The sequence below is a fragment of the Meleagris gallopavo genome, chromosome 1, assembly GCF_905368555.1.
Source record: "Meleagris gallopavo chromosome 1, MGAL_WU_HG_1.1, whole genome shotgun sequence".
NCBI classification, from domain to species: domain Eukaryota; kingdom Metazoa; phylum Chordata; class Aves; order Galliformes; family Phasianidae; genus Meleagris; species Meleagris gallopavo.
In genome coordinates, this window is record NC_139404.1 from 73,014,019 (window position 1) to 73,086,107 (window position 72,089).

General features: G+C 40.2%; 2 protein-coding genes and 1 pseudogene across 2 annotated transcripts; all 3 read left to right on the top strand.

Moving 5' to 3' along the window:
* The first annotated feature begins 324 nt into the window (after nt 1-324).
* Nucleotides 325-17,865, top strand: NDUFA9 (NADH:ubiquinone oxidoreductase subunit A9). The gene is made up of 11 exons (XM_010716570.4): nt 325-479; nt 4,223-4,393; nt 5,631-5,728; nt 5,917-6,008; nt 8,651-8,792; nt 9,274-9,376; nt 9,964-10,031; nt 10,177-10,253; nt 13,192-13,287; nt 14,421-14,487; nt 17,592-17,865. Exons 1-11 carry the CDS (start codon nt 422-424, stop codon nt 17,760-17,762), a joined length of 1,143 nt encoding a protein of 380 aa, XP_010714872.1. The 5' UTR covers nt 325-421; the 3' UTR covers nt 17,763-17,865.
* Nucleotides 17,866-48,450: 30,585 nt separating this feature from the next.
* On the top strand, nt 48,451-51,623 carry LOC100550527 (potassium voltage-gated channel subfamily A member 6). The gene has a single exon (XM_010716664.2). The coding sequence runs from the start codon at nt 48,564-48,566 to the stop codon at nt 50,109-50,111; it is 1,548 nt and encodes a 515-aa protein (XP_010714966.2). The 5' UTR covers nt 48,451-48,563; the 3' UTR covers nt 50,112-51,623.
* Nucleotides 51,624-51,746: 123 nt separating this feature from the next.
* LOC146545414 (uncharacterized) lies at nt 51,747-67,689 on the top strand (annotated as a pseudogene).
* The last annotated feature ends 4,400 nt before the right edge of the window (nt 67,690-72,089 follow it).

The following is a 72,089-nucleotide window of genomic DNA, read 5'->3' on the forward strand; positions in this document are numbered from 1 at the left end:
CTTTGCTCATTTCCTAGTAGGCAGACATGAAGGAACAAGTCGAAGAACGCATAAAACTTCAGTTCCTTTGGCAGATAAGAAATATTTAAGTGCGGGATTTTCAAACACACCCCAAACAACACAGTGTCGTACTCCTACTTCACCGTCATTTCCTCCCACTGTCCAGAGCTGCGAGTCCAAAAGCTGAGTTGCTCGAGCTCCTCACTCCCAGTAGCGGCTCCGGTTCCAACCGCAATCTCATGAGCCCTATTGCGGCAGTGTCACACCAGTGGTGGACGGAGAGGGCGCTGTGCTAAGCTCACACGCGCTGCTAGCCCAAGAATTCCACCTGCTCAGAGACGAGCGTTTCTGCGCACGCGCTAGCGCAGCGTTTGACCCTGTGTGTACGCTGTCTGGCGCGGGGAGTTGTGGGTGAGGCAAGATGGCGGCTGCTGTTCGGTACCCTTGGTCTTCTCGCGGCCTTTTGCTGCCAAGGACAGGTGAGTGTGACCGGCGCCCGAAAGCGATGCCGGCCGCTGGGCTGCCCTTCCACTCTCTCTTCTACGGCTCAGGCTGCGACACGTTCTGCAGCGCCTTGTGGGTGCATTGCGCGTTGCCGTGCCGGCCCCAGACTGTCGATCACCGTGGTCTTACGACGGCGGTCCCCGAAGAGGAATGAGGGAGCAAGCTAGCTTGGCCCTAGCGGGCGTTCGTGATAGGGGCGTTTGGATTTCTGCTTTCCCTCCTCATGACAGTATGCTTTGAAGCCCAGAGGTTTGCAGGGGGTCGGCTATGGCACTAGCTGTTGGCATAGCTGTGCAATAGGCTTATTTTTTACTGGAACTGCTAGCAAATAGAATGCTTTGGTACCAAAATAGAACGAATTAGAATTACATGGTTTTACTACGTATGCCTCTTGTAAAAAGTGGGAGAAAGCAAAATTAGTCGGGCGATAGAAGTTTAAGAGCGTAATGCACTTCTGATTGCAGCAGTGTGTCTTCAGGAGAAATATGGTTGTGGTTTAGTATCAATATTTTAACTCAAATCGGTGTTCATAAACTGGTTGAGATAAGGATTGTAAAAATAGGTGGAAATTCTAGTGATAGATGTATTCTGGTCAGTGATGAAGGTGGAATCCTGCAATTCTGGGGAGGGATCCCTGGGCAAGATTGAGTTATGTATGAGTGTAGGTCAAAAAGCTGTAAGCAGTGCTGTTTAGTCTGGAAATATTAACACGGGTTATGAAAACTGTATGAGGCTTTTAAGTTGTGTTGTTCTGTGTTTTTTTTGGGCTGCACACTGCACAGAAGGTCCTTTCCTGGTTGTAAATCTAGTGTGTCAGTCTAGTCTAGCTTGCTGGGTTTGAATTTCATAGATATCCTTAGAAGTCAACTTCTTATTTTCATTTTTAATTCTCTTTTTTAAGTGTTTCAGTAATTGAGCATGTGACTGTAGGTGGTGATAAATTGTTACAATTTTTATGTAATTATAGAACAAGAGAAGGTGTACACCACTAAAGAACTTTAGTGTAAGACAAGTAACAGATGTGGTATATACACAGGTGGGAGAAAACATGATAATAACTGGATATTTTTGATGAAGATAAGTTTTGCAAAAGCAACGGCAAAGAAACCATAAAGTAGTTGGAAGATGCTTGTATAAATTTTCCAGATTGACTTTCATGTTCTTAAGTGGATTGATCTCTTAAATAATAGTGTATTTAAAAGGTGCTCACATTGGACTAAAATTTTGTTTCCTTTACATTTTACATTGTAAGGTCTGAAATGTTCTTAGTGAAGAGTAACAAAGATAATGTTTGTTACTTTTTCTTTTTTTTAAAAGCTGTTGGAAAAGTCTGTGTGGACGAAGTAATGAGAACAACAATTGGTCATCAAGATTTTTTTTTTTTTTTTACCATCTTAGCATGCTTTGCAGCATTTTGGTATAATTGAAAGAATCCAGCTGGTTGTAAAGAACTTGATCACTTTATTTTTTTTCTTCAGCAGGTTTGCTTGTCCTAGTAATAAGTTAAATAACAAAAAAAAAATGCTTTTTAGAGCACTGGAAGAATGAAGGCAACAAGTTCATCCAGTTTCCTGCCTCTTGCACTTATGCTCAGTGGTCTTCACTTTCTGGGCACCCATTATGCTGCTATGGGCTTAATTCTGTACAGAGTATCCTGTAGACAGTCCTTACATATGCAAGTTTACTTTGTTGTTTTTTAAAAAGATTAAAAAATAAAAAAGCAAGCTCCCTCCTGAAGTGTTTCAAGCGTAAAAATTTGAAATTTTAGACTGATTATTTTTGCTTAGCCAGGAAAACTGCATAGTGTAGTACTTTCAGAAGTTAGTGAGACAAGATTTTATGAAGCTTTTTTTTTAAGGCACTTATACAAATACACAACCTAAATATATTTATATAATTTGTGTCGGATAACGTTGCGGCAATATGTCTTTAAGATGAGCACAAACTGAAACACAGGAAGCTCTATGAACAGGAGGAAAAAGTACATCGAGGGTGACAGAGCTCTGGAACAACCTGCCCAGACAGAATGTGGGGTCTCCTCTGATGATACTGAAATCCGCTTGGGTGCTTTCTGAACCTTCTGAAGAGAACCTGCTTTGGGGGGGGAAGAGAGTAGACTAGATGATCTCTACATATCCTTTCCAACCCCTATGATTCTGTGACTACTTTCCCTGTAATTCTCTTGAGAAGAACACAGAGATTTTGATAGGAAAGACAGTGTGAAGATAATCTGTGAATATGGCGCCAATGAATTAGCATGTGCCTTAGAGATATTGTCAAGTTTAATATGAACTTACTGCATTACTTGAGAAAACCAATGTGCTCTTTTGAGTCCAAATGTGTGTCTTTAATTACTTTGTTTCTTTTAGCGGGTGTCAAACTGCCTTTGTTTTGAAGTTGGAACTATGGTATCTTGTTTTTTCTGATTTGTAGGGTATTAAGATTGGAGAGAGACAAACTTTTGGGTACAGGTGCACCTTCAGGCACTGAGGTCTTGCTGGATTCTCTAGTTTAAATCCGATAACATAAATAACTTATCTCCAGATGTACCTTTTCTTTTTTTATTTCTTTATATTGTGCTAACAGCATTCATGCTGCTGTCTAACTGGCAATACCTAGCTGATATTGGACAAAATTAGCTCCTTCTATGTATAAGTGGATTTTTATTTTTTTTTTAATTTCGTAATTAATATCATTCTAACATGTATTAGGAAAAATTGTCCTGTTTTTTCAGTGGTTCTGGTTACTTAACCTTATGTTGGGAAGATTAAATTTGTCTGGAAAATGCCTTATGGGCATGATCTTTTAGAAGTTGGAAGGTCATTTACTGGTTTTCTTATTTTTCAGTGATAGCTGCTATAGTCTGGTCTTGTTAACAGCAGGATGTCTGTAGTGTGTTTGTGTACTCTACGTTTCATCTACTCCTTTATTTTTATGATCGTGAACACGAAGTAGCATTAAACTCTTCTAATTAAAAAAAACCTCTTGTAAGCAGAGTTTTTTATTTTTGGCTAACTTGATTGGAATGGACTTATTTCTCTTCAAACTTTCGTGGAACTTGTCAATTTATATCAACATCCCAGTGATTTCTGGTTTCTGTGGCTTTCAACTTTCCATAGCTTGTTTTTTGTTTTTTTTTTTTTTAACAACAAAAACAGCTTTGAGTCAATGCTCTGGCTCATTGCATCTGTTTATTTCCCTGTACTTCAGAGCTGTGATGTAGGAGGACTGTTCTTTCCTCTAACGTGAGTTTGCTGTATTTGGACTGAAGTAAAAAGTCTGGTTAACCACATCTAGAATGATTCTTAAGTATTTCTCATAATTTCCAGATCTAGGAACATACTCAGGTGAGGCCTACCTTTATGTAGCATGTAGTTTTTATTTGCTTAGCTTTTCTGTCTCACCTCATTTATCAAATACTTATGATAGCCAGTTAACTTTTAATTTCTGTTTAGGAGCCATTAGCTTTAGACTGCTCATTCTCTGTTTTAGTTTGGTCTTTTTTTTTCTTTTTTTTTTTTTAATCTGCATCTCCTTCAAGCTTCTCTGACCTATCCAGATGTCTCTGAAATATCCTGACATGGGGCATTCATCTAGCAGAGGCTAAATAAAATAGGTCAGTAATGAGGGAAGAAAAATAAAACCAAAACAAAAAACCTTTGGGTTGACACTGATAACTTTCAGTTTGTCTTACATGCTCTCCCCTTTTGTGTTGTAGGCTCTGGCATTTCTGCATTATCTGTGGTGCCGTATGTGTTGCAGCAGCACCGCCAAGTTCATCATGCGGTGATCCCTCATGGGAGAAGTGGACGATCCTCTGTTAGTGGCATTGTGGCCACTGTCTTTGGAGCTACAGGTTTCCTGGGGCGTTATGTTGTCAATCGTTTAGGTAATGTTTTTCAGGAATACCAATTCATAGTTTAAGTACTTAATCAAATGCCAGTTTTCCTTCAGGTTACAGAACAATCTAGAAGGCTGTAGCACCTTGGGTCTTAAAAATGCAACAATACTGAGATGTGATTCCTTCCTACTGTTTGGTCTGGTGAAGTGCCAAGATGTGGCGATTAGTGAAGACTGTTCTAACGTAGGAAATTCAGAAACATGAGGACTGTTGTTGTCATTAAGGTCAATCAGTCTCCTGTCAACGTTTTGCGGGCTGGTTCAGCCCAGTTCCATGACTAGTGGGGTGGGGGGACCCACACCTTGGGGGAAAGGGTAGAGAGGTGTGATCTGAGGAGAAACAAAACTAATTAACTGAAGAAGATATTGGAATGCAAGATAACACACTATAATACAATATAATACAATGTAATTAGAATTGAAGTTTATAAATAAAATGAGTAAGAGTGTCCGAAAACCAAAGGCCTTACTCTAATGCTGAAGCGAGATATCTAGCTGGGCTGAGCAGAAGAGAAAAGAGGAAGGTCAAGTGATCTTCAAACAGTTTTGTAACTTTCCCTCCAAGTGGAAATGGTAACAGAACAGCAAACAGTCCTCTGGGAGATGCAGTTCTTCTCTTCTGGGACATGTGCCTGGAACTGGAGCATTAACTCTTTAACTCCCAGTGCACTACATGATGTTGTGGTGTGAAATACCGATAACTCAAAATCATAAAACCATGACACCTTCACATACTATTTTTCCGGTATGTGAAATGCAACTCTGAGAAGACACATAATCTATATATGATTCTTTTGGTTTTGGCACTATTAGGAAATTATAGTTCAAATTTGCAGAAATTTGTTTGGAATTCTTATTTCTTTTTTGAATTTGAGTTTTAGGAAGTAACTTCTGCTTTTTTCTTTCTTCTCTCTATATCTTTTAAAAATGCAGATATCCTTCAATGTGGCATGTTTCTATGTGTTATAGTATATTTATAGCATACGCTGTTTTTGTTTTTCTGATTTACAAGCTTATTAGGTTATTCATTCAAGTATCTACTAGTTTAAGAATTGAAATAATGTTTTAAATTAAAAAAATTACTACTTTGCTACTTCTGGCTTTGCAGATAACTGCTCAAGATGGTTATGTTGTGCTTCAGTGGCAGGAAAAAAATGCTTTATATTTCTAATTTTATCTAATTAGGCACGTAATAGCTTAAGATAAACGATTTTTTTAATGCTTAGGTCGCATTGGATCTCAAGTAATCATACCTTATCGCTGTGATCAATATGACCTCATGTATCTGCGACAGATGGGTGACCTGGGGCAACTTCTCTTCTTAGTAAGTCTTCTGCTTTGGCTTAAGATCAAATATAATACCACTGCTCTACAAGATGGTCTGTTAATCATTCTCAAACTCAGAACTCCAGCAATTGTTTAGCCTCAGAATGGAAACGGTGTGAAAGTTTTCTTTGATTTGCCTGTTTACACTTTATCTCATCTCTTTCCCATCTGATTTTCTGCTTACAGGAGTGGGACTGTAAGGACAAAGATTCTACCCGAAGAGCCGTGGAGCACAGCAATGTGGTCATTAATCTTATTGGAAAGGAATGGGAAACAAAGTAATAACCTTTTTTCGTTTTTTTCCTTAGGTGAATAGATTTGCTACAGGTATTGATTTTTATTGCTACTTTTTTTTTTACAGTACGTGCAGTCTGTAGTGACACTGACATTATTTTTGCCATCTATGAAAAGGCTAATTGAAATATTGTATATACAAGTTCTTCCAATTTAAATGTTTAACGAGATTCTGCTGTTGAGAAGCATTTTTTTTTTCTGTAATTTTCTAGTATATCACTTCTGTTCCATTAACTGATAAATATACTGCTTTTGTGATGTTCCACAAGTGCCTCTTTATATCTGGCAGGGGTTTGCAGGTTTCTATGGGCTCCTTTATCTTCTTACAAAAGTGGGCTTTCATCTTGTCACTTTGGGGTGATGATTGACTGTAGTCTACTATAATAGGCTGTGATCAAGATTTTCCTGTTCTCTAGAAATGTTTAATTTATTTAAAACCTTGTTAGTACAGAACTGTCAAATACAAAAACAAATTAACTATGTTATTTGCCTTTGTATGTAATTTTGCTACTGTGGCAGACAATGAAGTGTTGGTCTCAATTTCATGGATGTTTACAGGTCTAAAGTTGCTATTGCACTTATTTTCTCATGAACAGTCATTTGATCATTATGTCAAGTTCTACAGTTATTTTTCCTAAAATGGCATATTTCTTGGCACTTTTTTCAGCTGTTTCTTATCTAGTCAAGTGTCATATATAACTTCTGGGAGAGCCTTTGTTACTACATTCAGACTTGTAATGCGTCTTCTTTTTTGATAATCTCTTATCTCCTTATCGCACTGTTGGAGTCTGTAACAGTTTAGTTGGGAAAACTCACCTAGTGTAACTTAAACTGAGGCTTTGTATATCTGATAGTGTTTTTGGGCTGCATCAAAAGAAGTGTGGACAGCAGGTCTAGGGAGGTGATCCTGCTCCTCTGTGCTGATGAGATGTCACCTGGGGTACTGCATTCAGGTGTTTTAGTCCTCAGTACAAGAGAGGGACAGAAATATTGGAGCACATCCAGAAGAGGGCTGTGAAAATGATCCAGGGGATGGAACACCTCCGCTTTGAGGACAGGTTGCGAGAGCTGGGTCTCTTCAGCTTGGAGAAAAGAAGGCTCTGGGGAGACTGGATGGCAGCCTTCTGGTTTTTAAAGGGAGTCTATAAGAAAGAAGGGGAAAGACTCTTCAGCAAGGTCTGTTGTGATACGAGGAAGGAAAATGGTTTCAGACTGGAAGAGGGGACATTTAGATTGAATGTAAGGATTTTTTTGTATGGTTAGGGTAGTGAAGCACTGGAACAGGTTGCCCAGAGAGGTGATGAATGCCCCATCCTTGGATATATTCAAGGTCAGACCAAGCCAGGCTCTGAGCAAGCTGATCTAGCTGTAGGATATCCCTGTTCACTGCAGGAGTGTTGGGCTATATGATCTTCATAGGTCCCTTTCAACACAAACGATTCAGTAATTTTGTGTTTTTAATTCATTTATATCTTGGAGCTAATAAAAGAAATAGAATGAGAGCAAGTGTCTGAAAAACAAAGGCCTTACTCTAATGCTGAAACAGATGTCCAATTGGGCCGAGCAGAAGAGAAAAGAGGGAGTGCTGCCTGATGTGTGAATAGTTTTATCTTTCCTCCTGAACGGAAAATGGAAAGTGAACAATGCAAAGTCCTCTGGGGTATGTAGTATATAGTTCTTCTCTTCTGAGACAGGTATCTGGAACTGGAGCCTTAACTCTTTAACTCCCAGTGTACTACATGATGTTAGGATGTGGAATACTGTTAACAAAAACCATAAAACCATGACAAGATAGGAAGGCCCTAGGGTGATCTGGATCTCTGGCCTGTGGCAAATTTTATGACCTTCATGAAGACCAAATGCCAGGTCCTGCACTTTTCTCACAACAACCCCATGCTATGCTACAGGCTTGGGGCTGTGTGGCTGGAAACCTGCATGGTGGAGAAGGATCTGGGGGTGTTAGTTGAAAGCCAGATGAACATGAATCAGCAGTCTCCAGGTGGCCAAGAAGGCCAATAGCATCCTGGCTTGTACCCGAAATGATGTAGGACCAGGACAGTGATAGTCTCTTTGTACGTGGCAATGGTGAGGCCACTGTATTTGTTTTGTGGCCCTCACCATGGGAAAGATGTTGAGGCCCTCAAGCACATCCAGAGAAGGGAATAAAGCTGGTGAAGTATCTGGAACACAAGTTATTTCTTCTCAGAAAGAGCGGGGAGGTGTTGGAAGAGGCTACCCAGTATGAATCCCCATCTGTGGAGCTGTTCAAGAAGCACATAAATGTGGCACTAAGTGGCATGGTGGTGATGGGTTAATGGTTGGACTGGATGATCTTAGTGGTCTTTTTCAACCTTAAAATTCTATGGTTCTGTAATTCATTCTGATTTGATCTTGCCAGATGAGGAAGCAGGGAAGTACTACTACTATAGTTGAGGCTCTCTATTGTGCTTCCTTGTCTCATGTAGTATATGAAGAATTCCTCGCAAAAGGAAACTTTCTAACAAAGTGCATAAAGATAGATTTTTGAAACATGTTCAGGTAATATGCGATGATTGCTACTGGTTAGTAGGCAATCGGTTGTACTGTTGGTTGCTCTTTAATTAAACTTGTTTTTGCTTTGTTTTAGAAACTTCAGTTTTGAAGATGAATTTGTAAATATTCCTAAAAGTATTGCCCAGATAACAAGAGAGGCTGGTGTGGAAACACTCATTCATATCTCTCACTTAAATGCTAGCATGAAGAGTCCTTCCAAATACCTGAGGAGTAAAGTAAGTCTAGAATTCTTTTGAATGTATTCTCAGGTGTCCTACTTTTGTCTTTTTTTTTTTTTTCTTTTCTATTTCAGCAGTGCTTTGGTGTTCTAACAATATAGTGTAGAGGCTGATTAAACCTTCTGGTTGTTTTTTTTTTTTTTTTTTTTTTAAAACTCTCCTCTGACACAAAGTAGAGAGCTGCTTCCTTTTTGAACTTTGATGCTTTTGATGTGCATCCATTCACTAATGATATTGCATTGTAACTCAAATAGAATAAATTATCTGTGTGTTTATGGGACTTTGGGAACAGTGTATGAGACTTGTTTTAGCAAAGCATCTCAAAGACCAAATAACTGATACCAATTGTTTTGTGCTACTACTGATGCTATGTCCTTGAATTTTATAATCAAGATGCAGTAAATTCTGAAAAGGTGTATTTTTTTTTAATATATTCAGTGTGGATCTAATTTATGTGGTCATTTTAATTGAATGACAGGCTGTGGGAGAGAAAGCAGTAAGGGAAGAATTTCCGGATGCTATAATTATGAAGCCCTCTGAGATGTTTGGGAGAGAGGACCGATTTCTCAATCATTATGCGAGTATGTATTCTTGAAATAGTAAAGCTCTCTTGTTTGTATACTTGTCTGTAGAGAACAGAGAGAAAAAGCACTCTTCTCTTAAAAAGTGGAGGTATATTTTTGTCATAAATATACTGTGTTTCATTAAGAAAAGATGTGTAACAGAAAAATAATAAATTTTCATCTTGTGATGAAATGGTATATCCTAAATTCTGAGTCTAAATGAAACTTTGCTGATTGGTGTTACTAACTACTACTTTTTATTTAGATTGTCTTGAGCTAAGATCTAGCCATTCTAGCTGAAATCAACTTTTCAGTTTGGTAATGCTGGAATGTAAGGAAGTCCTGTCCTGTTCCCAGCTCATATGGAAGCAAAAGTACTGACCAGTAAGGTTGCTAGACTGTACAGAGTAGAGGCTACTTCTCTTGCAAAATTGAGGTACCTCTTAACCATTCTAGAGGATCAATAAACATAGCCTTCCTGTGGTTGTTAAGAAAATTGAATGTGGGTGATGATTCTATCTGATTCTTTTTTAGTGTAATGTATATTGATTATTTGCGTACTGAAAACATTTACAGATTTCTTAAGAAGTTTTTTTCTACATTAGACATGCGCTGGTTTGGTGGTGTGCCTCTTATTTCTTTGGGCAAAAAAACAATGAAGCAACCAGTATATGTAAGTTTTCCTAAAACTAAGACAATTTCATATCCTGTTTGTTTTTTTCCCCTTTTTCTCTCCCCATAAATCACTTTTTGAAGAGGAGATTGTCAATCCACTCATGCATTCATGTTTTTTGTTGGTAATTATCTGTTTCTCACAGGTGGTTGATGTAGCAAAGGCAATTATTAATGCAGTTAAGGATCCTGATGCTAAAGGAAAAACATATGCCTTGGCTGGGTAGGTTACTTTTCTGGTTCTCATTTAATAATACTAAAGTACTGTAGTACTTCTTTCTGGTGGTGTTTTTTTGACATGCTGCACAGTATATGCAATTTCTCTATTGTGCGCACACACCTGTAATAAATTCCACCTCTTTTTTGGGAGGAAAGATTAGTCAAGCTTTTACTGTGAGTACTATGAAAATCATACTTTAGGTCTTGTTGCATTTAATGTTATGTATATGCACACAGAAATAGTCAGCCTTTACAAATCATACCAAACAAAATAGCTTTGGTGAAAACGCTTCTCAAATGTAAAAATCACCTTGAATAGTCACTACTGAATCCCTTGGTGTATTTATGTACGGAAGTTCCATATCATAAATCGGAACAGGTCATTAGCAATAAAGAAAAATCATCTGACAAATGCTGTGGATCCATTTTAATATATAGTACTAGAATTAGTCTCCATCCAATATATATGGTGAAAGGTGCATTAGATTCATGGATGGGGAAAAAGAACAACAGTTGCTAGTAAGCCAAGTTAGAAGTTGATGCTGATCACCTATTTTTTTTTTTTTCTTCAATTGCTCAGATACATCTTCCTATGTTATACTTTGAAAATACACTTGATACTGTTTTGCAAAAGGCTTTTTTAAGACTTTATTGTTTTTTCCATATTCATTTTGTGGAACAGTTACAGTGGGAGCTCATTATTCCTGTAGTGCAGAGATTATTTCAGATTCAGATACTGTTATGATGTAACTTTGTTCAGGACTGTAAATGTTGAAGATGTCCAAGTAGTCAGGTTAAGTGTATAATATGTTGGTGTTCTGAAAAAGGCAGAAACTTTTCAATTTCTTTTTAGGCTGAAGAACTTCTCAAAAACTGATAAAGAGTAGGAAGCCTATTTCTTAAAGGACTAACAGCAATGATAAGGTTAAGTAACTTGAATTTGCTTTTAAATCACTAGGTCATAATCAAAGAGAATAAGTATGTAGGTATTAGTAAAATGTAACCAATGCAAAAACACATGAAGTGTGTGATACATCTTTTGAGCGACTGTTTTATTTCTAGCAGGCAAAATATGGATTAATGCATATACAAAGCTGCCTGTCACAAAAGGAAGGAGAGACTTCTTTTTAGCTTCACTAATGTCTCAGCAGAAGTAATTCCTGTAAGAACGGGAAAGATTGAGAACTTGAGAGCTGCTCACTAAATAGAATAGTATTTGCAGCCAGGGCAGTTGACTGACCTTTGAATGTATTCTTACAGTTTAAAAGTTTCATTTTTTTTTATCATTTTACAGAAGATGAGGAATTCAAGCAAGGGTGCCAGGCTCCCACTGCAAGGAATAGTTTCAGTCACCTACCAGTGACTGAAAAAGCTTTGAATAACTAATAGCTTAAATTGAAGACTCAAATTGGTGCTGGAAAACCATAGGAACTCTACAGCATAAACCTTGACTAAAGCTGCATAAGGCGTTTTTCTTCCTTTTTTTTTTTTTTTTTTAAGGTGTTACTAGTTTGAATTTAAAATACTGATTTTTGTAATAGAACATTTTCCCCTACTACACTCCTGTCTTGACCACGGCATTGTTTTTTCTTCATCCACTTGTAAAATCTTCTATCTTGGATTCTAACGCTGTAGAACTTGCTGTATGCTAGTATTCTGTTTAGTGTAATGATGCTTGAATGCAACTTTTTTCTTGCTGAAGTTGCGTTGTTAATGTTTGGTATTTTGTAACAGAATAAACAGAACAGTATTTGCTTGTTTTAACATTTTTTTTAAGTATAGTTGTATTATATACCTGCACATGGTTTTTAATTATCAGAGCGGAAGTAAAATTGGCTTTTTATGTTATCTTTGTATATGTATGAGAATGTTACAATGTAGAGGCAAAAAACTTGATTTCTGATGATACTCACCAGAAGGTGAAATCTAAACAAGAAAGGAATGGGAACTCTCAGTGGCTCCTCTAAAACTACTACACACATGCAGGAGATTCTCTGCTGCCTTACTTCCATTTTCAGAGGGTGAATGCATTCTTTTGGGAAATGTATCTTGCTCATATTTTATATGTGCCCCCTCTCCTGGGGATTAGCCTAGTAAAGACTATGAGACTACTTGCCAGTTACTATCAGGAGCAAAACAGTCTTAACTAGGGAAAAACTAATTGGTTGTCAATTAAAATAGATTGCAGTAGTGTGAAGTAAAGACAACAAAGCAAACAAAAAACTGTACTATCTTTCCTTTTCCATCTTTTCCCCAAGGCTTAGCTTCACTTTCAGCTCATGTATCCCGTGTTGTACTGGGGAGTAGGAATGGCAGATCAAGTCATTCCATAACAATTCCTTTCTGCCATTCCTTCCGCCTCACATTTTTTTTTCCTCTTCCATCACTGTGGTTTTCTCCACAGAGTGCAGAGGTTCCAATGCCTGGAGCAGCTCTTGCCCCTCTCTGACCTCAGTGTTTTTTCTGCTGTTTAGGACACGTTTATTCTTTTCCCCCCTCACTCCTCGTACTGCACTGCATGAATTTTCCTTAAATATGTATTCCCAGAGTACCACTCAGCTGTGACTGGATTTGGCTGTGTCTGGCATGAGGCAGCCTTTGAACTTTTCCCCCAGAAGACATCTCTACATCCCCCCTGCTGCCAGTGCCTTGGCAGGAACATCCAACACAATAAAACAATCTTGCAATGTATATATTACTCTCGCACTTAAGCTTTTCTGACTTAATTCACCCATTTCAAACAGTGTAGAATATTGAGAGTCAAATTTTTTTCCGCTTTTGTGACGAAAATGACAAGCTTGGCTAATAATTGAAATGGAAAGCAAGCCCTTGATTGGCTTGGGGTGACGGGGATGTTTTTCTGATTTTTTTTTTTTTTTTGTCTTGTGTTGCAAATATTTAAGAATACATGATTTACCCATAATGTTTGTTTTTTCTTTCAGACCTAATAGGTACCTGCTGTATGACATGATAGAATACATCTATGCAGTTGCTTATCGAACCTTTTTTCCGTATCCACTTCCACGTCCTCTGTATCAGTAAGTGGAACACTTCAGTTACTAAGAACTAATCAAGCAGCGTAAAAGCATAAGTAACTATTATATTGCTTGTTTAGTATTAGCATTGTTAATTGCTATTTATTGTTGTAGGATAGTGGAAACTAGTTTTGCATAAGTGCTCATTAATTAATTTTGAGTCTTCTATCCAGCCACAAGCCTGCAGCTGATGAGCTAGTGGATAAAAAGTGAAGTTGTAATGAACTTAACATAACTGTTTATTCCAGAGGTATTGAATGCCCTTGCTTTGGCTAAACCAAGAAATTTGTAAAAGGTCTTAAGTAGAGACAATCAGTAGGAAATTAATTGAAATTTAGTGTATCACAGGGAAGATCTATGTATGCTACTGACATTTTTCTACAGCTGTTCAAGGTGATGCTACTGTCAGCTCCTGGCTTGATTTTTCTAGTTCAGCCCTTTATATTCATTTCAGCCAGTAACAGAGGTAAATTTGTAGTGAGTTGTTGGCCTGGAAATTTGAGCAGTATGGTTGTGAGCATGCATCTTTTCTACAGTGTGAGGAAAGTAGCATCGTTTAAAAGATAGTAGCTAATAGGAAGTGGTAAAGGAAAGGTGCGACATTACTTCAGTTTATTACAGTGGATGAGTTCTGAAGGCTCCATTTGCAAGTACTGAACAACAACTGCAGCTGTATGTTTTGTCCCCTTTGGACACTGAAGGGAGAAACTGATCTGCAGAATCATGACTATTGAGAAACAACGAAAAAGTGCAGTGAAAGTCTGAACCTGGGTTTAGTCATTAAAGTATAGTCAGACATGCTTTTGAAGAGCTATGTGAAATAGTAAATTCTGTTTCAGAAGCTCACGCTTGGCTTGATTGTGATATGTTGATGCTTTGGTACTCATTCTACTCCATTTTAGTACAGTACTAATTGAAAACCTAAAAAGGTCACCTGTATTAGAATCCTTCTACCATTCAACTAATAATTTTGTAGCAAGCAGTTAAAGTTACAAGAAACGCAGCTGAGAAAGTGCTCACTCCTTTAATTTGTAACTTGTAAGAACAGCACACTAAGTATGAAATTTTTACAGGTTCTTGTTTTCTTCTTTGTATCTTGGTAATAACTATACTTTTTCAACACTTTCTGATTGCAGTTTAATTGCAAGATTCTTTGAGATGAGTCCATTTGAACCATGGTTAACTCGAGACAAAGTAGACAGAGTAAGTGAAGGTCAACCTTCAGTTTCTTCTTGGGGAATGTTTCCTTTTGTGTTTGTAACTTTTATTTCTAGCTTTGTATTGAAAGGATGCTCAAATGTGTACACATCACATATTATAGTATTTTGGTCAGTTCACTGGCTAAAATTTGATTATGTAAAATTAATTTCAGACTGAACAGTGAACAAGAATTTAAATCTTATGGAGGTATTTTTGTGTAACTTCATTAAAAAAATGATTGAGTCCTGCAGCACAGCTGCTGCAGCTGCTGTTCTACAATTTCACTCTTAAATTATTTGTCCAGACCCATTACAGAGCAGAGGGATACACTCTGGAGTGCAGTCTGGAGATTCCTCTGGTGTAGTTTTAGAATGGCTTACTGAGAGAGAGACTGACTGGAATTTTTTTTTATGAAGGTATTTTTAGGATGTAGTCTTTCTGCTATCATTAGTGGAAGAAGAATATTTAACATTCTTCACTAAATATGTTTAAGAAAGCAGTAACAACTGTTGAGAGCATTTTATAGCAAGAAGTAACATGGTAGAATGGGGAAAGGGCACAGTATTCTAAGCGTTAAAAATGGTAAAAGCTACATACTTTGATCCTCTCCTTCGTCTTCATGATCCAACACGTGCTACTTACAGGTAACTAATCAGTTTTTCTAGATCTATCTACATTAAAATCACTTTAGCAACTGAAGCTGAACTGCACTGTATACAGCCAAAATTCATGCTTGTTACTTGAGTACATAATGTTGAAACTTCATGTTTTTTCCCTTAGTTCTCATAAAACTCATAATTCTCAGAGTGTATGAATGGAGGTGGACAAAAAACTTGTCAGTAGCATATTGTATCCTTATAGCACTATTTCTTAAATTTTGGGGCAGCCATGTATTTGGGAGAACTTTTATATATATAAAAGCAAAAGCTTCTGTATATATACAGATGCTTTCTGAGTAGCTGTAAAGAATTTAAATTCCATGTTTGCATGTATCTTTATATAAAATAAACTGCAATTTCTTACTTTGTTTGGAAATGATTGTGAAAAGATATGGACAGTATGTATAATAAAGGAATTAAACTACTACTTTCAAATCGCTGAGAATTCCCCCAAGCTAGAGTTGGGATTGTAGTTCTTCTGACTATAGGATGTAAGCATAATACTTTCTGAAAGCTTCAGTTGTACCTGCTTTTACAGTTCATACTTAGGTTTCATATAAGAAACCTTTAGTGATTCACCATAACTACTGCAGTTCAGTTATAGCACGAGTAGTATAAAAAGGAGTTTCTCTGTGTGTCTCCTGTGCTGGATTGTTTCCCTGTTTTCCAGGTTTTGATCTTTAAGTGATATATACAAAATTAGATCTGACTGATTTAAAAGACTTTTTGAGAAATAACAATGTGAAAGAACCTGGTTTTATAAGGGGCAAATCATTTCTGTTTTGAAAATAAGGTATATTTGTGCAAGTATTTGTTTGGGAACGGTTGAGTAATGGCCTGAAGTATTGATTGAACACCTAGACAAAAGCCCCGAGAGCACAGGTGAAGGTGACCTTCTGGTCACACACGTGATTAGACATCATTTTAGGGCTGACTGCCACAGGGGAAGGATCTCTTTCTGGAGATCCCTCCTTGGTGAAGTTTTCCCTTGCAAACCTGGAATCTTCTTACTTTCCTTTATAGCACCTTTCTATCATGCTGGTCCTGTCATCACACCTCTGTTGTAAACCTTTTCCATTGTATTGATCTTTCCAGTTACTACAGTACTGTAGAGAAGCTTGTTCTAAAACAGAAACAGAGAAGAGCAACCTGTGAAAAGTACATGCTGAATTATTATCTTTTAACAAAACAGGATGTAAAGGCATAAATGTACAGTAGTTATACATACACAAATCGACTAATTTTATGGTTATAATTCTGTAATCTTCTGGGTACGTAGACCTGATGGAGAGAGAATAAAGAAATTTTCTGTATGTCTCAGCTATTTAATCACAGAATCACCAAGGTTGGAAAAGACCTTCATGATCATCCAGTCCAACCATCCACCTATCACCAATAGTACTCACTAAACCACGTCCCTCAACACAAAATCCAAATGTTCCTTGAACACCTCCAGGGTCGGTGACTCCACTACCTCCCTGGGCAGCCCATTCCAGTGCCTGACCACTCTTTCAGAAAAGTAGTATTTAATCCTGAGTCTAAATCTGAAGTCAGATTTCTCTTTGCTAATGGTTCAGAAGATCTGTATCTCTTATCTAGATATACTGGATACTTAATACCTCATTTAAGTAGATCGCTCTGAAAGTAATGTCTCCAGTTTATTTCCATGGAAACTACAACAGATACTAAGAGCATAATAATACTGTTTGGTAGAGCCAAGTCTCAGCTACAAAATACTGTTCTTTTCAAAGTAGTCACCACCATTAGCAATGTATCGTCATCAGTGATGATCAAGAGCCTGTAGACTACTTTTGTAAAAGATCTGTACCACTGAAGGTGACCTAGTACCACTGTGCTAACATCCACTGTTTGGTCTCCGTAAACATTCAATAAGTATCAATGAATGTCAGTGTGTGCTATTTTTCCTGCTTGGAGCAATTCATTGAGATACCTTTCCCCTTCTTATGTATTTCCATGTCAGACACTATTTTATCAGAGCTCCTCTATGCTGCCATCTGTCACGTGGCAATGTTGGTGGGAAAGTTCAGCTTCTACTGCTGTACCACCAACATCCACCTCTGATGCTGTAATAAAATAAATAGGAGGCATTACTTTCAAAGCAGTCCTTGTAACGCAAGAGGTAGGAATGTATTGTATTGCAGGCTTTTTTTTAGGGGAGCTGTCTTTCATCAGCAGCCTTGAAGCTGCATTTAAATCTCCAAAGAGCTACCACTTGTAGATGATGTTTTTAGACACACTTATATGTTTTTAGTACCAGAGCTTTATGCTACTGTATGTTCATGAATGTGACCTCAGGTGTAACTACACAAAACCTATATAAAACTTTTTTTCATAAGTGAATAATTGCATTGAGTATAATGTCCATTTTATTAATTCCCTCACTTTTTTTTTTTTTAACCTCTCCCCTCTTTTCCTTTCTTTTCAAAGTTTCACACAACAGACATGACATTGCCTGATCTCCCTGGTTTGGAAGATTTGGGTATTCAACCAACATCTCTAGAACAAAAAGCAATTGAAGTTCTTCGCCGTCACCGCAGATTCCGCTGGTTGGATGCTGAGCTGGAGGAAGCAAAACCAGCAAAGACATATCCAATGTAACAGTTGCATAAGTGTTTACTTAACACTTATTAAACCATCTCTGTATGACCTAGCTTTTTGGAGAACTGTGTACATACTAAGTAAAATATTGTAATCACGTAAACTGTTTTTTATCGACAGTGTTGTCTTTTTAATTACAGGAACTCTAGTTGATACGCAATTCTTGTCTTTAATAGATAATGAAAGCAAATTTACACATTATTTACTTAGTTATTGAGTATTAAAATATTTTGATGATTGGGAGTGGGAGAGGAGGCTAATCACATTAGCTAGAAGAAGTTGAGGTTTGTATGGAAGCTGGTTTTTAAAACCAGATTGAGAACAGGGATGAAATGAGTGATGAAAAAACTTGTATTTTCACCTCAAAGCTTTCTACTTTTTGCCTTTGTTGGAGGTGACAGTAGGCGGGAAGGAACAGGGGCGATCTGGACAAATATAATGAAGGTATGAAAGGTGGAAGCCTAATGGTGGAGTAGAAATCTGAGTAGAAGATTGGAACTGAGTCAGTGGTGAAAACAGAGTAGGAAAAAGAGTAGACAATCTAAAAAGAATAAGAGGGTAAAGGTTAGGGAAAGCACAGAAGTTTCTTGATTAAATCATGATGTTTACTGGAGCCAAGGATCAGAATTTCGGTATTTCTGTGTTGTTGCCAAACTACTGTCAAACTCTTGGGCAGAGTATTTCTTTAATTTCAACAGCTTCCACCTTTTCCTCATCCCAAAAACCTACTGCTGCTAATGTCAGTTTTTAGAGGAAGTAGGATCTTGAGACAAAAATATTTTTCCTACCATATGTTTGATTTGGCCTTTGTTCATAGGTTATTGTTCCTCTGATAACGTAAGTTCATTCACTTTAAAATAAATCTGTCAGTTCCATAAGAAAGCTGGACAATCTGAAAGTGCATATTGTTAATAATTTGATTCTTATATTATTTTTACTTGACTACATGTTTTTTTCTTTGTTAGTGCTCATTTAATGTGCGGCTTGTATATTTTGTTTGCATATTGCTGTGAAAACTGTTGTATTTTTAAATTGTTTTACGATCACCACATAGAGCACAGGAATATGGTACAGCCTGAGCCGCAGTGACCATGCTGTAGTTGAGTTATGCTCTGGAGGGATATGAAACAAGCAAAGAGTAAAATTAGGAAGGTAAACTTCGGGAAAGCTAACTTCCAGCTCTTCAGGGAGTTAGTCTCCTGGGAAATTGTTCTCATAGGCAAGGGTATGGAGCAGAGCTGGCAGATTTTTAAGGAGGCTTTCTTCAGGATACAAGAGCTCTCCATCCCCAGGCTTAGCAAGTCTGGAAAGGAAGGCAAGACAAGCATGGCTGAACTGGGACCTGCTGGTCAAACTGAAGAACAAGAAGAAAACGCACAGGCAGGGGAAATTGGGACAGGTAACATGGGAAAAGTAAGGGACGCTGCTAGGCTGCATAGGGGTGGGGTTAGGGAAGCCAAGGCTTCTGCAGGTATCTCAATCGGAAAAGTTGAGGAGGGTGTAACTTCCTAGTGAGTGAATCAGGCAAAGTGGTAACAACAGACAAGTAGAAGGCTGAGGTACTTAACTTTTTTGCCTTGGTCTTCTCCGGTAACTGCTCGCCTCACAGCCCTCATGTTTGGTTTGGTGGGAGAGAATCAGGGAAGAATGCCCCTTCTGCTGTAAGCAAAGATCAGGTTTGTGTCCACCTGAGGAACCTAAATATTCTGCGGATTTCAATGATACGTGTTTGTTTCAGGGTATGCTTGGATCTGAGAGACAGGATGTCTCAGGAGCAAAGGCAAGCAAACAGTGCACTCAGAGCAGCACAAAAGCTTATGGGTTTTATTCAACGTACACTCATACACACCCAGGCATCAATTTTAGATAATCCTCTAAGTGGGAAGCAGAAGCTCCCTAAGCAAATGCAGTATTACTTACTGACCCCTGAGAGAACTGCAAATAGCTGAAAGAAGAGAGAAGGAACGTGCTGGCAGTGGATTCAATAGGTAATGCTACCAGGGTGTCCCCTGCTTCAAGATGTACTTTTCATCTTCTGCCATAGCCTCTCTTTTGCTTTTATTCTCCCTGGGGTCTGTGGGTTTTTTTTTCACTTGCATACTGTACCTGTGCAGCCAACACGTGATACAGAGCCCAAGTGGAACACCTGCTTGCAAAAAAAGTCTTTGCAAAAAACAAGATTAACTACCAAGGTCAGCTCTCTCTACAAAATGAGATATTTATGGCTTACAGCCACAAATATCAGTTTCCTTAAAACTGTCAGAATACTTTGTTCCATCCCTGGATCGTTCTTCAGCCAGGGCCCTTTAGGTCCCCAACACAGCATCCCAAAGTCCTAAGGGAATTGGCTGATGTAATCACCAAGCCACTCTCTATGGTATTTGAAAAGTCATGGCAACGAGGTGACTGGCAAAAAGGCGACATCATACCCATTTTTAAAAGGGTAAAAAGGATGACCCTGAGAACTACCAACCTGTCAGTCTCGACTCTGCCAGGGAAGATCATGGAACAGATCCTCTTCAAAACTATGTTAATGCACATGGCAGGCAGGGAGGTGATGTGGGACAGCCTGCGTGGCTTCAAGGGCAAATCCTGCTTGTGGTTTCCTATGATTCTGTCACTGCATCAGTGAACAAGGGAAGAACCACTGATGTCATCTATCTGGACTTCAGTAAGGCCTTTGCCTCAGCATCCCACAGTGTCCTCTCCAAATTGGAAAGATACGGATTTGATGGGTGGACTGTTCGATGGATGAAGAACTGGGTGCTGGATTGAGTCCAGAGAGTGCTGGTCAATGGCTTGATGCCTGGATGATGATCGATGATGAGTAGTGTCCCCCAGTGATCGGTGCTGGGGCTGATACTCTTTAATATTTTCACCAATGACATTGACAGTGGAGTTGAGTGCACCCTCAGCAATTTTGCTGATGACACCACACTGTGGGATGCAGTCAACACACCAGAGGGACAGGATGCCATTCAGAGGGACCTAGACATGCTCGAGCAGTGGGCCCAGGTGCACTGCATGAGGTTCAACAAATCCAAATGCTAGATCTTGCACTTGGGTTGAGATAATAACAATACAAGAAATGAAAGGATTGAATGCAGCCCTGCAGAAAAGGATCTGGGGGTACTAGTGAATGGAAAGCTGGACATGAGCCAGCAATGAGCCCTTGCAGCCCAGAAAGCCAACCATATCCTGGGCTGCATCTAAAGAAGTGTGGCCAGCAGGTTGAGAGAGGTGATCCTGTCCTGAAATGCCTTTTAATTTTTAATGTAATTATTTTTTTTCCCAGTCAACATATGACTTTTTGGTTATCACTTGAATCTACAATAGCATTACTTGTCATGGTGATGAAGCACTGAAACACTGCTCAGAGAGGTGATGGATGCCCTGTCCTTGAACAGATTCAAGGTCAGGCTCGACTATGCTTTTAGCAAGCTGATCTAGCTCTAGATGTCCTTGTTCATAGCAGTGAAGTTGGGCTAGATGTTAAGCGTCCCATCGAAGTGAAATGATTCTTTGATTCTACAAACGTGTGAGAAGGAGGTGATTGCAGGGCAAGCAGAAAAGATGTGGTGTTGCTGTTTTTTGTTTGTTTGGTTGGTTGGTTTGGTTTGGTTTTGGTTTTTATTATCTTCCTTGGAATAAGTCGTATCATATGTCATACCAAGGTGGCAGAGAGCTTCCATTGATTTCAGTGCAAGTTGCATATGAAAATTCTCATGAAGAATAGAGTGGATACAATCTAGTTTATTTTGGTGTTAAATTTTACGTAGGTAAGCAACAAACAGTCGATCCCACTCTGAATTTCCATTCTGATTTAGCAGTGTATCCTGTGGTAGCATGGCTGAATATGTTAACATAAGAATTTCTGCATTGGGTCAGACAGTGATCTATTTCTTTTTCACTTTCAATAGTAGGTGTCCGGAGTGATATGCTGGATCAGAACAATTAGATTGATACTGTGGGGACTTTTCCCCATCTTCTAGTAATCTGTATCTTGAAGCCTTCCTTAGCAAGACATTTAATAGTTCTTAATGGATCAGCCCTCTATTAATATGACTAATTACTTGCTAAATCTTAAGAAAAAAATGTATCACTTGTGATTTGTTGGATCTGCAAGTTCAAAGGCATGAATAATGTTTCCTCATTTTTTCTTGTCTCATTTGATTTGGTTGCTTTTGGTGATCCCTTTCTCTTACATTTCCCTACTCACCTCCTTTACAACCATTGAGAATCTGTAAGTTTTTTAGTTGTTTTTCTTTATTTTGCACTTTTGAAGTTATGTTATTCTGTTGATCTATACAAACTGCTATCTCTTGTCCTGTTAGATACTTTGTCTGATTGGCGGTGGGTGAGAGAGAAACTGCATATATTATATCCAAAGGGCAGACTCTTTATGGCCTTAAAAGAGTGCTTCATGATGTCTTCAGTGACAGTTTCATGTTTAGTTTCACATTTTTTTCCCTAATAATTCCTAACATCTGTGGTGGTTTTTTTTTTTTTTTTTTTTTTTTTTTCCCACTATTGAATATTGGATGGTTTCATGATTATCATCAGGACAAAGTGGTGGGAAAAAAAAAAAAAAAATCAGTAAACTAAGATTCAATTTCACCTATGATTTTTATCTCTACTCATTTATCAAGAAGATCTTTCTTATCCTGTCTTTACTTTCTCAGATTCTGCAATAGTTTTTCTGCTAATCTTCAATTTGCAATTTCTGGAGAGCCTTTGTGAATTTAAAATCTGGAGGCAAAAGATTATCACAGTTTTATAGAGTGTGGTTGAAAGTGGTGTGAAAAGAAGGTCATGTTGTTTTCTCCTCTGTCCACCAGAGGTCATTGGTCTTCAAGCACAATGTGCACCTCTACATGCAGTTCACCGTTGCTCAGACCTTTCTGCTCTGACCAGAAGGCTGTCTGAAAACAGATTTTCAGGTCAGCCCTCAAACTGTGCATAAATAAATTTAGTCGCATAATACAGGCGCAATACATGGCACAGCTGTCTATAGAAGAAAGGGAATTTGCTTTTGTCCTTTTCCATTGTGTAGTCTGAATGTGTCATTTATAATGGGAAATGGAGTCTTGCTGTAGGGCTTCACTCTTCTGATCTAACAAACAGCCTACCTTCAGTCCCCTCTAGAGGGCCTTGAGGAAGTGAACGCTTAGTAGCACCTTTTTTTTTGTGGACCAGATGAATAGTGTTTGTGTGGCTGTGTATGTATGTGAATATCTGTACTTAGAAGACTAGAAGGTTAAAGACTAATAAGGGCTGAAGAAGTGGCAATTATACTGACATTCATGTTATTTACCTCTATGTATGTATCTATATACACACCCTTGGACAGTCTGAGGGAAAGTATATTGTTTTCCCCGGGATTGAAAAGGAAAAAGGAAACAGTGTATAGGCCACTAAAACACTGCATTCCACCTTCAGCCCTCAGCTAGTCAGAAAGGAATCATTTAGGTACGCTTTTTAATGCAGGCATTGGTCCCTGGAACCAGGGAAATTTCTTCTCATACATTCTTTGCGATACCAGCCACACTGTCATTAGGAATGTCAATAAACATATATAGGATAAAGCTAACACACCCGGCTGATTATAAGGTCTCTGACTACAGAACAATTCTCCTCAGCCTTCATCCAGGAGACATTCTCTCCTCAGAGGCTAGTCCTTAAATGAACCCAGGGAGGGATGGACCGTGGATCCACCCCTTCTGATCATATGGGAAGAACAGGTGAATTGTTTCCACTAGTGCTTCCTAGGCTACCCACCCCTTTCAACAGGTGCTCCATCATCAGTTCAGGCTGTGACATAACAGCTCCCTTACAGTAGATAACTTGGTTTATATACTACATTGGAGTGCAAATTTGTCTTGACTGATGAGAAGAGGAGTTGCAAGGAATAGAAGAATGTGGAGAATTTCTTACGAGTATTAATCATCTTATTCATATAAACTAGAGCTCCTCTGTTTTCTGAGCTCATGGGAAGTACTAGTAGCTTTTATTTAGTGGGAAGGTAACACCTAGCATAATTTTCCAGTATGAAAGGAAGTAGGTATGAAGGAAGAAGGAGGAAATGGCAAAAACAGAAAACCTGATCTGCTTTGCTTTTAGAGATTGTCTTACTAGTAGAACTAGAGGATTCCTCTTTGGGCAATCTGCTCTAATGCCTAACCAACCTTTTGTTTAGAAAAAAAAATAAAAAAATCTAATATCTAATCTAAATCTAAGCTCTTTCAATTTGAAACAGTTACATTTTGTCCTATTGCTACAGGCCTTGATGAAAAGTCTTTAACTATCTTTCCTATAATCTCTATTTACATATTGGAAGTACACAGGAAGGTCTCTTCACAGCTGTCTTTTCTCTTGACTAAATAACTCCACCTGTCTCAGCCTCTCTTCATATGAGGCACATTCCAAGCCTTGCATCATTTTTGTCACCCTCCTTTGGACTCAGAATCACAGAATCACAGAATCACCAAGGTTGGAAAAGACCTACAAGACCATCCAGTTCAACCATCCACCTATCACCAACAGTTCTCACTAAGCCATATCCCTCAACACAAAATCCAAACATTCCTTGAACACCTCCAGAGTCGGTGACTCCACCACTTTCCTGGGCAGCCCATTCCAGTGCCTGACCACTCTTTCAGAAAAGTGGTATATCTCCTAATGTCCAGCCTAAATCTCCCCTGGCGCAGCTTGAAGCCATTCCCTCTAGTTCTATCACCAGTTACATGAGAAAAGAGGCCAACCCCCAGCTCACTACAACCTTCAGGTAGTTATTGAGAGCAATGAGGTCTCCCCTGAGCCTCCTCTTCTCCAAACTGAACAATCCCAGCTCCCTCAGCTGCTCCTCATAAGGCCTGTGCTCCAGACCCCTCACCAGCTTTGTCGCCCTTTTGCCCTACTTTGAACCCACTTCAGGGCCTCAATGTCTTTCTTACAGTGAGGGGCCCAAAACTGGACACAGTACTGGAGGTGTGGCCTCACCAGAGCTGAGTACAGGGGGACAATCACTTCCCTGTTCTGCTGGTAACACTGTTTCTGATACAAGCCAGGATGCCACTGGCCTTCTTGGCCACCCAGGCACACTGCTGGCTCATGTTCAGCCGAGCATCAATCAACACCCCCAGCTCCATTTCCTCTACAGTCTTCCAGCCACTCCGCCCTAAGCCTGTAGCGTTGCCTGGGGTTGTTGTGGCCAAAGTGCAGGACCTGGCATTTGGCCTTGTTGAACCTCATCCCATTGGCTTCAGCCCAGCTATCCAGCCTGTCCAGATCCCTCTGTAGGGCCTCACTACCCCCAGGCAGATCAACACTTCCAGCCAACTTGGTGTCATCCACAAACTTACTGAGGGAGCATTCAATGCCCTCATCCAGGTCATCAATAAAGATACTGAAGAGGACAGGCCCCAGCACCGACTCCTGGGGAACACCACTCGTGACAGGTCGCCAGCTGGATTTAGCTTCATTCACTACCACTCTCTGGGCCCAGCCTTCCAGCCAGTTCCTTATCCAGCCAAGAGGGTACCTGTCATGAGTCAACCTGACTCACTGTAATAAGTCCGTGTTTTTCATTTACTGCAGCCCTAGAACTTTATACAGTACTCTTGGTAGGGTCTCAGCCTTTTTTGACCTGCTGACAACAGAGAAAAGAGTGGCAGCATTCTGCTGTGTCTTCTTTCTGTCCTTTTAATGACAGGTTATAGCCTGGGACTCACTCTAAACAAAATTCTTCACTGAAAAAGCTTAAAAAGATGGTAGCAATTAAAATTCCCACCTTCCGTGGGCAGGTTGCCCAAGGCCCCATCTGTTATGCAAAAGTGCTAATGCTTTTGTGCAACATTTATTGATCTTGAAGAGAATACCTGGAGGTAAGTTCACAGTAATCAGTTTAATAGAGATGTACTGGGGATCCAACCCTTCCCAAACCTCATTTAAGGGCTGGCAGTGGAGATAAAGGTATCTTACTGGAGATCCCTATATACCTGAGGCCTTCTGAAGGTAAGCAGCTTCTTTCTTTTATTTCTGTGCCCATGGCTGTTATATTTGGGCAAATTCTCACTTGCTGCAGCCTAGGACCTTGTGACTCTGCTGTCATTGCTGCACTTTCCATTGCATTACAATATCTTAACTGTTTAAATGTAGAACTTGAACTCTGAAAGCAAGCATTTGAGGAATAAATGAATGCCGCTTTCTAACACCATATTGGAGTTAGAGAGTTTTTCTTGCCAGATTTCAGATGACACTATCATTATCTGACTATGTAAAAAGTCAGCCTCCCTCCTGTTTATGAAATGAAGTAGTGGAAGGCCATAGTGTCTTCTCCAGGCTTAACAGGCACACATCCTTCAACCTTTCTTCATAGGAGAGGTTCTCCAGCCCTCTGATCATCTTTGTGGCCCTCCTCTGGACTTCCTCCAATATTTCCATGTCTTTCTTGTCCTTGGACCCCATGGAGAGCTTGGGGGCTTTTTGGAGAAGATTCTGAATGAAGATAGTTCTGTCTTCCTGTCTGTCTATATTTTTTGCTTTCTTAGTCATGTTTTGACACACATTCCTATTTTGGCTTTCATATAAAAGCCAAATCACAGCTGATCCTCTCCTAAGATTTCCTAGAGTGTTCTAATATCAATGGGCAAAGGGGACAGGGTGAGAGAACTGGGGCTGTTTAGCCTGTAGAAAAGAAGGCACTGTGAAGAGGGCCTTACAGCAGCCTTCCAGTACCTGAAGGAGGCCTACAGGAAAAGTGGGGAGGGACTTTTTAGAAGGCTGTAATGACAGGATGGAGGGAAGTGTCTTTAAACTAGAAGAGACTGGATGGGGGTTTGAGCAACCTGGTCCTGTGGGAGGTGTCTCTGCCTACAGCAGGGGGGTTGAAACTAGATGATCTTAAAGGTCCCTTCCAATCCAAACTATTGTGTGATTCTAAAGGTTGTTGATCTTTTGTGAAAATGGAAATCAGCCTTTCTTACTGCAACTAAAGAGTTTCACCCATATCCCAGGGATTTTGTTGCTGGGTTTCTGATTTGGAGCAGAGTGTAGACTTGAGCTGAGTGCCCATTTGAGGAAAATGTATAACTGTACATGTTTACTGGCTTATCCTTTGTGTTGCTAAAGCCTTGATTAGAATTTATTCACCTGGTAGTTGGTGCTACTGCTTTGCAAATGCTTTTTAAGGTTTCTAACACATACTGTAAATTTCTTGAACAATATTTATCTTCCAAGTTGATAAAACTGATTAAAATGACATTTAATACTTTTCTTTGAAAGTTTTCAATTTTGTGACTATGTAAATGTATAAGAAAGGGTTTGTTTATATATTTTTTAATATATGTATGTACTTCAGCTTTCTTAGTGTAGTACAAGAAAGTATGACTTACAAGGAAAAAGGGAGGAAAAATAAATGGCTACTGCAAAGCAGTTAGAAACATGGAGAAATAAGTTTTTAGGAACAAGGTTGTAACGCGATAATATGATGGAAAGTACAGCGTTAATAGCAGTCTTTAGCTGCAGTAAATGAGGAGAAGCCTAAATGCAGCAGCTGTGAATGCAGAAAAAAAGGAAGAAAACTTGCTTACCTTAGGAAGGCCTCAGGTAGGCAGGGATCTCCAGCAGGATACCCTTGCCTCCACTGCCAATCTCTAAATGAGGTCTGGGAAGGGGTAGATCCTGGCTTCACCCCTTCCAGTCACTCAGGTACTTGCAACTGAGCCCCTCTGGGTTGGCCCTGCCTTCCTATTCGGTGCTCAATCACTGTTTCAAGCTGTGACATAACGTTTCCACTACAAAGGTTTATCATGATATTTGTGTTCTGCTGTTCATCTTCCTATTGCATGACTTTTTCCTCTACATGGAGGGAAAAAAAAACAAAATGAGATTTGGGGTTGTTAAAAAACAATGCTATTTCTCTTGAAAAATTCTTTCATAAAATGTTAAGCATTTTGGATCAGCTGTAATGAAACATTTATGGCTAGGAGTAAGCTAGAAACAGCATTGCTCAATTTTTGCCTATGGAGACCAATTACATCAATTTTGAGCAACTATCAGATTTTATGTTGCTTTAAAACCTGTATGCGGAAAAAAATGCTGCAGGATAAAATAATATTTATGAGTAAAGAACATGCTGGTGAGCACGTTAAGTGCTGTGGCTTTGGGCTCCATGCTTAGGGCACAGCGCACAAAGCCAATCAACCTGCTGGCAAAGATTCTCCTTCCTTTCCTAGATGGGTGGATCCCATTTCTCTCTAGTAATATGTATTTGTTAAAGTGAAATGAATCTTCAGCCATAAAAAACAATGCCATGTTGATGACTCCAGCCATCAAGCCAGGTGTTAATCTGCATGGTGTGTTGACTTCTGCCGAACCCACTGTCTCTGACTGGCAAGATAGAGAAGAAGGCTGCTTGGTCCCTTTCACTTTTGTCCCCATAACCCTGAGGTCCTTGTTGATCTTGTCCAGGATATTCTGTACCATTTTTTTGGTGCCCATATGAAAAATAAGTAGGGGAAATGAGTGTGCTTTTTACCACTTGTAGTAGTCTCTCTGTAACATCTTGAACCGTGGCTCCTGGCAAGCAGCAGTCTTCCCTTGACTGTCAGGCTGGTAGATGGGCTTCTTGGTGCCTCTCAGTAGGGAATCATCTACTGATCATACTGATCTGATATTAACACTTCCTGTTTTCTTCTGCTGCTTTCAGCATGCGTAGCTGTGATTCGCTCTTTGATTTCATCCACTGCAAAAACATTGTATTTGTTGCTGATTGGTACTTGTGAAGAAACAGAGGGAATTGTCATCCTGTTGCCGTGAGTTACAAGAGATCACTTAATTTTCCAAGGCATTTTCTGTGTCTTGTTGGTGCTCTTTGTCTGCTAGTCCTTATATGTCAGTACATCAGGGCCCTAGTAATTCATTCATGCAATGCCCCAAATAATCTATTTTTTGCTCTTCCCTGCCTCTGGTAATGCAGTCAACCTGCTGATTTTGTCCTACTGCTCCACCACGTGTTGCCTGAGCAACTCCATGAGAGCACATCTTGCACAGGTAGAGCTGTCACCCTCCACCACCCAGATTTTGCAGCTGGACAACATCCTTCCTGAGAGAAAACTGTCTGGATGGTCACTGCTCATCCCTGTCTGACCCAGCTAGGGCAGTGATTCTTATATGTTGCAGAGAACAGTGCTTGCTTGCCAGAACAACCATTCCTCCAAGGATCTCAGAGCAGTGCCTAATCAGCCCTGATAGTTCCCTGGAAACTTTGAGCTGCTCAGTAGGTTTGCACAAGCTTGCAGTGGGTCAGAGAGACCCTCGAGGCTGCCACCTAAGCTTGCTGGTAAGTGGACAGGACATTGCCATTTCACTGTTTGTGGCCCTGGTCACAGTAAATATGTGTTTGGACTTGCAAAGAAAAAGCTCTGTGAAGAAGCAGATGATTACCACACCTAATGCTGTGGGATAAAGCAAAGATGAGAAGTTTCAGCATGCAAGCTCTAGGACAAGCGTGCAAGCTTGTCTGTGAGATTCTGAACTATGTTGCAAAGGAACTTACATCTCCACCTTCATGGGATGAGTTGCCTCTCATTTCACATGGGACATGTTGTTACTACTTTACAGTTTGCCAAATTTCAAGGAGTCTTCTTCGTGTACATTAAATCTACATTAACACTTGGTGTGTAATGGGGGTGCTATGTGTACACAAACACATAACAGCCTTAATTTAATACCATTCTTGTGAAATGGTACATTACAGAATGGAAGAATTTATTTTCAGACACCTTATAAATGATTTTCACTACTGCTTGTTGGATGGTCTTTAAAGCCTATGAAAGAGTGCAAAGAAATGACAGTGCTTTTTAGAACAAAGAAACAAGATTTACCCCAGTTCATTTACCTTATCCTGGTAGCTACAGATAGAAGTTTAAGGAAATAAATATGAAAGTTCATTGCCATTATTTGTCTGGTAATTTTGGACAAAAGATGAACTATTACTTTATGATATAGCAATTCCCTACAGTTTGAAAACCAAGTAAGTTATTTTACTTTGGCAATAGGGAAGCTGATGATTTTGTGATACATCTGAAAACAAAATTGTGTAGAGGAAATGAGTCACCAAATCAAACTATTTGCTTTGAACAGAGCTCTGTCCCCATGTAAAATCAGAGTAGCATTTTTGGACAAACAATAACATTGTCAGCAGCTGTGAATCAAAGACTGAAAACTGGCTGGTCTGGCTTGGCCTAACACTGATGTTTCAACTATTATTATCAGATCAATGTGCTGGCTACAATGAGATTAACGTATATGAATCTTATTTGCTTTGGTGGAGTACTGAAAAATTGAATGGAACTGGAAGGTAATCAACTACAAAAGTTTCTTCTGTCCCCCTCAGTAGTTGGGAAGGTGAATCTTTGATCCATAATGAGGAATGTGAAGAGAAACCATTGCTTAATTTAGCCCATTGTGGTATGCAGTTTGGGAATGTGTGGAATAGTAGAAGCTAACGTGCTTTTTAACATTTCCCTTTGCTTTGGAGCTCTGTAATACTGAGAACCTTCTCTGTGAATGTCATAGTTTTTTCCAATTCATCTACAACTCCCAAGAACTTGGTGCACAGTGTGAACAGAAGGGACTCAAGCTTAAAATTTTCAAAGAAAGCAGCTGTTGTTCAGTGGTGAAACACTAGTTTGAAATGGCTTCTTTGGCTAAGCAGTAGTATGTCTATGCTGTGAAGAAAGACGTTAGTCCACATTCACAGGGTCAGGTTACCAACAACGTCCTATGCTTTGTTTTCAGATGAGTAAAATGTGTTCCTTGGATGTCAAGGCTAAGAAGGAAAAATTAATGACTGCAAGTTTCATATTTAAAGGTTTCCTGGGAAAGAAGATTTTCAAAATGATTCTGTTGTTTGTTAAACATATTTCACTCTAAATTTAACATAAAATACAACTAGTCAGTATCAGTTAGTTCAATATAAATCTGAATCATTTTGTTCTAACAAGCCAACAAAAGTTTTCAGTTTATTATTACTTCTCTTCTGATTTTCTCCCAGGAACAAAAGTAAAAATGACTGACTGCTAGATCTTCTTATTTCAGTGTAGTTCTAGACCAGAACTTTTGATTAAAGAAAACAAACAAACAAGATCCACAACACAAAAATCCACAACTCTTTGTTAAAGTTTTTCCAACCAGCAGAAGCTCAAAATAGAATACAACCTTGGGGAATATAACTGATGCTTGCTTAGTGGTAGTTCAGTAAATGGCAGCTTATAATCTTTATGACCATCTATTTTCTGGGTATTTATTAGCATTTATACAACCTAAATACTTTCTTGAATTCATCTGCTGCACTGGGTAGGATTTATCCAGCAATAAATTTCAATGTGTTGATATTTACATTAGTATTATTCATCTATATTCTCTTCTTCAGGTTGGTAGGCAGTTCTGCAGTACTTTGTATTCCTGGGGGTTTTGGTCAAAGTGTAAGACCCAGCACCTGGTCTTGCTGAATTTCATCCCAACTGCCTCAGCTCAGCAATCCACCTGTCTAGATCCCTCTGTAGGACCTTCCTAATCCCAGGCAGATAGACACTTTCTCCCAGCTCGGTGTCATCTGCAAACTTATAGATGGTGCACTCAATCCCTTCATGCAGGTCATGAATAAAGATATTAAACTGGACAGACCCGAATATCATCCCCTGAGGAATACAACTAGTGACTGATCACCAGTTGGATTTAACTCAATTAACCACCACCCTCTGGGCCCAACCTTCCAGCCAGTTCTTTACCCAGCAAAGAAAGTACCTGTCCAAGCCATGGGCTGCCAGCTTCTCCTGTAGAAAACTGGGAATCAGTATCAAAGTCTTTGCTGAAGTCAGTGTAGACTATATCAACAGTCTTTCGCTCATCTGCCATATGGATCACTCAATCTTAGAAGATTAGGTTGGTAAAGCAGGACCTGTCTTTCCTTAACCCATAGCTCGGCATTATACCTCTGGCTGTCCTGAACATGCTATATCATCCCATAAACCTTCCAGGCAGCAGGGTCAGGCTGACAAGCCTGTAGTTCCCCAGATCCTTTTAAGAGTCTTCCTGGATATGGAAGTCACACTGGTAAGCCTTCTGTCCTCTGGGACATCCCTGGTTGACTTGGAATGCTGATAGATGGCGGAAAGCAGTTTCGCAGTATCCTCTGTCAGCTCCCTCAGCACCCTTGGATGGATTTCATCCAGTTCCATGGACTAGAAGAAGTCCAGGCTGAGTAGTAGATCTCTAACTGTTTCCACCTGAACTGTGGGGGGTTTATTCTGCTCCCAACCAAGACTTCCAAGTCAGGGGCTGGAGCACCCCGAGGATAACTGATCTGAATTTTAAAGACAGGCGTAAAGAAGCCATCCTGTAAAGGATGGAGATTCTGCTTAGCCCTCCTCTTACTGTTGATGTATTTGTAAAAAAGTTTTTTGTTGCCCTCTACCCTAACAGCCAAGCCGAGTTCAAGGTGGGCTGTTGGCCCTTCTGATTTTCTCCCTGCACTTCCTAAGAGCTTCTTTGTACTCTCCCTGGGTTGCCCTTTCCTTCTTCCACAGGAAGAGGTAGATTCTCTTTTTCTCCTGGAGCCTCAGAAAAAGCTCTCTGTTCATCCACACTGGTCTTCTTCCCTGCTGGCTCATCTTGTGGCACAGGGGGATAGTCTGTTCCTGAGCCTTTAAAACTTCCTTCTTGAGAAACAGCCAGCCTTCTGGACCCCTTAATCCTTCAGGACTAAATCCCAAGGGACCCTCTCTATCAATATCCCGGCAGTTCAAAGTTCTCCCTCTGGAAGCCCAAGGCAGAAGTTCTGCTGTCCCTTCTCCTGACTTCACCAAGAATCAAGAACTCTAGCATTTCACGGTCACTCTGCCCAAGAAAGCTCCTGACTTCCACATCTCCCACCAGTCCTTCTCAGTTTGTAAACAGCAAGTCTTGTGGGGCACCCCCACCGGTAGGCTCTTGTCCTGGCTGCTCTACTGTATTTCCAGCATATATCAGGGAAGTTGAAGTCCCATGAGAACAGGGGCTGGTGATTACACAGCTTCTGCTAGCTGTTCATAGAATGCCTCATCTATCCCTTCATCCTGGTTAGACAGTCTGTAACAGACCCCCACCAGAACGTCCACCTTGTTGGCCCTCCCCACGGATCCTTACCCATAGAGATTCAAGCTCACCATTCCCAGCCCTGAGCTCTATTATATCAAAACACTCTCTAAATAGAGAGCCACATCATCACGCCTCCTTCCTTGCCTATTCCTTCTCAAAATCTGATAGCCATCCATTGCAACACTTCAGCTGTAGGAGCGATCCCACCATGTTTCTGTAATGGCAACTAAGTCACAGTTTGCCTGCTGCACAATGGCTTCCAGCTCCTGCTGTTTATTGCCCATGCTGTGTGCATTGGTGTAGATACACTTCAAATGAGCCCCTTGCCTCACCCCCAATGCCATCATCATTCCCCTCTGCTCATCCCTAGTGGGCCTGGTTTTATCCCCTTCACGCCTGGTTTAAAGTCCTCTCAACAAGCCCTTCCAGCTTGGGCTTCCTACTAGGATCCATTTCTTCCTTTGAGACTGGTCAGACCCATCAGCAGATATCATGCCAGGAGCCAATTAAATCATCCCATGGTCAAAAACACCAAAATTCTTGCAGTTGCACCACCCTCTCAACCATGTGTTTATGAGAACACCTGCTCCTCTCAGTATCCTTTCCTGATACTGAATGGACGGAGGAAAGGACATCAGGTACACCCACTCTGCCCACTAACTGTCCTAGTCCCTTGAAATCCTTTTTAATAGTCCTTCAGACATTTCTCAGCAGCTTCATTGCTGCTGGGCTGAACTATCAAGAAAGGGTAATAATCAGAGGGGAGAATCAGACTAGGACGTTCCCTAGAAATATCCCTGACATGGGTCCCAAGGAGACAGCACACTTCCTTACAGGTAAGGATGGGCTGCCATATAGGGCCTTCCATTCATCTCAGAAGGCAGTTGCCTATGACAGTCACTCTTCTTTTCTTCTTGGTGGAGGCAGTCTTGAGGTGTGCAGTTGATCATCTCACCCCAGTCAACCTCCCACCGTATCCTCATTCACCTCTCCTTCAAGTTCCAGAGCCTCAAACCTATCCCATAGGGTCACCTGGGGAACTGAGGTAGGTCAGGATGGGGGTTGCCTATGATGCTGATCTGGGATTTGCTTACACTCCTCTTATTCTCTTAAATCACCGCTCTCTGCTCGAGAATGGCAGGGCAGAGGATCTACCACTGTTTAGGGGGGAGGGGGAGGGGATCACCACAGCATCTTTTCTCAAATTCAGCAGAGTAACTCCACCAATCTGCTGCTTGCACTGTCTGATACTCCTTAATCTTTTTACCTTCTCCTTGAGCTCTACCACCACACTGAGAAGATCATCCACCTGTTCATACCTCACAGGTGGAATCCCTGCCATCCATCACTGACAGCATCAGGCTCAGGCACTCATTGCAGCCAGAGACTTGACTGCCACATTTTTAAGCAGGCATTCTGTTTGAGATGCCACATTCTTTTTTTTTTTAATTATTATTATTTTTTTTATTTCCCCCAGAGCTTTCTGCTGAACAGAGATCATGGCTAGACTTGTCCGGGAGGCTGCTGATAGGTTAGATGGTCTCCTGAGTAGGCAGAGACACTATGCCCTCCTTGCCCACCCTGAAACATCTCCCCCTGCTCCCAGCCACCTTCTTCAGTGTGAAACAGCTACATATTTAAGCTGTAATGGGAACTCAGTTCTGGTCCATCAGTTCTGCTGCAATTGGAATAATGATGTATAAATAAATAGATTCTAACAAATAACCAAATAGACTGGTGGAAGTGTGCAGTTGGCCTTTAACTTCACTTGTGGCGAAAGGACAGATAAACTTTAAAAGCTTACCAGTAACAGCTAAATGACTTAGAATATTTTGACAGAATATGAAGTATATGGAGATGGCTGAAGCTCATGGTTTTTAAAGCCAATGGAAAGATTTCTGTCTCTCAGTGCTGAAGTGGTCTGCAATAGACTGGATGCAATTCAACTGAGGCCCACAGTTTCCAGAAGTTGCTACCAACCAATGGCTATTCTGTGACTCCTATCAAGTGAAAAAATGGTTGAAATAATATATTTAGTGATAAGTGGCTGCAGACAAGACATTTCCTCCTTTGAGACTGGTCAGACCCATCAGCAGACAACAGGCTAGTCCCCTGATAAACTACTTCTTTCTTGAGCTCTAGAACCACACTGAACAGACCGTTCACCTGCTCACTTCTCACTCAGGTGGAATCCTTTATGTACTTCACTGGGAGCAACAGGCTCAGGAATCCCTGCAGCCAGCAGCCTGAACCAGCAGATTTTTGGGCAGATACACTGTCTGAGTTGCTACATTCTTTTTTTTTTTTTTTTTTTTGCACTGGAGCTTTCTGCCTAGTGGCTACCATGACTAAATTTGTTGTCTGATAGGTGAGCCAGTCTCCCAAGTGAGCAGAGATACTCTGCCTTCCTTGCCCTCCCTGCTCATCTGCTCTCTGTGCACTACTCATGTGAACTGGATGAACTGGAACCTTCATGCCACGCTCATAAGAATCTGTATCAGCAAAAGTGACCCACTGTCACCACTGCTAAAACATACCTCCTACCACCTCACTGTGCTCCTCTCATCCGATATTTGGTCTCAATGAACATTCAGCAAGCATTTGTGAGTGTCAATGGGTGCAATTTTTTCCACATGGTGGAATTCAGTTTCACACCTGTACTTCATCTACACTTCCATGTCAGATGCCATTTTGTCAGACTGCCCCTGGCTGCTACTATCTGTTGCATGGCAACAATATATAATGGAATATTGGTGGGAAGGCTCAGCCTTGACTATTATACCACAAATATTCTGAGCCAACTTAATAAAACAGTAGGCATTACTTTTGAACAGCCTTCACAAAATACACTGTATCATTAATATATAAATAAAAAAAACCCATTTTAATTTAAAATAGTTTTCTTAGAACATTAAAAAAAAAGAGTGAGAAACAAAAACGTAAAACAAGAAGGATATTTGACCTTATTTTTGTGAAACACACCAGTCTGGTTTGATGGCAGTGGCTGCAATTCTTGCTGAGGTCTCAAGGTGTTCATCAGAGATTTGTGATGAAATTTTAGTCTTTCTGTACTTCATCCTTGACAATAATTGCTAAACTGTGTGTGTACTGCCATGAAGCAATGACATTAATAAGGTGTGATTGTGATTGTGAAACAAAGAATATTTTCTCTGCTAAGATGGGGATTATGAAAGTCCAGTAAAGAGATATGATCAGATCTTTGAGTTGAACATTTGATTGCAACTCTGTACATTCCATTTGAAAATTTGCAGTTCTTGTATTTATATCAACTGAAAATCGTTTCGCAAACATAAATTGATGATTTTTTTTTTGGCATTCTTGAAATCTCAAGCTGTGGCGTGTGTACAACACACCCAAGGGATGCCATCCAGAGAGACCTAGACAGGCTTAAGCAGTGGTCCCAGGAAAACCTCATGAGGTTCAACAAAACCAAGTGCAAGGTCTTGCACTTGGGTTTAGGCAAACCCCACTATCAGTGCAGGCTGGGAGATGAAAGGATGGAGTATAGCCTTGCCAAAAAGGGCTTTGGGGTACTAATGGATGGCAAGTTTGACATGAGCCAGCAATGTGCCCTTGCAGCCCAGAAAGCCAACTGAACTTTGGACTGCATCAAAAGAAGTGTGGCCAACAGGTAATGCTGCCACTCTGCTCTGCTCTGCACTGGTGAGGCCTCACTTGGAGTACTGTGTCCAGATGTGGAGTCCTCAGTAAAGAAGAGATGTGGACCGGTTGGAGTGTGTCCAGAGGAGGGCCAAAAAATTACCCAAGGGATGGAACACCTTTTCTACAAGGGCAGGCAGAGAGAGCTGAGGCTGTTCACCCTGAGAAGGATCTGGGGAGACCAGGTAGCAGCCCTTCAGTATATGAAGGGGAGCTACGAGATAGAAGGGGACAGTCTCTTCAGCAGAGTCCATGGTGATAGGACAAGCAGAAGTGGTTTCAAACTAAAAGAAGGGAGATTTAGGTTGAATGTAAGAAAAAACCTTTTGCAGTGAGAGTGGAGAGGCACAGGTACAGGTTGAAAGATGGTGAATGCCCCATCCCTGGAGACATTCAAGGTCAGGCTAGAGGGGTCTCTGAGCAACCTGATCTAGCTCTGGATGTCCCTGTTCACTGCAGAGGAGTTGGACTAGATTACCTATAAAGATCCCTTCCAATTCTAATGATTATATGATTCTATTATTCTATTTTCAAATTCCTTTAGCAAAACAGTGCGGCTGCATACTCTTCACTATTCAGACCCTGTGTTTATCCAATCTATCAAAATGCATACAGTTAAATGCATTAACTTTAGTTAGCACCACACAGCACTGCCTTCCCCATGCCCTGATTTCAGTTGATATAGTATTAATACAGTGTTAATAGCACTGACAGTTTGGTTGTTGCTGTGTGACAGGCATGTGCTAGGGAGCCTCTTCCCAGGAAAGAGCCACTGCCTTTAAGTAGTGAAGAAAGGGTGGGCCTCGTTGCAGTCATGCTGGGCTGCATGTGGCCCGCAGGCTGCACGTTGGACATGCCTGGATTAGAGCATGGCATTGAAGTGGGAAATATCTCCAAATACTCAGAAACTGTCTATATGGATAGAGAATTTTGAAGATGGCAGCTGTCCATAAAAATGTCAAGATGTGTCCTAACTTTCAGCTCTGAAGAGCTCCTAAGCTGAGGAGTTTTTGATTCATTATACAAGAGAAACGTTGTAAATTTCAGTCTCATGCTCCTTTATGTCTCTCACATTATATTTGTTATAAAAATACAATCTGTGTATTAGGATACAGTGTAGCAATGTACTTTCTGACCTACTGATAAAAATATACACAGTTATTGTTCCTGTTGAATATTAACATATTTATAAGAGATACCTTGAAATAGTTTAGCCATTTTTTTATGTTTTCTCTACACAAATGAATAACAGCTGAAACATTTTGACTGGATCTTTTGTGGGCCTATGTTCAAATATATGAGCAGAGCATCTGGTTCAGATTTCCTTGATGTCCTGTGTGGGTCACCTTTCTTATTCTGTGTCTTACCCCACCCCTTCCCTGACATCCAAGAGTCCTATTCTGTTTCTGTGGAGAAATCATGGAGCTTTTGCTTTGAACTTAAATGACGCCAAAATAACTAAGTTACCAATTTTTTATCCTACTCCTACAGTTTGTTTCATCTAATTGATGACAAAACAATAAGGAGGTGCTGCTTAGAAATCTACATCTGTGCTTTGTCACTAGTACAAAAGAATGTTCCCTCCCTTCTCAAACTTGCTCAAGAAAATTATGTCAGGAATAGAAGTGAATTATATATGGCTGTATCCTGACCATTTGACGATCTTATATCTTCCCAGCGTAGTATTAACTATCCCATCACAGCTCTTGGGCTAATCTGAGTCACATGATAACCTTCTCATTGTGCACTGGACCAAAATAAACATAAATTAAATTACAAATGTATACTTGATATTCTCACACAGTCTTTTGTGTCTCCAAAGCTCTCTGAAGTGTGTAGTCTTTCTTCCCAACTGACTGTTGTGAAATGCTAGCTAAGTTTCAGAATATATTTTTGCCTTTGTCCTTTGAAAAGCCTCTTGACCTGATCTTGCTTTCCTTATGTTCTGCACATAAACTGCTCTCTTCATTTCAAATGAATTTCTTCTGGCTGATGTTATAAGTGCAGGCAAGTATCCTCTGTCATGTGGGTAAAACACTCATTTCCTTTGAAAGCAGGACCTTGCTTCTAGTATTTAATTCACTTTCCTTCTGATTGCACTAATAGATGGGAAAGATCTCTGCAGACTTAGGAATTTTTAATTCTCCCTTCCTAAAATACACCATGCAAGTTGAAGTTCCTCAGAAGGAGGATAGAGAACAAACTGTTCTCTGAAACAAATCTATTTCAAAGACACGAATCTCTATCTACTCCAGCAGCCCTAGGTAGGCATCCCTTAGCTGAATGCTGCATCAAAGCATACCAAGAGGCAGCTGAGAGCATGTCCTCTATGTGACAGAGTGTGATGGCACATTGTAGCATGTGGATAAGAGTTTATTTAGAACATCAGAGAATAGGAAAAAGTAAATTCAGCTTGGATTTGTTGTGCTACTGACTTGCTTTGAGTCTTTGGGAAAGTCACTCAACTTGTTTGTCTTTTGTACTAAAGGGAAATCCTACTAAGATTGACTTGTTCCAAAGCAGTATCATTCATAGAAAAAAAATCTTTTGTTATTGTTATGAGTCTGGAGAAAATACCAATGGAGCTAACATACAGGTATCGCTGATTATGCCTCCATCAAAAAATATGACTACTCATTCTCAAAAGTCTGGATTTAAAGCCCAGTGAGATATTTTCTGTGAGTAAATTATAGAACAAATTAGATTTAAGCCATCCGGACCTATTTCCTTTGAAATAAGTTCTTAAACCTGGCACTGAATAGCAAATGTGAGGTCGCCTTACTCTGCAGACTGGTTTTGATCTTCTGTTTTAAGATAAATCTTCCACACTTCACTGTTTTTGCATATTTCATTAAACTCTGAAGGATGATTTGAGAAGACCCATGTTTTATTTGCAGGCAACTTTTGCCTGTTCAGGCAACTCAATTTTTAAAAGAAGAGTGGTGCTACTGTTACTTCTCCTCACTTAAGATCCTATCTATGGAGCTGAGGATTGGTTTGGCAGCTATTAAGAAACTGTTGAGTACAGGTGGATTAGACAGCTCCAGTAGGAGAGATGTCATGGAAAAAAAGTGTGATTCATAGCGTTGAGCTGTGCACAGAGCTTAAACCCTTGTTTTAATTTGGTATTAGGTGCCAAACATCATATCTGGAGTTTGACTCCAGGACTAGTAGCAATCTTTCTTTCCTTTATTCTTGTTGATCCTGAAACTCTTCTTATGGAATCCATTCCTGTTGTCCTGAAATCTTAATTAGGTCAAAAACATGTGGTCCTCCAATGGTTTCCAGAAAGACTAGGAGCAAACAGAGATTATTACCAAGTAATAATTCCTGCCACACGTGTCACCCTCACCTTATCAGTGGCCATTGTGGTTTTTAACCAGCTTCTCTGCATGCTACACTGACTTTCAGCAGTTTTCATCCAAGGGAAGAGAGGCTCATGTGACAAGATTGGTGCTTGTATCTGTTTCTCATTGCTTCATATTCAAAGATCATCTTCTTTCAGCAGCCAAAAGGAGGGAAAGTTATTTCTGTTCTTCACAGCCACCAAGATGGGAGGAATATGTGAATTAGTCTGTATGCTGTATTTTGGTACATCAGGTTTCTCTACTGAGTTTTTACTGGGCTTAGTGTCTATGTTCAGTGACAAAAGGTCCTGAAATAATATCAGTAAGCATCATGCATACACCACCCTTACCTTAGAAGAGTCTGGTTCTCTCTGCTCCTGCAGGAAGATTACTTATTATTCCTAAGACTGTTCAAAGTGCATTTTTTTTCCATGTTGATTTTCTACCTTGGGCTAGTTTTGGAAAAGTGATAAAAGAAACAAAGAGAAGATTACTTTGCTGACTCTGAAACGAAGTTAGTGGAAAATGTTGTGCTTTGCCTGTCAAAAAATTACTGTATTCATTTTGTTGCAAAACTCTTCTACTTTTTAAGCAGAGATGGAAAATTTTGCAGGGAGGTTGTTCTGACATCATGATGTGTTTTTTGCCATCCTTGAAGAAATGTACTCAGATCTATTTGCCAGGGAGGCAAATCCTTAATTCCTGAGGATTTTTTTGCACTGAGACCAAATTTTTCCTGGACTGTAGGAGAAGGAGATGTAGAAACTTACAGAATGGAATGAAGGGGGACAGAGCCTGAGATGCAAGCAGGAACATGGCATTATCTTCACAGGTAGTGATATTTTCCTTTGTGACGAGAAGAGTTCTAGAAGTCTCATCATTTCTATTCCAGTGGTGAGGAGAAATACTCGTGAAGAGTACTTGCTGCAAAAAGGCCTTTTTTCCCCCTTCCCCTTCACAAGTGAAATGGGGATGGACAGAAAGAGTGAGCAGAAATAAAGATGTAGTTCTAGGAAGAAGCATTGCTTCTCTCCTCTGCCTCTTTTGCATAACTTGTGTAGGCAGTAGGCTAACTCATCCTACCAATATCTAGTGAGGAAAATAGAAAGACATTCCTTATAGGGCCCCTCCCTCAAAGAAAGCATAGTGAAGATGCTACACCCCAGGGCAGATCAAGGGTTGAGAGACACAGCATTGACATGTAGAAGGGAATTTTCAGTACAGACAGGTGTAGTGTTTGGGAGGCAAACAGGTTGTGTGAAACAATGACGGGGGAAGACTTTTCTGCAGGCAGGCTATTCCTCACAGCATCACATTTGCATGTTGGGGTGGGGGGTTATGGGACAATGGGGTTATGGGATAAGGACTTGTCTTGGGTTTTCTTTCCATCAGAACTACACAAATCTTGGTAAAATCTTTCTTATTCTATCTTAATACGGATATGCAGTGGCAGCATAAAGTAAAGGAGGTGACATGAAACAATGCAGGCAACATCTAACAACTTACCTTAACATGCAACAAGTAACAAATTGAAATGTATTGTTTCCACAGTTGCTTTTGTTGCTCTTCTTCTCATTTATTTGAAAATACTTTTAAACACACCATATATGTACACGTCTGCAGAGATGCTCTAACTGGAAGCTCTGCTGCCTGACTCCAAGCTCTCATTGGTGAATGTTAAGAGATGCTATAAGTGGCCGCCACTTCCAGAAGTTCCAGGACACAGTGCTTCTGCTTTCTGGATGCTAGAGCCCAGCCACAAGCTTCCAGAGACCCAAGGGCCTCTATCCCAGGCCAATGGACACGGCTGTTGCTGTTGCTGTGTTGTTGTTATAGAACCTCTGTTCACTCATTTGTTTCTCGCTGATCCCCTTCCCCTAAATGTTCCTTAACAAGTTCTCTGCAGATCCACAGGGCCTCACAAAATACCTCAAATCTTCCTGTTCCTCTGTTTTCCCCCTTCTTATCAGTTACAAAGCACAGGCCAGCCTTGTCAAAAGTTGTGTCTGGAGTTTCTTGATGGCCCATTAAGAAGGGACTGAAGACTTTTGGTCTTTGCCATTGCCTCTGTTATCCCTTACCTATCAGATAATGTTCATGCATGTTTTTTTTTTTTTTTTTTTTTTTTGTTTTAATCTCCTCTCCTTTATTATCATGTTTGCAGCAAAAGAATTCTTGATTGGATAACCCTAATGAAGCAGATGCTTTCTCCTTCAACATACCCTTGCACTGGCTACATGGTACTGGTGGATCACTAACAGAAACAAGCTGGAGAATTTACAGGTTCCCTTACAACATAAAGTCACTTCTTTCTCTTTTCCAACATTTCACATACTCTCACTTTGTTCTTCATCACTTTAATAATGAATAACTGATAGCATTCTATTTTTTGTATGGTATGGCTCTCTCAAACATCCTGTTGTTTAACCCGGCGGTGACTAAGCACCACACAGTCGTTCGCTCACCCTTCCCACTCCGCTCCCAATGGGATGGGGGAGAGATTCACGAAAAACAAACAAACAGCAAAGTAAAATCAAGGGTTGAGATAAATGTATTCACTAAGATAGAGAAAAGGAAAAGGATAGTAATTCATAAATATAAATATTTACATAGTCTAATCTACAAGAAGTGATTATCTACAAGCAATTGCTTACCGCCAAGTGACCAATGCCATCCCTGCATAGTGGAAGAGAGCCACATAACTCCCAACCCCTTTAATACGTCTTCCATATGATGCAATAGGGTATGGAATATTTCTTTGGTCAGTTTAAGTCAGCAGTTCTAATTCTGTTCCCTCCCAGTTCCTTAGGCCCTTAACTAAGAATGGCCTTGGCTCCATACAATGCTGCTTAGCAGCAACTATAAACATTGGTGTGTTATCAACGTTATTTTTCTCTTAGATCCAAAACATAGCATCATATCAAATACTCTGAAGAAAGCAATTCCATCCGAGATGAACCTAAGACATTCCATACCTTTTACATAATGATCTGGTCCCACAATTTCTACACGTCGTAACTAATTACTATCATTTATCTTTCTTTGTGATACATATGCACATATATAATTTCCACAGACTATGGGCCATCCATTTAAATTTTCCATGGCATTCCTTTAATCCATAACTCTGATCTCCTTCAGTGCAGGAGAGATGTTTCACAGTGTAGAGTTACTGCATGCAGAAATTAATTCTGATTCCATCAGAGTTGGTTCTTCTTTAACCTGGGTAGTGCTTACAGTAATACTACTAACAAGATGTATAACAACCATAATAGTTATGACATACAGTTTTACAATAGCAATTTAACATCATACAATTCAAATTATTAGCTGTTCTCACCCAGCATAGAATCATCTTGAGGTGCACAATGGACATCCCCATCCTTCCACGTTATCCATTGCATGCACTCAGGTTCTTGAGCAAAAGCAATTCCCATGAATAGGCATACCTTTGCCCAACGCAAGAGTAACCCAACCTGTCTTGCTCAACACATTCCTTATGTGCACTACTAGCACTTTATCCCCTTCTATGGTATACAGGGGCTTTGATTTGGCATGACCAGCTCCATTGGCAGATCCCTGAGTCTTAACTAACTGTGTGTCCCAATGTTTCAGTGTTCCAGGATCCACTGTTCTCAATGTAGTCTTAAACAGTTCATTGTATTGTTCAATTTTTCCAGAGGCTGGTGCATGACAGGAAATGTGACATACCCACTCAATACTGTACTCATTGGCCCAAGCAGTCATTTGATTGTTTTGGAAATGAGTCCCATTGTCTAACTCAGTTCTTTCTGGAGTGCCATGGTTACCAAAAGATCTGCTTTTCAAGACCAAGATTAGTATGTTGGGTGGTGGGATGGGACATGGAATATGTTTCCTATCAGCCAGTGATTGTTTCCACCATTTTAAACACATGGCGTCTGCCATGGTGAGTCTGTAGGAGTATGGTATAATCTACCTTGCAGGCTTTTGTATCTTTATTTTTCAGCCATCGTCCTTCATTAAAAAAAATAAAAAAAAAAAATAAAAAGACATTTTATCCAATTGCCTTGCTTAATTACAGCACATGTTTCACATTAATGGATAACCTGTGCAATAGCATTCATAGTTAAATCCACTCCTCAATCCCAAGCCCATCTATTGTTTGCATGTAATGGCCTGACGCGTCATGGGCCCACTGAGGTAGAAATAGTTCAGTAGGTTTAATTGGGCAGAACAGCTCAATTGGCAGATCCCTGAGTCTTGACTAACCAGGTAGCTTTTGCCAAATGTGCGTCCCAATGCTTGAATGTCCCAGCATCAGATGTTCAAGTCAAAAATTTGATCATATCTCTGTCCTAGACTTTTATAAAACTACTTTTACTAGAAAAAAATATCCCCTGCTTAACAATCAAGCCTTACTCAAGTCATTGATTTTTGGCAGCATGTACATTGTGAAGAACTATTTTCGGAGGTGACGTACGAGAACAGTATGAGAATTCATCAAACATCTGACGAACACCTTGAGAATTCATTAAGAACTGCAACTACTGCCATCAAATAGACTGATGTTTAGTTTCATAAAAACAGTCAAATAACCCACTTGTTTTATGTTTTTGTTGCTCTGTTTACGTTTTATAAAAAAAAATAAAAATTAAAATGTTTTGTTTCTTATATACATTAACTACGTTATATATATTTTGAGTGCTGCCCTGAGAGTAATGCCTCCTGTTTTGTTGGCCTACTACCTCAGAAATAAATGTTGGTGATATGGCAGTAGAGGATGAACCTTCCCACCAATATTCCATTAAATTTGGTTGCCATATATGGCAGCAGAGAGACATAGTAACAAAATGTATATGACATGAAAGTACATATGAAGCAAATAAGTGAAATTTAATTCCTTTATGTGGAGAAAATAGCACCCATTGCCCTTCATCACTGCTTGCTGAACACTTACGTAGATCAAACAGTGGATGTCATCACAGCGAGGCAGTGGGTGGTGTGTTTTAACAGTGGTGACATTGGGTCATCTCCAGCAAGTGATACAGATTTTTAAGAGCATGACATGTATGCTCTTGTTCATCACTGGCAATAATACATAGCTAATGGCAGTGACTGCATTGAAAAACGCTGTTTTGTAGCTGAGAATTTTCTCTATCAAAGAGAGCTTTTCTGCTCTTTATATTTGTTGTCATTTCCATGGAAATAAACACGAGGCATTTTACTGTCAGTGATCTATGTACGTGCACCTCAAGACAATTCCTCTTTATTCAAGGTGACCCAGGTAGGCCAAAAGCTGGACACCCATGCTTTAGTTTGTCCCTCAAATAAATCTGCCAGACACCCTCCATTGACCATGGAGAGCACTATTTCAGTATGGTTTCTTAGGCCATTGCTGTTCTGCAGGGCAGGTCTCCATCACCCTTATTCGTGTTGACAGAGCCAAATGCTTGCTAACTCCTCCACCTCAAATCTAAAAAGAAAAATTTAACTACCTGTTGAGATGCTCTCATCTTTGCTAACTTTCTGACTTGCTTTCAAGACTTCATAGATAGTTCCAGGCCAATGCCACGCTAACTTACTAAGCAGCATTGGTGGTTTGCTGGTATAAACACAACTTTGAGCTCTCTGTAGTCTATCTGGAAGTAGGCTGTTCTCCTGTTCGTTCTGTGTCTCCTTCTACTGAGTTAGGCAGTTACTCATTGTCTTTAGTACTTATTACACAGGATTCAGTTTCAGCTGGATTTCTACAAAAAGGATAAGAAAATTATACTGATCTTTATACTTAGGGCCACAGATCTGCAAATAAATGAAGAATCTAGTAGGTTAAAAGGGAGGAGATGCTCCATAACTGAGAAGAGTATATGAATGTGGGAAGAGGTGTCCTGCTTGAGTCAGGTGAGTGGGAGATACCTGGATTAGAAACTGAGAAGTCTGGGAGAAGATGAAACATCCAGAAACCATTTGTATAATCAACAAACATACAGAGTGTTAAGCTGGTGTATAATCTGCAAATATACAGAGTGGTTAGGCTAGTATCTACAGAGTGGATAGCTAGAAGGATTATCATGGTGGAAAGAGATAATTGAAAATCAATGAAAATGTTCACCTGCATCCTGGGCTTGCAGGAAAAGTTAGAAGGGAGCAACATCCAGGAGGAAATCCTTCTTCCATGGCAGTCAGCCCTTAAATGGGGTCTACAAGAGATGGAGCCAGATTCCACTCCTTCTGGTCACACAGGTGAATTGCCCTCATCTGTGCTCCCACAGCTGACTTATTGCTTGCCTCAGGTGATCAATCAGAGATTCAGGCTGTGATTCAATAGTTCCCATACACCATGGAAAGAGAAGTGGAGAAGAAGTTGTGTATATCTTGATACAAATCTTGATACCTAAAGGGGATGTCTCAGTTTTGGAGTATTTATCTTGAGGGGCCCTGAGTCTGGCTTTTGTGAGAAAATGCTACATATCCATGATTTTGCGGCAGATCCAGTGCTGAGCACTTCAAAACCAGTGAAAAAGCTCTAAAAGGAATTAATATGGTTATCCAAAATGCTGAACCACATTCAGTGATCCGTAAGATACCCCAGGAACTGTTTGGCTTGCTGAAGCTGAACTGCATGCCACAGATTGATGGGTACCTATCAAAGCCAGGTTCCAGGGGGCAATGCCCTTCTAGATTCTGTACTAGGATGAAAGTCCAGAACCAGGTGTCTTGCTGTGCTAGAATTGGCAGCAAGTTCTCCCATAGATCTATGAAGATCATTTTGTGCACCTCATGATTACTGACTGCTATGTCCTGGGGGAAGATGTAATCATTCTTAACTTTTGAACCGAAGCGACCTGCCACAGCTGAGCCTGGAGATGTGAACACAGCCACTAGTTCAGAGAGCAGCTTAGTGGTACCTTTAGCTGGCACTAATCTTAGGGTGCTGGCCCCAGACATAGCTGCCAAATCACTTTGCAGAGAAAGTTATGATATTGCTGTGTTGCTTTCTGGAGAATATATCTTGTCTCCTTTGGCAGCTCTGGCTCTCTCCTCCTGTGCTTCTCCAGCAAGTTGTGTACTATTGCAAGATGCTATCCTATCAAGATGGTTCATGGAAGCTGAGCAGTGACAGCTGGCACAGCCTCTTAATATAGAAGCGAGGGGCGTGGTTGCACAGGCAGCACCACCTTGAGCATTTAGGGAACAGACAGTGCTAAAAAGGTTTTAGTTGCATGTTGCAAAAGCTTACAGAATTGATACCGAGTAAGAGGGATGACCCAAGTACTGACAGGGAAGCAAAATGACTTCACTTCCTAAGGGCTTTCAGGAACAAACATTTGGGTGCATGCTCTAAGATTGGCTGTGGCAGCAGCCAAGAAGAGCAGGAAGACATGGCTGGATACCACGCACAGGCATCAGAGCTATCTGCAACACTGCTAGCTCAAGTACTGCAAGGATCAGAGCTGTGGCAGTTTGAAAAGTCTGTGTGGACCAGCAAATCATACTGAAAACTGTTGAGGAGCTCCACACTGTCTTCTGTGCTACTGAAGCTCACTGATTCAAACCTCGTGCAGGTTCATAGCAATTACTGCAACATAGGCAATCCTATATCCTCCTATAAAACCCAGGAGTTTGTCCATCCCTTCCAAAAGCTGTTTTTAAAATTATTTCTTAGTTGTCAGCCATGTAAATGAATAATAATTCAAACATGTGAACAAATTATTTATTGTAATAATTGAAAAAGGAGAGTCATCAAGAACCGTTTTTCTATTATAATGGTAAATATATTTTTAAAGGTATATTCTTCAGAAACGTATTTTTCATCTGCTTGCCATGCAATATGTATAATATGAAAGAAAAATATGCTTCTTTTTGTGCCAGACATCTTCATACAAAGCAAAAATACACTTCCTTTTGCAGCAGCCATCTTCAGTGCTACTGAGTGAGAAAGGAAAATGGATTTAGACTATATTCGCCTCCCTCCTGAGGACAGACAAACAAGACAGCCACCGTGAGTTGGTCAGAAAGTCCAAGGCCCTAATTAACTGAGTATTAGCAGCTAGTTAGTAGGAGGAGTAAAGAGGGAAATATTTTGCTTCTATACCCATGCTGCTAAGTTAGTATGGGCTATATGCATATGGTTTGCAGCCAGCAAAGGCACTGAATACAAGGATGATAAAAGCCTGTTTTCCTGTTTTTTTTTTTTAATTTTTTTATTTTTATTCTTAATTACTATTAATACTTAGCACCAACAAAGGGCTTTCAAGGGAAAAATAGACTTCTGTCCTAGGAAGGATGGAGGCAACCTTACCTATTAGCTCAATTTTCAGAAGGACAAAGTGAACCGTTGTGAGTTTCTGCTCGGTTTCAAATGCCAATTGTGGCATGGATCAACCAAGCTCGTAGTCCTGTCTCGCTCCCTTTCCCATGTGAGTGCGTACACACGCACGCGGCGCGGAAGGCAGAACCGCTGCACGGTGGTGACCAGAAGGCAGCAGCACCAGGACCGGGGCAGAAGGAGGGGCCGCCGGGCGGGCCGCCGGGCAGGCGCAGAGCGGGAGTGGCGCAACAGGCGGGGCGGTGGGCGGTTCGGCGGCGGCGTGCGGATGACGGGTGGTGCTGCCCGCTGAAGGAGAAGTGGGGGTGCAGGCAGGGAGGCGGCATGCGGGCAGAGGAGCCCCTGGCGCTGGCGGCCCCGCAGGTGGTCGGTGGCGAGACAGAGACGACGAGCGAGGAGCAGGGCAGCAGCGGCTGCTGCAGCAGCGAGCGGCTAGTGATCAACATCTCTGGGCTGCGCTTCGAGACACAGCTGCGGACCCTTTCCATCTTCCCCGATACGCTGCTGGGCGACCCAAGCCGCCGGGTGCACTACTTTGACCCTCTCCGCAACGAGTACTTCTTCGATCGCAACCGACCTAGCTTCGATGCCATCCTTTACTACTACCAGTCTGGAGGGCGGCTCCGGCGGCCAGTCCATGTGCCCCTCGACATCTTCCTGGAGGAGATCCGTTTCTACCAGCTGGGCCAGGAGGCCATTGAAACCTTCCGGGAGGATGAGGGTTTCATTCAGGAGGAGGAGAAGCCCCTGCCTGAGCACCACTTCCAGCGCCAAGTCTGGCTGCTCTTTGAGTACCCTGAGAGCTCTGGACCAGCCCGTGCCATTGCCATCGTCTCTGTGCTGGTGATCCTCATCTCCATTGTCATCTTCTGCCTAGAGACCCTGCCTGAGTTTCGTCAGGAGCCCAAGGTTACTCAGCCTGGCTTTGGGGAGCTGGCTGTACTTGCTGATGACATGCTGCTGCCACCACCACCACCAAGCGGGACCCCACAGTCTCCACAACCCACTGCTGGTGCTGGCCCTTTCTTCACTGACCCTTTTTTCCTCATTGAGACACTCTGCATCATCTGGTTCTCCTTTGAGCTTCTTGTGCGTTTCTTCACTTGTCCCAGCAAGCCTGACTTCTCTCGCAACATTATGAATATCATTGACATTGTGGCAATCATCCCCTACTTCATCACCCTGGGCACAGAGCTGGCCCAGCAACCACAGCAGAAGCAGCAGTCTGGGAGTAGCAGCAACAATGGGGGCCAGCAGCAAGCTATGTCCTTGGCCATCCTCAGAGTTATCCGACTGGTCAGAGTCTTCAGGATCTTCAAGCTCTCCAGGCACTCCAAAGGGTTACAGATCTTGGGGAAGACTCTCCAGGCCAGCATGAGGGAGCTAGGCCTCCTCATCTTCTTCCTCTTTATTGGTGTGATCCTCTTTTCTAGTGCCGTATACTTTGCAGAGACTGATGACCCTGACTCGTTGTTCACCAGCATTCCTGATGCTTTTTGGTGGGCAGTGGTGTCCATGACCACTGTGGGCTATGGGGACATGTATCCCATGACAATTGGTGGCAAGATTGTGGGTTCCTTGTGTGCCATTGCGGGTGTGCTCACCATTGCTCTGCCTGTGCCTGTCATTGTGTCCAACTTCAACTACTTTTACCATCGAGAGACTGATAATGAAGAGCAGTGCCAGTATACCCATGTGACCTGTGGCCAGCAGCAGTCACCCTTCTCTGAGCCCAAAAAGGGGGACAGTAATCAGTCTCTCAGCAAATCTGAATTTTTGGAAGTGGAAGACCTGGAGTCCATGAAATATTCCAATTTCATTCCCCCTGGTAATCAGGGTTATAAAGAGAAGAAAATGCTGACAGAAGTGTGATCAGTTTTGTTATCCTGGGTCCAGGCACAGAGCTGCAAGCTGCTGCACAGCTGTCTTCCCACTAGCAGTTGGATCTATTCAGCATTTACATACCAGTCTGTGGATTGTGATACTGTAAACGGAGTCGTTGTGATAATGGGCTCTTCTGTCCTAATATGCTGTTTCTTGTTGCTGTGTGCAGTCAGAAATGTTCTTGCTTTGTTCTGTGAAGTGCTAGCTGTCATTCCCTGTTCCCTCATGGATTTTTTTATTTTTTTTTTGAAGACCATTATAATCCAATTTTAGCTTAGAAGCCTAATCTTTCTACTCCATTAGCAAAGAAGTCCTTACAACAACTTCAGCTGAAGGATTCTACAGGGAGTAAGTAGTTAAAGGGGCTATGAACATCTGGCTCAAGCTGTACCCTTGATTCCTGTGCCAGCTTGGTGCCCTTGGCTGTGGGATCAGTCACACCTGCAACGCCATTGCCTTTGAATAATGGAAATGATTTAGCTAGGCTCACAGTGAGTTCTGTAGGGAAAAGTCGGCAAACAGATGCCTTTCTTGTTTGCAACACTTGGCTTGCAGAAGATCCTCCTGTTTTATGTTTCTAAAAAATTGCAAAAATATAAAAGCACTTTGCTACTTCGTATATGCATTTATCATAAGTGGGCATAAATGATTTGACAGGCTTGTTGAAGATGCTCTGTGTTTTGATCTTATTTAAGTCTTACTTGTGCCAGTGTTTAGATGTTACTTGGCTTTTATAGTACCAAGTTAACCTTTGTAGTGGTGCCTTCTCACTTTTGAGAAAATTGATTTGTTATCTCCTCAATTTATTTCCACAAGTGTTTAGTGAGATGTAGTTTATGCTTCAGCTACTTAGTTCTGTATTCAGGCATGTGAACACAGTTGACTCCACTGCATTTTTATTGAAGTGTTTCAGTAGCTGAGGAAAGTTTGCATGCTGGTATTATGTTGATATTGCCAAAAAACACAACTACCTGTGCTGTCTGAAAATTCTGCTGATATTGTGGGTCACAGTCATAAATTACCCTTGGATAAATGTATTGGCATTAGAAGCTGGCCCTTACACCAGCTTCCCTAAGACATCTGCACAAACTCAATAGCATACCCCAGAACTTTAAAACGAGAGGAAAAAGAGGTAACCTTGAAATAGTAATTTTGCTTTATTACTGATTAAACCAGTTCTGGGTATTTCTTAAATTGAAGGCACAGAAATGATTTTTTCATGCACTAGATTTTATAAGCGCAACTTACAGTAGCAATGCAAAATACATTCCTTAGCCTGCATTACTGGGCTTGTCAAGGGACCAGAGAATTTCATTTTAAGATAAATGTGATCTGTGGAGAAAAACATGCATCTCTGCCTATTCCCTATTTTAAAATGTTTCAAATGTTGCTAGTGGATGAAAAGGGAAAACAAATACTTTTAGATTCTATTTGTAAACTTTCATGCAAATACATGTATTGTTTTTGTTTTTAAATGTGAATATATGTTCTGCATTCATATGTGTGCGTGTTTATGAAAGCAAAGACAGGCAGAATCATAGTGTCATAGAACTATAGAATGGCTTAGGTTGGAGGGACTTTAAGATAATCTAATTCCAACACCCATGCCATGGCCGGGTTTGCCAGCCACTGGGTCACACTACCCAGTATTCCATCCAACCTGGCTTTGAAATCCTGCAGGAATGGAGCATCCATAAATTCTCTGGGCAACAGTGCCTCACTACCCTCTGAGTGAAGAATTTTTCCTAACATCTAACTTAAATCTTCCCCCTCTTTTAATTGAAAGCCCTTCCTTTTTATTCTGTCACTATCAGACCATATAAAAATCAGTCTTCCTTCTGCTTATAGCCTCCCCTACAGGCCACAATGAGGTTTTCTCATGGCCTTCTTCAAGCTAGACAAGCTCAGCTCCCTCAATTTTTTTCTTTGTGATAGACCCTTGATAATCTTCATGACCCTCCTCTAGATCTGCTCCCGTAGCTCCACAACTTTTTTGTGCTGGGAGTCCCAGGCCAGACACAAAACTCCAGATGAGGCCTCACCAGGGCAGAGTAAAGGGTAAAGTCACCTCCTTTGCTCTGCTGGCCATCCCTCTTTTGATGCAGCTCAGGATACTGTTGGCTTTCTGGGCTGCAAGCACACATAGCTCTCTCATATCTAGCTTTTTGTCCACCAGGATCTGCAAGTCCTTCTCCACAGGGCTGCTCTCAAGAAGTTCTTCTCCCATTGTGTACGCATATCTGGGATTATCCTGATCTAAGTGCAGTGTCGCACCTGACCTTGTTGAATCTCATTATTTCTTGTGAGCCCAATTTTCAAGCCTCTCCACATCCCTCTGGATGGCATCCCTTCCTTATGTCATATCAACTGCACAACTCAGCTTGGTGTCATCAGCAAACTTGCTAAGGGTACACTCGATCCCACTGTCTATATCACTGAGAAAGATGTTAAAGAGCACTGGTCCCAAGACAGGCCTCTGTGGGACACTCATCACTGGCCTCTACCTGGACATAGATCCATCTACCACAACCCTGTGACCATCCAGCCAATTCTTTGTCCACTGAATAGTCCACAAAACAGATGTAAGGTGCAAAATATATAGAATATGTTTTATGTATATGTATATATCATATTTCTCAAACAGAAGGCTGAGATTGCTAAGGACACGTCCTTTAATATCGTCTGAGCTGGCAGGGTTGTGAGATGGGATCTGTTTGCATCTTTGTTACCCTGCTTATTTTCCATTGTCCTGAGATTTGGCTGCATGCCTAGAGTGCTTTTATTGTGTCTCTCCTCATCTGGGTCATGACTATAAGGTAGAAGTTGTTTGTGTAAGTCCTAACTGCTGCACTTCTCCAGAGACCCATTGTCTTCTCAGAGATTTCTAATGTACAGGGAACTTACCTTAGGTCAGTGCACAGACATTGCACTGATTCCTCTGTTCTCTCTCACTGGTCAGCAGCAAAAAGCCATTTGTTACTGCAGATCAGCCCGGGAGAACACGTATGGTGTGATATGGTGATGGCTCTGTAGATGAGAAGAGCTTGCTTGAATAAAGAGAGCAGAAAGTGACATTCCAGGCTACCTGCACAGATGTCTGTAAGTGTCTAGTGCTTTTTTGGTTCACTGGAACTGAGGCAAATTTATCTGAATTTCTGGGCTTTGGGTTTCGTTCTGCATCTCTTGAAGCATGTAACTTGTGGGTCAGTAATACTGGATCCCACTGCAAGGTGGAATCTCTGTTGATCTTGTGTAAAAAGTTGTCTTGGTGTCTGAATTAATTTTGCAAAATGCTGTTGTTGTTCTTAGTTGTGTATCAGATTCAGTACGATGAAATATTCTTCTGAATGCAAGGGATTGGCTTTCAGTTTTATGTTGTCCTTGCAAGTGCACTAAGCTAGCAGAAGAACCTGCTATTTAAGAAGGATGTGTCGAGGCTGTTGCTGTCTCCTAGTAGAATGTCCATGTTTGGGATTATTTTATGCAGAAGTGTATCAGCTGATACAAGTTTCCCCAAAGTAAGATATAAAAAGCTCAGGTTAAGCATGAGTTCAGGAGGAGGCACGAGCTATGCTCTGCTTACGTCAGAAAATTCCTTGTGTTGGTTTCTTCCCTTTGGCCCAACCCCTCTGCCCCTGCCAGGCAGGAGCCATACCTCTCAAGAACAGGTTGTTCTTCCAGCCAGCGTGGTGTGTGGCTGGGCATGCAGACTCCAACAACAAATAAAAAAAAGATGTGAAACATATAACCAGTAACATAAACTGTAGCATGTCTTGTAGAGATGTTCTGATAATAAGAGTTTCTGCTATCAAGTGAAATTCAGCTGTGGGTTTCTAAGCATATAGACACACACATGCAAAGGAACTTTGCTGCAAACAGACCACTTTATGTGCAGTTTTTTTGCACTCCATATTTTCCAATTCTGGAAACAATGTGCAAATGAAAATGTGTAAAACAGGAGTGTTGTTTTCTCCCTGGAATTACTGTGTTAGAGCTAAGAGAAATACAAAAAGTTAACAAGTTTGGAAAGTGTAACCTGGGAGTTTTATTTAAACGTGCAGATCTGTTTTTGCATCTCCTAAAAACAAAAACCAAACCAGGATAGCCAAGTCATGCAGTCATCAGCAATATTATAGCACTTCTGGTATTAAGCAGCGTTCAGAATTTTTGCAGTTGACTTAAGTGACATTGTGCCTTTATAGAGGACTTAAGTTTTCAGCTGTTAGCAGTCTCCTCTGGATGCTTGAAATACAAATCTGTCTGTCTGTTTAACTGTTTTCTTCTTAAGGCAGACCACATATTTTGAAGCAAAGTAGCATCTCCAAGGATTCGTAACAATCTCACAGAATGTTTCTCTACCCTGTGACTTTGGCTAGAAGCAAAAGCACTGTTGAATATGTTATTATCATGCCACCTTTACAGCCATTTTCTTTGGTAGTGAAGATCCCATCATGTTATATTGTGTACAGCTGCCATGTTAAACTCCAGACCGACAGATAGTTAACAGTGTTTGAAAACAGGCAGTTCAAACAAGGAGATAGGAAGGGACTTTATATCTTTGCACATGGAGAGATGAAGGGTGTGTGAAAGACACGCTTAGGGACAAGGGGGCCAATTGGTCAATGAGTTTTCTGAGTGCTCAGTAACAAGGAATACAAGGAGGAGCGTTGCTTTAAAAAATACAGAATCCTTTTTTTAACAATCTCACTAGGAAATAAAGTTTTGCTATGGACAAGACTACTACTTTTTCCTGAACCTTTGGCCATTCTGTGACAATCAGTTATAGAGAAAATTTTCCATGGGATATTTTGCACCAAATCAGAACAGGGAAGAAATCAATGAGGGAAGGAAAAGAAGAATTTTATTGTGGATGCCTTTTTTATTCATTGCTTATCAACCATCTGATGGACTGTAAGTTTAAAAGGCATGAGACGTTGTTTTGCGTATTTCAGAGTATTACTGAAGGATTCATGAAGTTTTCTACAAGGTGAAAGTTCAGTTCCTGTTTAGAAAATGTTGCATGTTGAGTTCCTTGAGTAATTTTCTGTTTTGGCCCTGTTTGTTGTGATCCAGCTTATACGGATAAAAGTCATTGCTACAGCAGCTGGAAGGATGAAGGTGACAGGACAAAGTGTTCTCTACTAGGCCCACTCATTTGATGTATGGAGTTCCCTGCAGAGATAAAGAAGAATGAGTATAAAGGAAATTCAAGGGAGCAAAAAGCAGGGTAAGGGCTGAAGCGTCTTTCATACTATGATGAAAAGAACAGGATCACCCCTAAAAGCAAAAGAACTAACAGCTCTAGCTTCTGCTGTTGTAGCAGAGGTAGGTAAGATTTATTTTTCATCTGTGAAATTAACAACTATGAATTTCTTGCAATTGGTGAAGAGGGATTTCCTAATTAAAATTTACAGCCTAAATGGAGAATCTGATTCTAGGCGAAAAAAAAGAGATAACTATAAACTACAAAAACATAGTATGAGCCAGATCCTCACCATCTACTAATGTAAGTTGGCAAAACTCCATTTAACACAACTACTTTCATTTATATTGAATCTTCTGCGTACAGTCAAAACATATGTACTATCTGTTAAAGTGCTTACCTTCATTTTTTCTTCTCTTGAGGTACTGTTTACATCAGGGAATGCAGATTACAGCAGGAATTAACCTCAGCTTTCCTGAAAACTCTCATCTGACTTGAGTCCAAGTAAGTCTACTGAGCTCAAAAAAGTTAGACTTCTCTTTAAGTTTATATTGGCAAATACAAAAACAGAAGCATTTCTAAATGCGGTGGTGGAAGTATGCAGGCCATGGACAAGTTAAAGACTAAATGAGATTCTGCACTCAGCTGCAGATATGTAAGCGCAAGATAGCTCTATTTACATTGTAGTGACTGAGATCTGATCTCTTCATCTCTGCTTTTTGGAGGTTACACTCCAGACAAATCACATTCTGAGTATGTTTGTAACCATATTATCAGCATGCTTACAGTGCAATTCCCAATTTGCTGCCATCTGCTTTACATGTAAAGTTAAGAAGAGCAGGTGTCTACAGGATCAGAAGCCTTAATCCTCTGATAAAATGAAAAATTGCCAATGAAAGCTGTATGTCCTTAGTTGCCTGAGGAATAGTTGGTAATGAAACTGCTTGTTAATTACAGTAAGGAGTTCAATGATATGGACATTAAGTCCTAAGTAAGGCAAGACTCTGGTCAGGGAGGCAAATCCAGGAGAATATTTGTGGGGGGAAAGTAGGCAAGGGACCACAGTAAAATTGATTTTCCAGTGTGGCTTATGTTGTTAGTACACATGTCAATTCTGTATGCTTTGCCTAACTAGTTGAGTTTTTGCTTGCTCTGGGGAAGTCTGGTCAGGGTTTGATGGATGGCACAAGAACTTGAATATTACGGCATAGTTTTATACTTTACTCATAACTGGAATCAGTGTGAGTTTTACTGTATTGATAAACATTCTCTGTAGGAAATATCCATGTTATCTGTACTGCACATTTACAGGTTGAACTTTCCAGTGTCCAGCTTTTCCTTAATGAAAGAAAGGAAAAGAGTTGCAGGAGGGAAGTTTTAGGGAAAGTGCTCATCAACTTTTGTTGTAGAATGTAGAATGACTGATGTCATTCTAAAGTACTGAAGCTGTGTTGCCTCAGAGGCAAGACTTGTGAGAAACCTTGCCTTCATACAAAATATCACTGGAAGTTCAGTAAATCTGTCTTTGGATTTACTTACGCTAAATGGATATAAAAATATTTATTGTAAAATTTTGGAAGACAGTTTGTTGAAAAGTAAATAACTGTATATATGTAAATAAAATGTAATAAATCTTAACGTATTTCACTGAGATTGTAGCCCCATCTTTAGGTGTTGTAGGTTCATTCACCTAAAAAGTTGTGATATGATTTTACGCCAACATAAGATTTAACTTTTCAAGCACTTATTGTTTTATCCTCTTGCATTCTCTGGAGAGAAACGAAATGTTCTTTGACCAAAAAAAAAAAAAAAAAGTGGAACATTACTTGCTCGCTGCTTGTTGATGCATCTGTTGTTTTCAATTAGATTGATGGCTTCCATTTTCAGAAAGCAGATGCTGCCCTCTTTTGCATTGGTGCAATTCTGGAAAAGAACCATGTCAGTGAAGTAACTCCAAACTTATCTGCAATGAAAGCAAAATTGGACCACAGTCTCATCATTTGCTTATATGCGTTGGTGCTCTAGGAAGGTGCACTACTACCATACCATAAGTTGAGCCTGTATGCTGTGCCACACTCAGCTCTTTTGTGCCCTTAACAGTTATGAGCCTGGCAGAAGTCAAGCTGGTGTGTGGTTTTTGGGGTCAGTAGACTGCTCATATCAAGCAGAGCAGATTCCATTTCTAGATCCTTGCCTTCTTTTCTATCCCAATTTCTGTCAATTTCCTCTTGCTTCGATATGATCTGTCTCTAAGGAGACAGATTTTTTATGGTAGGAAGTTATACTTGCAGTTCTTAAATAATACAATGACAGAAGGGTAGCAGAAGTAGGCATGGAGACAATTTCTACTCCTCCTACAGATTTTTACTGTTATGGCCATCTGTGAAAACTGTCACAGTCCTGTCAGGTTGGCTGTAGATCTGCTGACTCTAGGGTCTCCATTTTCAGGATATGCTAAGTTTAAGCAAATCAGATCACTTCTTTCTTGCTCCAATACTTCTGATTTTAATGATGTCTCCTCTGAAAAAGCTTTACATAAAAGCCATTAGTGTATGCTGTGTGGAAAATTACCACTTCAGATTGGATATATGAGGGTCAATAGAGGAAGTACAGAGTCAGTAAAAAACACAAAAATAATCATTGTGAGAAAGGAAGGAGGTTCTTAAAGGAATTCTTCAAGGGTTACTCTCTAGATTGTTTAAAGTATTTGCAGTAGGACTAAGATAAAATTTAGCAGTGATGTAACGTAAGCATCACTGTGTGTGTGTGAACGTGAATGATGACTGAATAATGGACTTAAAGAAACTGGAAGCTACTAAATAGCACAGCAATTAAAATAGGGATTTTGATAGCAAGCATATCATTTGTGGAAGACACAAATTGGGAGTGGAGTACCAGTGTCAGAGTCACAAGAGTGATGAAGTCATAAGCTTCAGATACAACTCTTGAAAGTCTCAGAAGAACTTCTGCTACCACCTGGAAAGTGTTAATTCTTTAAGGCCTTGTCTGGAGTGTTGTGTGCCTTTGTGGTGACCTAAATTTGGTGAATTTTAAGTCAGAGTGGGAAGGAAGCATGGGAATGGCAGCAAGAATTATCAGGTGGATCAACACTACTTCACAAGAGAAACTTGGAAGAATCTGTCTTTTCTAGACCAGCAAAAGATTGGCAAGACCTGTAGTTACAAAAATACCAGAGATTTTATTTATTTTTATTTAAGTGGTGTTGGTGAACAATAGAGCAAAAACTGTCAATAAATTTATAGTGGAAAGCAGTAAGTGATTTGTAGTATAACAGATAAGGAAATGAAAACTTGTTTTGGGAAAAAAGCAAATGTTTTTTTTCAAATGAACTCTGGCAAATTTGTGAAAGCGTTCTTATACAGAAGTAGTTACATGCAATGCTGAACGTAGATTGTATTTCAGATGCCAAATATATAAGCAATTCTATCTTACTGCCTGTATCTTCTGAAAAAAAATACAGATTAGTTGACATATTATATTTGTTTAGCTGCAGGATGCCCAACCCTATTGACATTTTTATTTAGTACTTGGGCAGTTTGGTGTATGGATAGAAAGAATTGTGGGAGGAACATAAGTCTTTGGAGATGGCTGTTTCTCTGTGGAAATGAAGGAAGAGAAAGAAGTGCTAGTACGAGGTTAGGATGGGTGAGGCAGTACCTGATTGGTCTATGCAATAGTTTGGAGACAGAGGAAAGGCCAGTCCCTTAAGCTTTTCTTACTTTTTGCACTTTGAAAGCACAACAATCTCTGTCCATTGCCCTTCCCCTCAACCTGGAACCTCTGCTGACTGTTTCTGGTTCTTTCTCCCTGTCTCAAGGTCTTCACTGATCTTTCTTCTTTCTGGGGCTTCTGGTAACTCCTTGTTATTATTAACTCCTCGGAGTAACTTCAGTAGCACATAATTTTGAGAAAAGCCTTGAGCAAGCTCTGCTGCAGCTCAGCTCGGGTTTCTGATTTGGATGCAGAAGTCAACAGTGACAAATAACCTTCACTAAACTGAAGGTTAAGTTGATAACAGTGGCATACAAGAGGTTATCAGAATAATCCTCTATTAAAAAGCACTGTTCTGGCAGAGACAGTGGTTTCCTGTTTCTTTTTTCACCTCTTTGAGTTCATCTAATTCTGTGGCAATATGACTGACACTTTGAGCTCAGGGGATACAACAATGATTGATCAAGGTGGGATCTTCACCCATCCATTCAGCTCTGTGTCACAAAAGCACATAGGAAAACCTAGTCATGTTTTGTCTATGAGTCTTCTAAATTGTTGCTGCTCTGTGCTCACTTACGTGATTTGAAACCATCACTTCGTGATTTATATTTAATTCTGGCTAGCAAGTTCAGTTGTTTTGTTTGTTTTTGTTTTTAACTCTCCTTTTTAATTCCTTAATTAGAAAAAAAAGAAAAGCAAAGCAAAATTTTACCAATAACCATGCACATTACGGAAGCATGTGAACATGAACACCAAACTTTATCATTGACATTGTCAGTATGGTACATACAAACCTGGTTGTGTGTAAGTTATTCTAAGAGCTTGTCATAATTTCTTGAGTTACAGCAGTATGAAAAAGGGAAAAACAAATTATCTTATGACATTTACAGACTGATTGAACAAGTTTAATAAGCAGTGTTGCATCTGTTTCTGAGCTCAATTGATCTTGACATTGATAGAAGAAGACACAATTAGTATGTGCTTCTATGCATCTTAATTATAGCTGTTACATTATATGCAGTGCAGTTGTGTATGCCTTAGTCTTGAAACATGAAACATATTAATGCTAAAGATCCTACAGGAGTAATCACTATCAGCAAAAAGGTGATTGAAGTGCTTATGTGATAAAAATCATATATGCTATCTCAGAGCTCAAAGAACTTTCCGGTAGTGAGAAAGTATTATTAGTTAGATTTTACAGTGGTGATAGAATAAGGCACAATTAGCTATGAAGAGTGGTAAGAAAACAAAAGTCTAAATGAGCAGAACCCATGAGTCATTTGGTGCTGCAGAACAAATTCTGTCTATTCTTGGCCATAGTAACCGTGGTTGAAGGTGTTGATATCACAAAGTAGTACAGGTAAATAGCACCGGAACAAATCCTACAAGTAAATGATGTTGACCCATGAAGATATGGAAGACACATTGTATATTTCTCAGGATCTGAAATATGCTGTAATTTTAGTGTATCAGGAATAATACTGTCAGATACAATCCTTTTAGTGCTGTAGACAAGGGGTTTTCATGCTTATTAAATGATACCCACAAAACAATTGATCTTTGTAGTTTGTCCTTGGAGATGACACAATGAGTTTCAAAAACACTCTTGAAGTTGTTCAGAATTGCTTATTCATTTATCCAGTATCTGATGATCTATTCATTTTGTACAGCGCACTGCAAATATTTTTGTAAGTCGTATTTCCATCAGAAAAGACCTCTTCAAAATCTGCCATGTCTGTGAGAGCATTCTGATTTCAGTTGTTTGATATTCTTTAAAAAATGAGTTATTTAAAAATTTTGGAATATATCTTATTATTTTTATAGTGTTCTGATTTTTTTTTTATTTTTAACAGCATGTATGCAAACAAGGTAGAATGCAAAGTTTTGCAATTATATCTTTTGTACTTTGGTCTGTAATGAGAGATACAATTATTATTGATATTATTTGTAAACTAACCTTTTTTACAAGACAATACAGTGTAGCCACTGGCTTTCTGATTGTTAGCAGTGTGGCTCCAATGTCAGCTCAAATACTTCTGTGCATTCAGTGAGGTGCTATTCAGATACTCCAAACCAGATGAAGTGACAGATCAAATATATCATGGATACTAGACCACATTGTGAACTAAAAGAGGGGAGATACAGATATGAAATCATTTGGAAATTTTTTACTTGGAAGCTGGTGAGGCACTGGAACAGGTTGTGCAGAGAAGCTGTGGATGCTCTATCCCTGGAGATGTTAAAAGGCCAGATTGGATGGGGCCCTGGGCAGTGTGAACTAGTGGCTGATAACATTGTCCATATTGGAGGGGGTGGAACTAGATGACCGTAAGGTCCCTTCCAACCAAGTTATTCTTAGTTGTATGCATTAGGAATGACAGAAAGGATGTTCCAGTGCTTTGGCTGTCACTGAGCCAATTGTTCTTTTCTGCAATTGGAAAATATGCACAGATAAAAAAGTTGTTTAATAAGTCCAAACTGCTTGTGCAATGCAGTGTGACTTGCTAGAACCCATCACTCTGAGCAATTCCTGTTTCCACTTAGCATGTTATCTTTTAGAACTTAAAAGAAAAGAAAAAAGAAATAAAAAGATTATAGTCCTGATAATTTTCTGTCTGCAGTGGGAGGAAGAATGGCAGTAGAAGGTGCTATCTGGAGAGTATTGCAGCTCACCTTATTATTTACTTTTTTCTCTGGCTCTTAAAAAAAAAAAAAAAAACAGTGAGCAGATTTGTGAACTCTCAATATCAATTAGCTAAGTGAATTTCAGAGGAGATGAGTATTGAGCTCTTCTTTGCTTAATAATCTCACTCAGTATTTCCACAGAAGATGTCTGAATACAAATCATTCAAGCCAGCTTCAGATGTGACATAGCTGTAGTAGAAGTTGGAGGCAGATCGAGCTTTTAGAAGGCCATTCTTCTAAGCAAAGGACCCAAGAAACTGGGAGGGAACAGAAATAGGATCTTTGACTTAAAATGGTCAAAGGGGTATTCTGTACCATACGACATCATACAGACGGAGTATTGAAGCAGTTGGGAGTTCATGTGGCTCTCTTCCGCTGCTCAGGAAGGGCTCTGGGTCAGTGGGTGATGAGCAATTGCTTGTGCATCACTTCTTATAGATACATTCATATATATAACTATATATAACATAGTTATAGGGAAAGGTAATGGTTGGCAACCAGTTCTAAATTGCCAAAAAAAAAAATAAAAATGGTGATGGTCACAACCCAGTTAAAGAAAGAAATATTTGCTTACCCATTCCAAGGATCAAGGCTCACCACATAATCCAAAAGGAGGGATCTCCAGTAAAGATCTTTCCCTTGTGGCTGCCAGCCCTTAAATGAGACTTAGAGAGCAATGAGACTTCTGGTTGCACAAGTGAATTGCTTTCACCTGCGTTCCCAGGGCTGGCTATGTCCTTTCACTAAGTGCTCATTCATTGGTTCAGGCCATGACTTTGCAATTCCCTTACAAATTTAAATATATATAAATGCTTTCATATGCATAAGATACATATATAAGCAGTGATTATATAGAGACACAGGTATGCAAAATGTTGGAAATGAGAATCTGTAAAATGTACTTACTTACAAAAACTTTTTAGGAAATATCCAGTTCAACTGTTAATAATGTACATCAAACCACCAGCTTGCCTGCTTGCTTTGGGTTCACCTAAATTGTGAGAAATCTCTGATGTGCAGACTAAATCTTTACCAATATTCAAAGCAGAATATTGTCACTGATCTTTTTTTCATGTAAGCTTTCTCCTGCAGATTTATATGTTGAAGAGGAAAGCTTTCAATCCAGTGAGTAAGCCAGTGGAGATATGAAGACTCCTTACAGTTTTCCAAAAAATCATAGCAAATTCTGATTTCTTGAAGTTTGGTAAGTCAGAGAATCTGTAAATTAGACAATTTACAGGAAGAGACAGATGTCTGCAAGAGCTGTGTTAAGTGGAACTATGACAAGTTGTTGTATTTTATTGTGTGGTGTATAATCACAGCAAGGTTTACTGGTTTGGTTCTGCTCTTAGTTTTATATTGTTGGATTTGATTGGGATGTTGCTTACAATGGAGATGTTCCACTGAAAGAATGGAGAGGAAATACAGAAGACATATTCAATATCTGAGATCTTGGATCTCATTTTTTTCCACTATGTACATTAATAATTCAACAAATGTTTAGAAATTGTAAAATACAGTCATAGAATCATAATACAGTTACAGAATCATTGATTTGGAAGGGACCCTTAAAGGCTACCTGGTCCAATCCCCTTGCAATGAATAGCGAAACCTACAGCTCGATCAGGTGCTCGTCCAGCCTGACTTCAAGTGTCTCCGAGGATGGGGCATCTAGCAACTCTTTGGGCAACCTGTGCCTAACTTGTTAGTATGAACTGCTCTGAGCTGAACCTACTGAGAGCAAATCAAGAGGCACTTGGATTCCTACTGCTGCCACCATCTGTTTGAAGCAGGCCTTCAGAGCTGCCTCCACAGCCCCAACTCTCCTGTAGAGAAAAAGGGCCTACAAATTTCCTCATAGCAAAAAATCCATGCTCCTCTATGGTTTCTGAATTTATTTACTAAGACCCCTTAATAGCGAACAAGACTTTTCTTGCACTAAATGTATTGCATGGTTAAGGTATGTAACGTCAACTGCCTGTCCAAAGTGAGGATTATGTAAAAACAGTCTCAATAATTAAAATGAATATAACATAAACAGGTTTTTTTGTTTGAGTTTACCATGATACATTTTCTTGAAGTGTTTGAAAATCCAAAAGCAATCTGTTTCTGGATCTCCTTTCAACAAATGTTCTATACAAACAAAGCAACTGCATGGATCAAACACTACAGAATTAAGTAAATGTATAAAAAAATCTCAGATTCAGCATGGAAAATATTGTGAAAAACTCAAACAATATGGCTATAGAACAGCAAAACTGTAATTTTAGGTCTTTCAAGTACGCAAGGGCTAATCAGATGTTTTATGGCAGTGAAGGGACTAACGTGAAAACAGAGGGTAGATCCAAGCTTATAATGGTGTTTCAATGCACCGTTTAAATGAAGATTACAATCACTCACATCGAGAAGAAAGGCAGATGGACCTAAGATAGGTTTCGCTATGCCTGTAATTCTATTAATCTAAACGTAGTAAAATATCTAAAAGGAAAAGAAGTGAAGCAAGGCAATTATTGAGATACAAGATAAATTAAATACTGAAGTATTCCTTGTCAATCTATTACTTAATCATTACTCAGTTACTATTTACTTATTTTTGAATACTATTTTAATATGAAGTACAAAAAAGATCAATGATTTCCAAAGACACCGGTGACATTAGATCATCAGTTTTACACTCAAAAGGGACTGAATTTCGGAAAGGAGAATGCAGGTCTTTTATAGGCATTCAGAAAAATAGTTTCCTACATTGTTGCCATTATTTGAAAAGATGGGCCTCCCAATTTGGGATGAATTCTTCAGAACTTCCAAGAGTCTGTGTCAGGTGAAGAATTGTGATGTTCTGTATGGATAACATTTTTGCATCAAGGAAGTAAAAAGCATGAGAACTGCAAATTATAATTAATGTCAGAGGACACATTTAAAAACTAAATTGTATGATGTTATATACCTATAGTTACACTGAGTCAGATTGTTCAGGGAGGCAAATAAGAGAAAGGATGATCAGAATATTCTTATTGTCAATCACATGTAAAGGCACACATGAGATGAGAGGCAAATGATTATATTTTGGGGACTCATTTCTTTATCACTTATTACTCTTTATCTGTAGAAGTCAGATAACTGGTGCCTAAGTTCATAATAAACAGCTCCTAACTCCTGAGGCTTTCTGAAACCAGTGACATGAAAACGTGGACTATGACATGGAATGGCTCTACTGTGCAATTTTCAGACCCATGCAGATCCCTCAGTTGCTGGTGGAAAAACTCTCAGCAGAAAAGAATAAAAGGACAAAGAGCAGGAAGTCTTGTTCCCTGCTCAAAAGAGCGCTCTGGAGCCATCCTTCCTCTTTGACATTGTTAATATAATCTTCCAAAAAGCTTCAGAAGCAAAAAGAACACTCTTCTACACTCCTAGACCAGACTTCTCCATTGTCTTGTTTCCAGGGGCTCTCCTACCTGTGTGGGTCCTATTCACTGCACAGAAATAAGCTGTGCTCACTCTTATGTTTTGAAAGAGTTGTGTGAGAAGCTGAGTAGAACTAGTATAGTACTGATTGACTCCTCCCATCTCCTGGGGCATTCAGGACAAAGAATAAAGTTAGCGTATTGGATGATCCATGAGTCCATCCATGAGAAAGAAACTTAAATCATTGTGAGTAATGCCAAAACAAGTGAAAATTGAAGGAAAGCTTGTGCCACTAAAAGTTTGGACTGCTGATATAATTTTACCTTGACACAACCTGTTTTCATAGTTTGTCTCTGGGCTTGCAGTGGTCTGGGATGACCATTGAAATTTAAAATGAGCATTACTAAATACCGAACAACAACCACCCCACCTACATCAACCCCACTGCTATAGAGAATGGTGAAAAGGCTCTGTCCCCACAGATTTATGAAGTTGGACCATATGCAATCAGAAATCTAAGCCAACAACAGATGTTGTTTAATCCATCATAGTCTCCTAAACACATAAAATTGTCAACGCAAACCAGTATCTCAGCAGACAAACACACCTGCTTACCATTTCTAAAAACATCCTATGCAGGATGGCTAACAGGCTACACAGGCAAACCCTTACCCCAACTAAATGACCGTGGAGAGATGTGATTGGAATCATAGGGACAGGACTGAGAGTCCTAAAGAGAAGAGATATCAAAACGCTTATAAATAAACTAAGCTCTGCAACAAGTGACTTAGATGCATTACAGCATCCCTTGCGTTCTTCTCCATCAATCTATGGCAGCAGCAATTGTAAGAGAAAGTGAAGGAAGCACTTTACCCACTGAAATTCGAAAGGAGATTTAGGATTATGCAAATAAATTTGAAAGAAAATTTCAATCTTGGTGGCATCTAGTTTATTTTAATTACGGTCTGTTAATAACTTGTCTACAGCTTTTGTCCTATTGCTATGCAATGCATCAGTATATATCATATAATGAATATCATTGCACTGGGACTGAATCACAATGGAGCTATAGTCTACTCAGTAGAACACAAACTATGGGCCAACAAATGGAAACAAATAGTAAACTGTTGACGTTGGTGCGTGTACTGGATGGGAACAACACAGATTTATTTGTGAGAGTAATACCATCAAAGTTCAAAACATTTGTCTTGACACTGAGCAAAAGATCTGCCATATGGAAATGCATCCTGATGAGAGCCCTGAAACAGTGTTTGTCTATACTAGAAAAGGATGTGTCTGTATTAGAACCTCATTACTGTAGACACAAGCAATTGCTCATACGTATGTGTTTGTAATTTTACTAACATTATGGGATTACTCAGTTCCAGTTATACCATATCAGTTGTTACAACCCAATTACATGTTAATTCAAGATTTACTACCTGCCCGTGCAGGAATGCATCTTGCATTAGTAAATAAATTACTGCAACATGACAATCTATGCCAACTATTACGACTCATCTGGGACAATGGACAAAAACTCTAATGACTGTTCACTGTGATACAAAAGAGATACATTGTGTCCTGGAAAGGGTGAAGAAGGATGGAGAACACCATTGGTGCAGAGAGCTTCTTGGATGGTCACCAACAGCAACAGGAATTTTTACTTCTGTGCTCACCCAGTTGTAATCCTACTAACCCTAACATTGACGTGTTTATTCCTTATAGTCATACTATATGTGAAAGTCTGGAACATGATAAAGAGACTAACTTAACTTGGATTACCCAAGGATTCCAGGAGTTGGCATAGGTACTAGATTTCTTTTCCTGGCCTCCGAGCAGTCTGCATGTAAAGCAAGTTCTGCTCTGTTTGTTATGTGCTTTAACAGCACTCATGTTTTCACCCTGCTTGCTTGATCCCCTGCTTTATCCAACTTGCCTAAAGTGTTGAATCTACTGTGCATTTTACCACTGTCTCTTCTGATGGATCAGTCCAGACATTGTATAAATCAGCCCTAGACACGTGTCTTTCTCTTTTCCTTATTCTCCTCAATGCTTTTGTCCTTAGTACCAGCATGGGACTGTGTTAAGAAACTCTGACTGGGTAGTGTGAGAAGCTGGAACAATTTTTGTCTCAGTTTGTTCAGAAACACCTGTCCAAAATGTAATCTGCTTGGCAAGCTTTTCTCATTAATGTTTACCATGATCACAATGGTAAGAGAAATATATGTGGCTGAGAAACTAGGAGAAACCATTTTCAGCTGTTGCTCCTTTTGGGGCATTCAAGCTTACTTATGTGAGTTGTTTTGGAGGAGAGGTCCACCATACAGCCAATGCACATACCTATCTGCCTGTCATGCAACAATTACGTGATCAACTACCAGTTGCCCAGTGGGAGGAGCATGTACTCTGGACATGTCATTGTCCCTGACAACTAGATCAAGCATTGCTGTTGCTCCTGATGAATAAAACATAAGTGCCCCTGACAACCAACCACTGCCGCTGGCAAAAAAAAAAAACAACATTATGAAGAGGATAAAAACCGGAAGAGTAGAATGTGTACCCTCTCCACCAAACTGCAGCTGTGCAGGCCAACAAGGCCTGCAGTCCCCTATGGACCAACAAGACATTGTGAGATCTCTGGTGGTGTCTATCTCTACTTTATAACCCATTTGCTAGTATTCCTTTCTTTACTATCGCTAAGTTCCCCATCTGTTTTGCATTCCTTAACTACTTAGAATTTGCAATAAACTGGTTGGACAGCATTTGGCCTCATTTGGTCCTAATCTCGCTCCAGAAGTATGTATATTGAACCATGTCCTCCAATAACTGAAGCAAGACAAGCTGATAAATGCTCTGCTTAAAAAAAATAATTTATTTCTGTTATCAGGGAAGTTTCTGTCTTGTTTATGCAGAGAAAAAGATGTGCTTCCACACAGCCAGTGTGTAAAACCCAAGTCTGTGGAGGTTTCATGACACACCTCAGCAGTGATATCTACACTAAGTCACAGAATGGCTTGGGTTGAAGACCATCTAGTTACAACTGCCTGCAGTGGACAGAAACACCTCCCTCCACACCAGGTTGCCCAGGGTCCCATCTAGCCTGGCCTTGAACACTTCCAGGGATGGGGCATTCACAGCTTCGCTTGGCAACCTGTTCCAGTGTCTCACCACCCTCTGAGTAAAAAATTTCTTCCTAAAGTCTAATCTAAATCTACTCTTTTTTTTTTTAAATCTTTTTTTTTTTTTTTTTTTTAGTTGAAGGCCTATACTTCCTAAAGATCCTGTATTCTTCCATTCCAACTCTCCAGTCATAGGAGTCATCCCATCATGTCATCGTGATCCCACTTATCTCTCTCCAGTAGTAAAGGAAACTGCTTAAATAAATTAAATGCCAGTTCAAGCATTTGACTTTTCCTTCCCACCTCCCATGAAAATAGGGGTCAACTCACCTCTGTACATTTGTAAGTCTGACAGTGGAGTTAGCACATCCACATGTTGTCAGTGGAATATCTCCATGGCCCATAGAATGGCATTGTGCCACACAGAAGTTTGTTACTGGCTTTTGGTTCATTTTCTGACAGCATAAGCATGAGGTGGACTTTGTCCTATCACAGGTTTCTCTTCTGAATTTCCAGGCTTTCCAGAATTCAAACTAATTGTACAGATTATTCCATGCAGACACACCAGCTGATTCTCTGTGTCTTTACTCAGAAATAACACCATCTGCCTTCTGTGGACATTTTGCTTGAATAAATAACAGTACCCTTAACCCCTGAAGGGTTAGCTTAGCAGCTACACAGCAGCCTCCAGAACAACTGCTTCATCTTGCTGCTGAGAAACTATTGGAAAAGCCTGAAACTAAGTAATAGTAGTCATTGCTTACAACATGCTTTGTATATTCAATGTATCGTACAATACCAGTTGTTTGTCTAAATACCACATTACTTGCATTCTACTTAAGATGAATGCAAAAACTTGGAGTTTGTGCAGCCTGCAGCTATCAAGCACAGATTGAAGGGAGCTCAAATCTTTACATGCATGTTCATGGGTACATACTAAGTGCATACACTCATTTAGCATCAGAGAGTTACTCAGCCCAGTCCCGTCTATGGCTCAAAGATGGAACCAACCCACAGATATCATAATTTGGACTGCATAACAGATTTCAAAGCCTTCTAAACAGTGTTTGAGGATCGTCTGATATAATGTTTGCAAATTTCTCTTAACTCAGAGTATCTCATGAAGAAAACATACTGGGAGCACTGCAGTCAATGGTTTTACATTAAAATTGCACAATATATGACTATTCTTATTTTTTTTTTAAATCACTGAGATTAATAATTTCATTTTAGAGTAGCTGAGAAGATGAAGTAAGTTGAGTTTTGCTTTGACTGACAACCAGAGTCTAATCCATCAGTTTCTCAGGGCAACAGCCTGCTGTGGACAGCAAAATAGCCACAGTCCTATCGCCTCTGCTTGTACCAGAGCCCTGAGAAACCATTCTGGTGGCTGCTGAGAAGAGAGGTTATAGGGAAGAGAAAACTGCTGTCACAGTTATGGCAGCAGTATCAACAGCCACCACTCTTTGCCTCTTCTACCTTCCCAAGGAGCAGCAAGCAAGGCTGTACAGCACCTCTCACTCAGCTTTCCTTTCTCACTTTTCCTCCCCATGGTTTAACTCTAGCCCTTTACAGTATTCCATTCTGCCTTCACAGCTGAGATACATCAGGTTGGCATAGTGAAACATTAATAAGCCAAAAGCCACTAAATCATGGAAAAGTTGCTAAGATTTGATGAAGCCATGGCATTAAAAGAAAGAGCCATGAGGAAAGACATTGCTTCAGTAGGCTCCTCATGTAGGATTGTAAATAGAGATGGCATGTTGCAGTTCCTAAGTGCCATACATACAGCAGAATCCCCAAGCATTACTTAAAGACATGAAATATGGTCAGAAAGAGCAGTGTAAATACAAATAGCAAGATCATTTAGACCTCACCAGTCCCTGATCCACTGAACATGATTCAAAGGAATTTTTCTCCCTGTTGCTCTTTCACTGTCAAATAATAATCCAGCCTGGAGCAAGAGGCAGGATTTTCAAACATGCTTGCTATTAGTCCAATTCTGTTTCACTAAAATCACTACAAAAAAATTCCAGTGACAATAGCAGTAAAGGACACATAGAGAGTGTCAGCATCCCACCTAGCCTGCTTCCAGCTGTGAAAATGAGGATGCCCTTCATGGAAGTTACAGCCCAGTGAAAATAGAAACAGGCTTACATAGAAGTGGACCGAATGTCCCTCTGTAACCAGCTATTGGAATTACCATCCCCAGTCCACCTTTTCAGTCCTGTCTGACGCTACCTGTGAGTCACTATAAGAAAAAGGAATGTTTGCATTATCTGCTGAAAAAAGAGCTCCTGTTGTTCCTATAGATCTTAATTGCTGATAAACAGCCAAGTGCATGCTGGGGACAAAAAGACAATATTTCCATTCTGCAGTTGGGGAACTTGAAGCACGGGAAAATAAAACATCAGATCCATAGCAGACCCAGATACACAATATACATGTGTGCCTCAGTCTATCCACAGACTATTAAAGCCCTGCAGCAGATCTGACAGTCAGCCCTACACAAAAGCACTCAAATAGGAACTTTAGCTATGCTTCAAGACACTGAATTTTCAAGATAACAGGTTTCCTAACTCTCAGAAAAATTGACTAGCTGAAAAACAGAAGACCTCTAAAGCACACTGTACCACTATGCCTACAAGCATCAAAAAAGAGTGTGCTAATGTATGTATGAGCCCATACATTACAATTACAATATATACAATCAATAATACCCATATAGAATACAAAGAAGTCTGTAAATCAATTCACTTGTGTGTGCAGGCTTAGTAGTTGTTACTGGATCACACACAAGGTTCATAGATGTTGCATGATTTATTCAGTAGATAATTCCAGAATGTCTAGGATATATTTCCAACTATAAAGTCCACTACCAGTGGCCACTGAAGAGCAGAATGTTACAATGTCACTTCAGTGATGATGGAGAGCATGAGAGTTCAGTGATGTTGCTCCTGCTACTAGTCTTGCAGGACATGAGTCTCAGAGTAAAACAAATGTATAATTGGTATCAGAACAGGCACGTCTGCCCTCCAAGGCAAAATATGTGCAGTACTAACATCCTGGGTCAATATTTCTGAACAGGGATATGTCCAGCCAGTTTGTACTACATCCTCTGGCCTCATATTGATGATTGGATAATTATATCAGACACCAGAGGGGGTGTTCTGACCTGCCAAAGTAACACCATCAGTGTTCCCTTCTCAATGAAAATTGGGGTTTGTATTATAATTTCTGGGATCCATAACTGATTATTTGTGGAATTACTGATCTCACCTCTTGTAGTATGTTCCCCCATGGTGCAAGAGCAAGGCTGCACTACTTTGGTCCTACCTGCATCTCCCAAGTCTGCTTTACTTCATTAGTCCCCAGCTCAAGGTTCTCAGGGGAAGTGAGATTGATTATTCAGCGTTTCAACTTGTGGTTTCAAGCATACATCATTTCCCTTAATTTGGATCCTAAGTGGGGAGGCCCAAGTAGTTTGTAATATACAGAAGGCACTAGATCAACTACCTCTGGGAGTTCCATTTAAATCTCTCAGTATCTCATGCAGTTGTTTTGTCCACCCCTGCAGGGGCTGGGAGTCAGCTTCAGAGTAGCCTTTAGAATGCCATTATATCACACTATCAGGCCTCCTCCTGTCAGATTGCAGAGTAGATGGAACTATCATTCTATGTTACTTTAATCGACCCACTTCCGTATCACTACACCCTTAGAATGTGTTTCTTTGTCACTCTCAATGACATGAGTACTGTTGTCATCAGTTTGTTGAGTGCCTTGATGGTGTAGGGTTGATGTGCTTGTGGTACCTGATAG

Coding starts and splice junctions, on each gene's coding strand:
- NDUFA9 (XM_010716570.4), top strand. CDS start 422: ATGGCGGCTGCTGTTCGGTACCCTTGGTCTTCTCGCGGCCTTTTGCTG. Junction 480..4,222: donor CCTTTTGCTGCCAAGGACAG/GTGAGTGTGACC, acceptor TTTGTGTTGTAG/GCTCTGGCATTTCTGCATTA. Junction 5,729..5,916: donor TGGGGCAACTTCTCTTCTTA/GTAAGTCTTCTG, acceptor TTCTGCTTACAG/GAGTGGGACTGTAAGGACAA.
- LOC100550527 (XM_010716664.2), top strand. CDS start 48,564: ATGCGGGCAGAGGAGCCCCTGGCGCTGGCGGCCCCGCAGGTGGTCGGT.